This window comes from Loxodonta africana, chromosome X (genome assembly GCF_030014295.1).
Source record: "Loxodonta africana isolate mLoxAfr1 chromosome X, mLoxAfr1.hap2, whole genome shotgun sequence".
NCBI lineage: Eukaryota > Metazoa > Chordata > Mammalia > Proboscidea > Elephantidae > Loxodonta > Loxodonta africana.
Genome location: NC_087369.1, coordinates 159,081,705 through 159,153,033, shown reverse-complemented (window position 1 = coordinate 159,153,033; position 71,329 = coordinate 159,081,705). Strand labels below are relative to the sequence as shown.

The 71,329-nt window shown below is 42.7% G+C and overlaps 3 protein-coding genes across 4 annotated transcripts; all 3 read right to left on the bottom strand.

Moving 5' to 3' along the window:
* Nucleotides 1-671: 671 nt before the first annotated feature.
* VGLL1 (vestigial like family member 1) lies at nt 672-18,998 on the bottom strand. Its single transcript, XM_003420508.2, has 4 exons — nt 18,852-18,998; nt 14,382-14,604; nt 3,896-4,321; nt 672-772 (listed from the first exon to the last, which is right to left on the bottom strand). The coding sequence occupies exons 2-4, from the start codon at nt 14,581-14,583 to the stop codon at nt 672-674; spliced, it is 729 nt and encodes a 242-aa protein (XP_003420556.1). The 5' UTR covers nt 14,584-14,604; nt 18,852-18,998.
* An 18,939-nt stretch (nt 18,999-37,937) lies between these two features.
* On the bottom strand, nt 37,938-56,225 carry HTATSF1 (HIV-1 Tat specific factor 1). Of its 2 annotated transcripts, none has more exons than XM_010600044.3 (10): nt 56,119-56,225; nt 55,737-55,951; nt 53,025-53,205; nt 52,600-52,647; nt 51,985-52,139; nt 49,324-49,487; nt 48,195-48,294; nt 42,241-42,330; nt 40,883-41,020; nt 37,938-40,352 (listed from the first exon to the last, which is right to left on the bottom strand). In XM_010600044.3, exons 2-10 carry the CDS (start codon nt 55,920-55,922, stop codon nt 38,940-38,942), a joined length of 2,475 nt encoding a protein of 824 aa, XP_010598346.1. In that variant the 5' UTR covers nt 55,923-55,951; nt 56,119-56,225; the 3' UTR covers nt 37,938-38,939. The 2 variants fall into 2 exon arrangements, with proteins under 2 accessions (XP_010598346.1, XP_010598347.1); XM_010600045.3 differs by having other exon boundaries at nt 55,737-55,976; nt 56,119-56,169.
* A 6,253-nt stretch (nt 56,226-62,478) lies between these two features.
* On the bottom strand, nt 62,479-68,536 carry BRS3 (bombesin receptor subtype 3). The gene is made up of 3 exons (XM_003420509.3): nt 67,476-68,536; nt 65,570-65,921; nt 62,479-63,960 (listed from the first exon to the last, which is right to left on the bottom strand). The coding sequence occupies exons 1-3, from the start codon at nt 67,907-67,909 to the stop codon at nt 63,544-63,546; spliced, it is 1,203 nt and encodes a 400-aa protein (XP_003420557.1). The 5' UTR covers nt 67,910-68,536; the 3' UTR covers nt 62,479-63,543.
* Between the last annotated feature and the right edge of the window lie 2,793 nt (nt 68,537-71,329).

The window sequence follows — 71,329 nt, the reverse complement described above, 5'->3', positions numbered from 1 at the left end:
TGACCAAATTCCTGGACTAGTCAGTAATGAAGCCCTGGTGGCGCAGTGGTTAAGAGCTCAGGCTGCTAATCAAAAGGTCAGCTGTTTGAATCCATGAGCTGTTTTTGGAAACTGTATGGGGCAATTCTACTCTGTACTATAGGGTTGCTATGAGTCGGAATCAATGCGACATCAATGGGTTTTCAGTAAGTAACGTAGTTAGGATTTGAACCCAGGCCATGAGGCTCCTCATGTCATCCCACTCAGATTGTGTTTATTCGAAAGTTCCTACTGACACCACTTTCAAACTGAGTGTGGAGCCCAGAGTTTTGGCCTGGGGCCACAGTCGGTATCTTCCCTGGCTGCAGTGTCCTGGGGTAGCCCCACGGACTAAGCAGAACACTGAATATCTGGGACAGATCAAGCTAATCCCCATGAATTTGTGAACTTTCTGAGTCACCTTGGTTACCTCGGTCGGTCAGGCTTTGGTAAAAGAACTCAGCTGAGTTGCTTCTAGAGCAAAACAAGAATATGTGTAAGAAATTTTACAAGATGCGAAGTGCATGGCCTCTTTGAGACTAAGAAGAAACAAATTCTGAAGACAGCAATACTAAAGAAATAAAAAGGTGTCAAGCTGAAATGCCCTTTCAGCTGCTGGTCATTGGTTTTTTACACTCAACTTTCTTCTCAGGTTACAGAGAATCACTGTCAAAGGTAGAAACCAGATACCTACTTTCATTTGCAAGGCTGGCGCTGGATGCTCCACGATTTGGGGAGAAATGGATTTTTTTATCTAGAAAAGAAGAAGAAAACATGGTTGGAAATGAAATCCCTGGGGCTGGGTTAGAAAGTGCATAATAGCATCCCTCCCCATCCCCCCACACCAGGATAACCAAACCCATTGCCTTGGAGTCAGCCTCTGACTCATGGCAACCCCATGTGTTACAGAGTATAAGTGTACTCCATAGGATTTTGTTGCTGTGATCTCTACAGAAGCAGATCACCAGACCTTTCTTCCGTGGCACTGCTGGGTGGGTTCGAACCACCAACTTTTAGGTTCGTCATTGAGCGAAAACTGTGCCACCCAGAGACCTCAGCAGTACCATGTAAACCAAACCTATTGCCCTTGAGTGGATTCTGACTCATAGAGATGCTTTAAGACAGAGTAAAACTGCCCCCGTAGGGTTTCCAAGGCTGCAAATCTTTAAAGAAGCAGAAACTGCCACATCTTTTTCCTACGGAGCAGCTGGTGAGTTTAAACTGCCAACCTTTCAGTTAGCAACCAAGTGCTTAACCATTGGGCCACCAGGGCCCAAATTGCCTGCCCCTCAGTTTCCAGAGACCTGGTGTATTTTCTCTATCAGAGTCTACAAAGACAGAGATGCTTTTGTTTTTCAGGCCCCTGGGCCATGATCCCTTCTTAGAGGCCGTGTTCCTGATTACGGGTTGCTGACCTCCTCAACAGATTCTGGGCAGCCAGTCACCAGTTAGTACGAGAGATGTCAGCATGAGTAGGAGAGAGGGAAGAGTTCATAGCAGTTGAGACTTGGGCGATAAACATTGGTTTGCGAACGTGTCTAGGGTTTTTGGGAATAGGATAATCCCTGCATTATCGTTTCACCATTAGGTGCCTGGCAATAGTAGATGCTCACTAAATATTTGCTGAAATGAAGTTGAGCTGTATAGAATGGATATGTTAGGGAGGCAATGATTTGAGCCGTCTGTGTTCTAACCAACCGTCGAAACAGGATTCTACTGTGTGTCCGCACAGGACACATACAAACTCAGTTGGGTCAGTTTCCCCTCTGAATCTGGTAGGAGCAGAGTTTTGAAAAATAGTTGGTGGGAATTCTCACAGGTTTCCCAGGCATGCCATTTTTTATTTACTCTTTAAGTACATCCCTAATCAAACCTTGAAAATGATGGAGTGGTATGTTAATGGGAAATTTGTTTTCGATGTTCGGATGGAGCAGAATGCCTGGCTTAGCTAGGGTGTGCTGAACAGGCCCTTTGTGTACTCTATGCTTAGTGCAGAGGAGAGGCAGCTTCCAGGAATCGATTTCAGGCCTTGGAGACTACCCATAAAACCCACTGCCGTCGAGTCAATTCCAACGTATCAACCCTGTAGGACAGAGTAAAAGTGCCACATAGGGTTTCCAAGGCTATAATCTTTATGGAAGCAGACTGCCACATTTTTCTCCCAAGGAGCTGCTGATGGGTTCAAACCGCTGACCTTTCAGTTAGCAGCCGAGCACTTAACCAGCACTTAACCTGCGCCACCAGGGCTCCTATGGGAGACTAGAAGCACAGATACGTATGGACTGGGAAGCTGCAAAAGAAAATTAATCCGGAGTACAGAGTGCCAGAGGAAGCTGACTTGGCCCTGTGAAACTATAAAATATATATTATCACCAACATTTCATATGAAAGGCAAATCTTGCAGCAGAGTGGGTTGTTTCTTTGGTGAAATTATAAATCAGGCTGATTCTACCCTCGTCCTTTTACTAAGAGAGTCTTGTTTCCTGATGGACATTTCTGCATGGAGTAGGCACTAATTAAAGGTCCCTGGGCAGTGCAAGGAAACCCTGGTGGTGTAGCGGTAAGAGCTATGTCTGCTAACCAAAAGGTTGGCAGTTCGAATCCACCAGGCCCTCCTTGGAAACTCTATGGGGCAGTTCTACTCTGTCCTATAGGGTAGCTATGAGTCAGAATTGACTCAACGGCAATGGGTTTGGTTTTGGTTTTGGGCAGCGCAAGGACCCCTGGTAGTCCAGTGGTTAAGAGCTCAGGCTGCTAACCAAAAGGTCGGCAGTTTGAATCCACCATTCACTTCTCGGAAACCCTACTGAGCAGTTCTACTCTGTCCTATAGGGTCGCTATGAGCTGAAATCGACTTGATGGCAATGGGTTTACAGGTGGTGCAAACGGTTTGTGCTAGACTATTAGCCAAAAGGTTGACGGTTCATACTCAACCAGCAGTACCGCAGAAGAAAGGCCTGGAGATTTGCTTCCATTAGTATTATAGCCGAGGAAACCCTATTGAGCAGTTCTACTTTGTCACACATCGGTTGCCATGAGTCAGAATCAGCTCGTTGGCGATGGGTTTTTTCCGGCACTAATGAAATATTTGTCACGTGAGTGAGTGAAGGAAGGAGTGAGTAAGCCTCAAGGGCATTTTAGGTTCAGAGGGAGAGGTAGTGGTCAGGGAGCAGGAACCCCAGGGAAACAGAGAAGGGGAGCCCAGAGCGCAGGACCCAGCTGCTCACAGTCAGGCAGCTCTGGGGCTGCCTGTCCAGTCACTTTGAATTTTAATGTGTGGAGCAGATGGTTGGTATAGACTGCCTTGTTTTTGCCCAGGATCCTGGCATCAGCACAAGTTGCCAACCTGTTTGGAGGCTTGAGTGCGAATCTGTAGGTGTGTCACAGAATTCTGCTTTGCAAACGGATTATTTGGTGGCTCATCATTTCTCTAGGGTAAGGCTAAGTCAAACAGACTGGGGTGAATACTCTGAGCCAAGTCCGTCTGGCTGCCTATCTTTGTAACCCATTAGCCATTAAACTGTGAATGCCAATGAAGTCTAAAAAAAAAAAAACAAAAACCAAACTCGTTGCCATCGAATCGATTCTGACTCATAGTGACCCTATAGGACAGAGTAGAACTGCCCCATATGGTTTCCAAGCAGCGCCTGATGGATTTGAACTTCTGACCTTTTGCTTAGCAGCCTTAACCACCATGGCACCAGGGTTTCCCCCAGTGAAGCCTAGTAAAGCTGTACGGAAAGTTTAAGCAGAGCATTCCGTCCCTCAGCAGTCTGGAGTGGCAGGAATTCGTCTTGGTCCCGTGTCTCATGCCAACTAATTCTCTACCGCAACCAATCAGGGGCGACCCTCCCGGTATCTGTAGGTGAGTCCTTACAGTGGGTGGAGTCAGGAGGCAGGTCAAGGAGCACTCCTGCTCTTCCAGCTGTCTGGGCCGAGTTGCTATCCTCACTGGTGGTAGGTTCCTGAGGACAGGACAGGCATCTTTCTTGCTGGAGGAGACTTACAAGGGGCTCACATTTCCCATCAGGCTTAGGCTCTGGAACCAGGGAGCCACCAGGGAAGGCATGAGAGTAGCCAGGCTCTGGGGAGCTGGGGCTGGCTAGGGAGGAGAAATGCCACAGCTCTCCAGGCTGCGCAGAAGGGCTCCCGGTCAGGGGCAGTGGGTACGGATCCACAGCCATGGAGCTGGAACCAGATGCATTCAAGCCACAGCTGGCTGCACCATTTGCAGGAGAGCCTTCTGGCTGTGGTTTTCTCCACTGAGAAGATAAATGCCATTGATTTGGAGACATGTCAGTATCTGGGAAGAAAAGATTTAGAGGACAGTTAGACAGCCGTAGCAGGTGTTTATTTATTTATTGTTTGCAAACTGGAAGTAGCTTAATTTTTTCTGGTTAATACATACTACTTTTTATTGCATCATTTTGTGTGTGTGTGAAAACATACACAACAAAGCATACACCAACTCAGTAGCTTCTACCTGTGTAATTCAGTGACATTGATTGCGTTCTTCAAGTTGTGAACCATTTCATACTATTTTTTTTAATGTGAAGAAAATGTAGAAAAGTTGAAAAAAATATCACCTTAATTATAATATCCAGAGACAACCACGTGGATGCACTTCTTTCTAGGATATTTTTCTCTTCATGTACGCATTATTTTGACAACACATATTGTTATCTAAGCTGCTTTTTCATCATTAAAATATTCTGAATATACTTCCATGGCAACGATGAGAGCCAAACATCAGCTTTTTAAACAGCCACACAGTAAATATTCCATTATAAGGTAGTAGAATGACTAATGGAATCCCTTGAGTGGTGCAAATGGTTAATGCGTTCAGCTGCTAATTGAAAGGTTGGAGATTTGAGTCCACCCAGAGACACCTCGGAAGAAAGGCCTGGCAATCTTCTTCCAAACAACCAACCATTGAAAGCCCTCTGGAGCACAGTTCTAGTCTCACACACATGAGGTCGCCATGAGTCAGAATCAGCTCCACAGGAACTTTTTTTTGGTAACGTTACTAACAAATGTCATATTTGCAGACAGTTCAGTCATTTCTGTTTTTTCAATTGTATTAAACAACGTTGCAGTGATCATCATTGTATACACATTTTGCACCCTTGTCCATTTAGTTTCAACAATTAAGGTAAATTTTCTAGAAGTAGAATTGTTTGATCAAAGGTGTTTTGTGTTTGGTTGTTGCTGTTTTGCTTTATTTTATAGCTGGTGTTTTGAATACACCAAATAGGAAATCACAGAACTAGTGTTTAGTGCTTGCCTATGTTGGTCATTCACACAACTCTAGGTGTTGAAACCTCATTTTCAGGAGGAATTTAGGGCACAGGGATGTTAAGAGACTGAACCAAGGTATTAGTCAAGTAGGGATCTGAGCCATAAGTGATGGGTGGGAAGTAGTTGCCTGGACCTCATCCTGTAAAAGCAAAATGCTCAGGGTCAAGGGGTGACACAGTTTATTGTTGCAAAGTTCATGTGGGCTGGCTGATGGGGATGGGGTCTCCTTTGGTGGAACAGCCACTACTCTGTGCCTGTAATAGTGGCTGAGTCTGAGGTCTCAAAAAGTCTACAATAGCTCATGACATGGATGGATGTTTTCCCCGTTCTCAACACCCACTCAGAAAGGAGAGGAGGAGGGAGTGAGCTCTGCCAGATGGTGCTTAAAGCCTGGAGCCTCTCATATATTCCAGCTAATGAAAGTAGAGGGGGTAGGCGTGGGCGAGGCAAGCAAAGGAAAATTTGAGGGCTGGAGAGGCTGTCTGGTGCACTGGCCCCCTTACCCCTCCACGTGCACTTCCCCCAGCTCTCCTGAATGTTCAACTTGACTGGATTCTGAACAAGAGAAAAAATGTCTGAGCAGCCTACCCAGTGGTACTGAAGCACCCCTACCCACCACTTTAGCTTTGCCTGTGATACAGATAATAAACGCAAAATGAGCTCTATCCCCGTGCCAGAGACATCCTGGCCAACGTATTATATCCTTCACAATGGGCCACGGGCAATGGTTGGCCTCTTCTAATGAAAACATGGGCAAGGAAACATTAAATTTGCTCCTGAGGGTGAATGCTGCTTTTAAAAATTGCTATCTGCAGGCAGTAGCAATTAGGGCACTGTGTGGCACAAATAGAGAGATCAAGCTGATTTGGTCTAATCCCTGTCTGCACTTCATATTGAGTGAGGGTACTGCATGTCCTAAGCATAAAACAACAACAACCCGTAGCTTCTGCCAGCCGGGCGGTTTCCATCTGAAGTGGCCTTACAGATCTCATAAATATGGCCTAGGCACTGACTGCCTGAAATGTGGAAGGCAGGGCCCCAGCGTGTTTTGAATATTTCTCTTAACTGCTTCCTTCCCGGGATTCTCTGACTGAAGCGTTAAGGGGAGCAGGTGGCGTGCCACACTCCAAGGTCCAGTTTGCTTACCGACTACACCAGAGCACAGTGTGAACAGAAAGATACTGGGAGGAACTGGATGTCCCAATCCCAAGTTCATAGCAACCCAATGGTGGGCCTTGGGGAGCCCGGAAATCCACCTGTCCTGACCAGGCTTGGGTGTTGGTGTCCCATGGAGGGGAGACCCTGAATTTTGGTGGGACTGCATTTTCACGGGCTTCTTGGGCCAACTACTCCAGCGGCCATGCCCATCCACCCTGTGGCCAGCTGGTAGTTTCCTAGGGCATAGCCTGGACTGGCTCAAGGCTACTGCTGCTACTAGAAGTGGTCCCAGTGACTCTTACTACCCACGTGCCCTCTCTTGGTTACCTCTGGAGGTGGGGGAAGGAGCCCCAGGGGAGGGTGGTAAGCAGACGCAGGCCTGCTGCACTCCACTCCTAGAGGCCGTATGCTACCTTCTCAAACTCCCAAACCACATTAGCGAATAGAGAGAGGGCGAGAGGGCGAGGAGCCCTGTGATTTGGGAACACTTGAGACAGGCTGAAGTGTTCCCTCAATAGGAATACAAAAGACTTCCACCCCATATACTCCAATCGTCAGCATCTGGACCCTCCTCTTAGTCCCACTCATGCCTCCATAATTCGCAGGGCCTCTGTCCTAAGATTGGGGTCTGCCTAGGGTGTGCTAGTCCCCATTTCCCATTCTGCCCCACGGGGTGAAACTGGCAAGCCACTCTGCTGTCACCCAGACAAATGCAGAGAAACCACTCACACCCACCTACATACATTTCTAGGTGCCCCAGAACCCTCCAGAAAGCACCTTCAGGCTCTGAAGAGCTTGACTCTACCCCACAGACCACCCCTCTTACACTCCATCCTTGCATGGTGGCCCTGCCTCCCTACTCCAGACTAGGGAGTCATGGATTGAATTGTGTGCCCCCAAAATATCTGTCAACTTGGCTGGGCCACGATTCCTAGTATTGTGTGATTTTCTACCATTTTGTCATCTAATGTGATTTTCCTATGTGTTGTAAATCCTATCTGTATGATGTTAATGAGGTTGGATTAGTGGCAGTTTTTTTTTAATAAGGCAGGACTCAATCTACAAGATTAGGTTGTGTTTTAAGCCAATCTCTTTCGAGATATAAAAGAGACAAGTGAGCAGAGAGACATGGAGATATCCTACCACCAAGGAAGCAGTGCCAGGAGCAGATCGAGTCCTTTGGACCCAGGATCCCTGCACTGAGAAGCTCCACAACCGAGAAAGATTGATGACAAGGACCTTCCCTAGGAGCCAACAGAGAGAGAAAGCCTTCCCCTAGAGCTGACATCCTGAATTCAGACTTCTAGCCTCGTAGACTGTGAGAGAATAAATTTCTCTTTGTTAAAGCCATCCACTTGTGGTATTTCTGTTATGGCAGCACTAGATGACTAAGACATAAGGTAATGATTTTAGCATGGTGTCTGGCACCCAGTGGGGGCTCAATATATGTTTGTGCCAATCCCCCTTCCTTACTGAAAAGGAAGACACGAAGTTGTCAGTGTTCACAAGTGCCATAAACAACTAGCATGACTATATTCCATGTAGATACTTACCCTAAAACCCTTAGCATTTCTTCCCCACCCCCATTTGAGTATGGCATATGGGAGGTGGGGAGAGAAGAAGGTGGGATCCTTTGAGATCAGCTATAAAAAGCCTCTGGGTACACAGGTATGTACCCTCTTGCCTTCTCCCAGCAGCCCTCGAGCAATGTGGTCTGGCCCAGGCTGGGCTCAGGGCCTGAGTTGGGGGTGGGATGCACACCAGACTGTGGCCCCCAGAACTGGTAGTTACTGAAGGTTCTTGAGTTACCAGCTCTGAAATCCCCAATGTCCTTTGAAAAGGGAAATAACCAAAGGTACCTTTAACTTCTGTTTTCTCTACTGAAGTGTGACCAGTATAAATTTACATAAGTAAATAAAAAATAACTTTGATTTGGAAAAGGAAGCCAGGGACTTCGGTTGCATTTCCTAGGCACATGGGCCTGTGTGCTTGGGTTTTGCATAGGTGGTTTTACAGAGTGCCCTTAGAAGGTGGGCAAACCGGGGGTGGGAGCCCATGAATGGGGAGCCTGTTCTCCTGGGCATGGCTTGGCTGTGGCCTGGAGGCTAGGTGCTGGTCTGCAGGAGTTGAGAGGATGCTGACGGTCAGAAATGAAAGGACACTTTCTGGATTTCCACTATTTTTGAAGCTGCACGTATGTCACATAACACCCTCAGTGAGCACCGCTATGGGGCTAGTCTCCTTTCACAGGCCCTCCCCCAGGACAGCAGAGTCTCTGAGAAACTCGATTCCTAACTGATAAGAGAGGCCTTGAGGGAAACAGTCTTTCATTTGCGCAATCAGCGGACAAACATTTATCTATCCCACCCCGCACTCTGTGAAGGCCACGTCAGCTTCCTAGTCAAAGGATTTGTGAGATTCCCACAGGGAAAATGTAACTTTCAAGAAGGTACAGGGAGAAGAGGGCCACCTCTCTGTTTGGCCTGGGAAACGTGGCATGAATGGGTGTCCCTAATGCCATCTACGTCCAAGTTCCCTTAGTGGGGAGGGGCTTCCCTGAAAGACTCAGGGGGAAGTCAGAGGGCAAAGGAAACAATACAGCTGCCACACAGCAGAATGCCCCGGAAAACTGGAGGCCTACAGGAGAGGCCTGCTGCTCTGTAATCCTAATGTTTCTAATTTAAGTCCTTATTTCCACCCTAATCCTTCAAACCACTACCTGTCTGTCTGTTTGTCGTACTGTAGTGGCTTGCATGTTGCTTTGATGCTGGATACCATGCTACCAGTATTTCAAATACCAGCAGGGTTACCCAGGGAGTTTCCAGGCTAAGGCAGACGAGGAAGAAAGGCCTGGAGATCTACTTCTGAAAATTAGCCAATGAAAACCTTATGGGTCACAACAGAACATTGTTCAATGTAGTGCTGGAAAATGAGCTCCCTAGGTTGGAAGCCACTCAAAATACACAGTGACCACAACAATGGGCTCAAGAATACCAACAACTGTGAAGATGGCACAGGACTGGGCAACATTTCATTCTGTTATACATGGGGTCACCATGAGTCAACTTGATGCTGTCAACTCAATAGCAACTAACAACAACAGATCATCGAAAAATACATGTATCACCGTCACGAAAATCACTAACACCTACATAGTAATTACTTAGTGTGTGCCAGGCACTGGACTGAGCACTCATGTTCATTATCTCATTGGCTCTTCACAAGCCACCCTCTTATAGTTAAATAAAACTCCATTTTTGAATGAGGAAACTGAGGCACAGAGGGGTGAAGTGATGTGCCCTGAGATCACACTGGTTAGTAAGTGGTGTACACACCCCATTGCACTCCTTCTCTAGGGAGACCCCATAGGTGGCAGACATCAATACTCTGTGATGCAAATTATGATTCTATTCATTCATTCATCCAACTTATACTAATGGAGTGCCTTGCATGTGCCAGGCACTGTGCTAGGTACTTGCATAGCAGCACTTAATAGACTGAGTATCTACTCTCATGGAATTCAGAGTCAAGAGGGAGAAAGGAGACAAGGAAGGAACACATAAACATATGTCTGATGGTGACAAAGGGTAAGAAGAAAAAATAAAATAGGGTAAGAATACAGAGACCACAGCTTGGGGGGCTTCTATTTTTTAAATAGGTTGTTCAAAGAAGGCTTATCTGAAGAGGTGACATTTAGATGGAGATGTGAATAAGAGTCAGCTATGCAGGTATCTGGGGAAAAAGCATTCTAGGGAGAGGGGACCAAGTGCAAAGAGCCTGAGACAGGATTTTACGTGGTATGTTTTACTAATGGCAAGGAGGCTGAAGTGGAGTGAGTGCGGTGGGAAGTAGTAGAATATGAGATCAGAGAGATAACAGGTACCCAGATGAGGTAGGACCCCATGAAAGACTTTGGATTTGATTCCAAGTAGATGGGAAATGTTATGGATTGAATTGCCCACCCCACCCCCAAATGTGTATCAACTTGGGTAGGCCATGATTCCCATTATTGTGTGGTTGGCCACCATTGTGTGATCTGATGTAATTATGCTATATGTTGTAAGTCCTAACCTCTATGATGTTAATGAGGCAGGATTAGAGGCAGTTATGTTAATGAGGCAGGACACAACCTACAGGATTAGGTTGTATCTTGAATCAGTGTCTTCTGAGATATAAAAGAGAGAATCAAGCAGAGAGGAGAGGTACCTTCCACCAATAAAGAAGCACTACTAGTGGAGCGTGTCCTTTGGGCCTGGGGTCCCTGTACTGAGAAGCTCCTAGACCAGGGGAAGATTGATGACAAGGGCCTTCCCCCAGAGCTGACAGAGAGAGAGCCTTCCCCTACAGCTGGCACCCTGAATTCAGACGTCTAGCCTCCTAGCCTGTGAGAGAATAAGTTTCTGTTTGTAAAGCCATCCACTTGTGGTATTTCTGTTACAGCAGGACTGGATAACTAAGACAGGAAGCTATTAGAAGGTTTTAAACAGATGAGCAACATGATCTGACTTTCATTTTAATGGTATCATTCTGACCACTGTGTTGAGAATAGACTGAAGAGGAGCTAGGACAGTTAGACCAATTAGGAGGCTACTGCAATAATCCAAGGGAGAGATCATGGCTTCTCGGAGCAGGGTGATAGGATCAGAGGTGGGGAGAAATGGTCAGATCTTGAGTATATTTTGAAGGTAGAACCTACAGAATTTCCCAAAGGATTAAACATGGGGTGTGAGATAAACAGAGGATGTAAACATGACTCTAAGCAATTGGAAGGATACAGTTTCCACTTACTGAGATGGGGGAGACTGCAGGAGGGGCAGGTTGGGGAGAAGATTAAGAGTTCAGCTTGGGACCTCTTTCGTTTGAGATTCCTATTAGACCTATGAAGTGAAGGTATCAAGTAGATATTCGGATATATAGATCTGGAATCCAGTCTGGAATACATCTGGAATAGATCAGCATATAGATGGTATTTAACATCAAGGGATTGGAAGAGATCACCTAAGGACTGAATTTAGGCACAGAAAAGAAATAATCTGAGACCTGAGTCCTAGAGCCCTTGAATGTTTAGAAGTTGGAGAGAGAAGGAGAATCCAGCAAAGGAGACTGAAAAGGAGTAGTGACCGAGGAGGTAGGAGAAAAACCAAGAGAGTGTGATGTAATGAAATCCAAGTGAAGCGTTTCCAAGAGGACGGTGCAATCAAACGTGGCTGATAGGTCAAATTAGATGAAGACAGAAGGACCATGGGATTTGGAAAGTGGAGGCGAGGCCACTGTTAACCTTGATAACAGTGGTTTTAAGGAGTGATGAGGATGAAAGTCTGAGTGAAGTGGACTCAAGAGAGCATGGGGGGAGGGAAAGAGATAAATCTGTTGCCATCAAGTTGATTCCAACTCGTAGTGACCCTATAGGACAGATTAGAACTGCCCTGTAGGGTTTCCAAGGCTGTAAATCTTTACAGAAGCAGACTGCCATATCTTTCTTCAAGGAGTAGCCGGTGAGTTTGAAATGCTGACCTTTCTGGTAGCAGCTGAGCGCTTAACCACTGTACCACCAGGGCTCCTTGGAAGAAGAGATAGTGCATCTAAATACCACTTTTGAGTTTTGCTGCAAAATAAAGCAGACGAATTAGGCAATAGTTCAAGAGTTGGTTTTAGCTCCAATTTTACCAGGTGTTATGGATTGAATTGTGTCCCTGCAAAAAGATATGCTAAAGTCCTAACTCCCATACCTGTGTATGTGACCTATTTGGAAATAGGTTCTCTCTTTGAAGATGTTATCATCTAGGTTATCTAGGTCATACTACAGTAGGCTATGTTGTAGTCCAATATGACTGGTGTCCTTATAAAAAAAAAGATATACTGAGACAGAGAGAAAGGAAGGATGCCATGTGATGCTGTAGTTGCAAGCCAAGAAATGCCTGGAGCCACCAGAAGCTAGAAGGAAGACATGGAACGGTTTATCTCTCAGAGCCTCAGAAGAAATCAACACAGCCAGTGCCCTGATTTGGAGTTCTAGCCTCCAGAATTGTGAGTCAATAAATTTCCATTCTTTAAAGCCACCTAATTTGTTGTATTTTCTTACAGCAGTCCTAGGAAACTAATATACCAAGCAAGTAGGATAGAAGAAGTGAGGGACCATGGACTGATGGTGCTTACAAGGGAGCAACTGTCATAAATCCAAGCCAATATTTTCAGCAATAAGAAACCAAAGAGTCAAATAGCCAAAGTCAGCATACTTGCCCCTGAATGAAGTGTCCGGGAATTTTTATCCTTCCAAGGAGCCAGTTAGATCTTCTGGATCCCGTGTAGCTCATTTCTCAGCTCTTAGCACATGCCAAACCCCTAAATGACTCAAGATCATAGCCATTCCTTCTCGTGCTCTGGTAATTCAACACACCCTTGGACATCACCTCCCCAGCCTCCACCCACCTTTCGTACCCACTGTAACATCATTTCCTTTTGTATCTGCTGCTACCACACACCCTTCCACATGTTCACTTAACCTCAAAAATTCTCTGAGAAAATCGCATCACCTGACTGGAAAAGACATTTCTAGGAGAGACGTAAATTCTGCAAAGGTAAGTGCATCAGACACACACCAACTCTGAGTCCTGACACAAAGAGCAAAACCAGGGTGGTGTTATCTGGAAAGAGGTCCCACGTGTCCACTGTGCACAAAGCACCTCACTTGGAGGCATGTACATCCTTCAATGAGAGCAAAGTGTTCAACACGTTTGTTTGAGAACAGCAGTAAACAGCCGGTAAAATCAACTAGACTCTGGTCTATCTATTTGTACATTTCATAAAAGTAAAGAGGAGCCACATGAGGCCCAGGAGACACAGTGCCTAGGGCCCAGAAATACTTTCATGGGTCCATGAAAATGTTCTAACTTCTTTCACAATCAGAAGGAAAAAATGAACATAATGATCAAAAAAACCAGTTGCCATGGAGTCAACTCCAGCTCATGGGGACCCCATAAATTACGTAGAGTAGAATTGTATTCCATAGGGCTTTCAGTGGCTGATTTCTAGGAAGCGGATCACCAGGTCTTTCTTCTGAGGTGCCTCTGGGTGGACTTGAACCACCAACCTTTTGGTTAGCAGCTGGGTGCATTAACCATTTATACCACCCAGGGACTTCATATGAATATAATGATAATAAAAAAAAATTGAATATACAAAAATGAATCCAACCTAGAGTACATTCATCTTTATACTTACACAGTCATAAAATAGAATTTTTTATATTTTTTATAGAGGAAAGGGCCCACAAAGGCAAAAGTATCTAGGGCCCATGAAAGTCCCACTGCCAGCTTCATTTTTATGGCTTCCTCCAAATCTGGATAATTTGACGTACACATTTTAACATAGCTCCCTCATGGTAACTGCTTTGAATGTAAAAATGTTTATTTTTTAAAAATGACCAAATAGTGAGTGCAGTGGACATCCTGACCCTGTTGGGGTGGGGTGAGAGCCGCAGCAGGATCCTTTATTTACCTCCCTCTGGCCCTGGCCTTGCTCCACTATCAGTTGAGAGGAGGCCAGGAGCACCTACATGGGACCTACTTTGTCTTATTATAAATTCTTTGGTGTTCCTGCCCTATCAGGCCACTAGTATTAAAATAATAGTGATAATGATGGTAATAGTAAACAGGTGTCAGGCTCTTATTGTGTGCTGAGCAGTGAACCCAGCACTTTACACAATTGAGGAAATAATGCAATCAGTGAACTAATTTGATTAAACAGTATCCATTATCACGTTAAACTTATAAGAAGGAAGTGTGGCTTCGTGCTGGATGGTTTGACTTTCCTGTAGCAAATATATACGTTTCTAAGTGTAATAATGAGTTGGTCTGAGTTCTAGCCCAGGCAGGGAATTCCCGCCTCCTCCCTCCCAACATGCTTACCATTCCTCCCGGTCGCTTCTCGGCTCTGGCCTGAGGGGCTCAATCTCTGGGGACTTTTGATGTTGCTCAGAGCCCTAGAAAAGTGCTCATCCACGACGCTGCTTATGTCCCCTTGGAAATAGGTGAAAAGGACACACCGGGAATTCCACTCGGTCTTAATAGGCTTCTGTTTACTCTTGGAAGTCTTCTTTGTTTCTTCCATCGTGGGTGACGCAAATGATAGCTGTGGACCAAATACAAAATATCACTGGCATCATTTTTCCAAGAGGCTTAGCTATAGCTAGGATAAGCAGCATCCTTAGAGGCAAGCGGTTTGTGCCTACAAAGTACAGGTCCTCACTGGGGCCCATGGAGCCACTGAGCTCTTGAGTAGTTCCAGGAAGCTCAACAACAATGCTGTGCTGGTCTGAAGATAAGCCAAGGAGCCTCATCTAACCAGTGTTCAGGAAACAAGAAGACAAAGCTTTACAAAGTGCTGAAAGGGGTCTTCTCTTATGAATGACTGGCAACATGACTAGAAGAGTATCATGAAATGGAGGGATAAAAGGATCATTACGACCAAATAGCCTCCTGGGAAAGTACCTTCCTCCAAAGTGAACGAGTCCAGATGGGCCCAGAACTACATGTAGATCCCCCCAGACAAAGACATGGGTGCCCCTCGAGAATTTGACTAAGCAATCCAGTGGTTACTTGACAATTTCATTTCTCACAAGAAGCATTGATTTCCATCTTGACAACTTCCATGCGAGAGAATAAAGCACATCAAATTCTCGAACTCGCCCTGACACCCTAATCTATGTACGACGGTGTCCTGCACCCACCCACCCCTACCCCCCATCTTAGAAACCAGCAATTACAAACAACACTACTTCTAAGGCCTCCAGGCAGATATATTCTGGAGCAAATACAGACCTCCAAAAAATTTTTTTAAAGTTAATATATTGTGGCAGCATTGGTGGAAAGCCACTGGAAGATAGTAAGCTCTATTCACCATTGTATCGTCGGTGCCTGGAATAGAGAGGATATTCAATAGCTATTTGCTGAATTGCCTTAAACTTGGCCTCCATCAATGGCATCATGGTATCGTACCTTGCGAGCTCCTCGAGGGCAGAGGTTGTCCATTTGCACCCAGACCAGGACCTGGCACACAGTTGGCACTCGAGTCGTGCTGTGACCTTTCTTTACTAGGGAAGTAGCTTGTCTGCAAGTCCCTTTACCTTTGGCCACCAATCTGACCTCCCAGGTGCTCTGGCAAGAATAATCTATTTGTTCTTGTGAATATAATGAAAATGACTAGAATATAATGAAAAGGCCTAGAGTTGAATAGGCTGTCTCTCTCTCTAGTCTATGAGATTCTTGGAACCATTTCTTATTCACTTCTTTATCCTTAGAACCTAGCACAAAGGAGGCATTCAGTAAATGGTGGCTGAGTGACTGAATGCCTCTTGGTGGAGAGAAAGCCCAATGCATGGAAAACATACCAGAATAAGAGTCAGAAGACCTGTTTTTTTTTGTTTTTCCCACAGCTCCAAAAAAAGCCAGTTGTGTAACTTTGGGGAAATTACATAGCCTCTCTGGGCTTCTGCTGCCTCTTGGGTAGAAGGAAGGGGTTCGAGTGCATGAATCCTACAGCCTAGTCTTTTATGATTCTACCAGAAGCGTCAACAGGTTATGATGGGGACGTTAGGAAGTAATTTGGCATTAAGCAGGGACCCTTTTAAAAAAGTTCTTTTCAGAATCATTTTAGCCAAAAAAAAAAAAAAAATTTTTTTCCATAGCTGGATTGCATTGTTTAGAGAAGGCTTTGATTGAGAACCACCATTCTCTTCCCCACTGGCTGATAGTCATGCTAAGCATAACCAGACACTACCTAAAAATGAATCTCTTGTATCCTTATTTCAAAAAGACATATGAACAACCACTTTAAAAAACTGTCAGTTTCTTATAAGTTAAACATATGCTTAGCATATGACCCAGCAATCCTACTTCTAGGCACATATAACCAAGAGGAATGAAACATATGTCCATGCAAACACTTGTACATGAATGCTCATATAACAGTTTTATTCATAGTTGTGAAACTGGGAACTACCCAAATGTCATCTCCAGGAGAATAAATAAACTGGATGTGACCTACTCATACAATGGAAAACCACTTGGCAATGAAAAGGACCAAACCACCAATCCATATAGCAACATAGATGAATCTCAAAACCATGTTGAGCGAAAGCAGCACGTGTTGAGCACAAAAAACCACATATCGTATGAATCCATTTATACGCAACAGGCACCAATATCTATGGTGAGAGAAGTCAGAACAGCAGTTGCCTGTGGGTAGGGGTTGACTGGCATGAGAGAACTCTCGGGGTGTTGGAAAAGCCCTCCAGCTTGATGAGGGTGATGGATCTACATGGATGTATACATTCATCAAAACTCATTAAATCGTACACTTAAACTGTGCATTGCATTGTAGGTAAATTGTTTCTCAATTAAAAAGCACATACTCAGACACTCGAAGTTATGGAAATAAAGCAAATAATGTGTTTTTTAAAAAAAACAGTTGTCATTGAATCAACTCCAACTTATGGCAACCCCGTGTGTGTCAGAGTAGAACTGTGCTCCATAGAGTTTTCCGTGGCTGATTTTTCAGAAGTAGATCACCAGGTCTTTTTTCCGAGGTGCCTCAGTGGACTCGAACCTCCAGCATTTTGATTAGCTGTTGAGTGTGTTAACCATTTGAACCACCCAGGGACAAAGGTGTAATGAATGATAAAGTAATAATAAATGTGAAGGCTGCTCTTTTTTTTTTTTAGAGCTAGAGTTTACAAAACATCTACTATGTGCCAGAAGCTATACATATATTTTCTCCAATCTTTATAGTCCTCAAAGTAAGTGTTATTACCCCCACTTTATAGATGAGGTAATTGGGGCTTAGAGAAGGTAAATAATAATAATAATAAACTACCCAGGCCCCACAACCAGAAAGTGGCAGAGCTGGGATTTAAACCCAGATCTCCCTGACTCCAAAGCCTGTCCTCTTCCCACTATCCCTTATGGTCTACTTGGACACTAGTCCCAGTTTCGCCACCATCTGTGGCAATAATAGTCCCTCCCTCTCTCTGGGCCTCAGTCTCCCCATCTGTCAAATGTAGGGGTCTGGCCTCTAACCCCTACGGGGCTTGGTGCTGGGACCCTAAACCAGCCATCTTGTTTTCCTCAGGGAATGCAGGCAGGACATCAGTGCATCCCCTTGGGGCTTCTCCTGGGAGCCTCTCTCTGCTGCCTCCAGCGTTGCTTAACACCTTGGTAGCACTCACATCTTACTCTCGGAATTGTCAGTGGCCACTATTCTCAGCTGGCTCTGGCTTGATACGGCTTGTAATCGAATCGATCTTTACTGTCTTTTTCTGAAGCTATAAGGGAAGGGGCTGGCTGAAACCTTGGGCCATTAGAGCCTGAAGCAACTCTTAGGCTCCTTGGGTAGATACCACAGAGACCACAGATCATCTGGCTGGAGGCAGGACAGGTCTGAGAGAGACCTAGTCTGAGGCAATGCTTCAGTCGCATCACCTTACAAGGTTCAGATGGTTTGTAACTAGGGGTCCAGAAGAAACCGCAAGTGCTGTCTCTGACCCTCCCTTCCCCCTTCCAAACACACAGATACACACTCAAAGGAAAGCCGTGCATTACCTCTCTGGGACCAGCTACAAGCAATTCCCTGGTTGCACTCGGATCCCAGCAGAGGGGGTCTACCTTGGAGGGATGTTGAAATTCTGAAGACTGCCATATGGTTCAGCCCTGCACAGAGCTGCAGCTCACCGCACCTCTGCAGAGACGTTAGCAGCTCCGTCCCCCTGTGAGCCTTGTGTGGGGGCTAGCGTTCTTCAGGAAGGAATTGATGGGGTGAGCCTGGCTTAGGAAAAAGGGATGCTGTGAAGCCAGGGCAAGGGGATGTGAAGGAGGCTGGAGAAAGGATGGGGCACACCTGGAGAGGTTTCTGTGAGAAGATGTCTCTGTCCCAGTGCCTGGCTCATAGCAAAAACCTCTTACAGGCAATATCCCAGGGCCACATTTTGCCCGCTGTGCAGTCAGAATGGCATCATTTACACACTACAGGCAGTCTGCCCCTTCCCCGATGCACAAAATATAAAGACACCAAGTGCTCTGAGTAGGATGTCGAAATACTTTCAACCTTCCACAAACATCTTTTAACACGGAATCTGAAATCAGCAATTTGGCCTCAACTCCACCACAGCTTGCCTGCATGGACCACACTTCTGCAAAATGGTACCTAGGGACTAGGGTCACAAGTTAGAAGGGTTGTCACAGTGGTCATTTGGAACAAAAGCCCCACAGGGACCAGATAGAGTGGTGTGTCTCATTGCACAAAGTATGTGATGCCCTCCCATTCCTTCCCAGATGAATTGCCTGCCATCCCCCTCCCCTCAAAAAAGCCCCAGCTTCTCTTACCTTAATTTCTGACCATCACCTGAGGCAGAGTAAGATTCTGGGACAAGGTGCGCTCAGCTGGCCAGAACCGCCTGACCCACTTCGCTACAGCTCAGCGCATGCAAAGAAGGAGCCGGGGGTTTCAGACCCTCCCCTTGCTTGGTCCTGCCCCTCTCGCTGCCGTGCAAGGCGTTTCCTGCTAGCTATCTATTAAGAATGCAGAAAATGCACTCGAACAAGTCAACCGGGTTGGGCATCTGCAGGAATGAGGAAAATGGGGACCTCTTTATTTAATGCCTTCTTTTTGCCTTTTCAAAAAAACAAAACAAAACAAAACAAAAAAAACAGCACTTTGTAATATTGTCTCTTGAACTAGGAGGCCAATTGTTGACCCAGAAGCCACTCAAAGAGTCAGGAGCATCTAAGTCGTAGGCCTTCTATCAAATTGATGTCACATATTCAGTTTCAGAGGCTGAGAGGGTCCGTTGTGTCCACCTCTAGTTTCTCTCTCTCTCCCATTGGAAGGGAAGTGGACCCAGACCCCCGGGATTCAGAACTTGTCACAGCCTTGCGTGGACCTGACAGGGAGTGAAGAATAGACGAAATGGCTCAGGAGCTCCAGCTGGAGGTTTGGAGCCAGGGTCCCAATTCTCATTTTGAAAAACCCTCATTATTAGCTCAGGAAGTGGCGCCATCATTCCGGGCCAAACTCCTGGAGTTATACTTCATTCCTTTCATTCTCTATTTCAACACATTAATTCAATAAATATCTATTGAATATCTACTCTGTGCTAGGCACTGTTACAGGAGTTCTGTTGTATAGAGAAGTTCCTGGGTGGTGCAAACAGTTCGCACTCGGCTACTAACCTAAAGATTGGCCATTTGAACTCACCCACTGGCACCGTGGGAGAAAGACTTGGCAATCTGCTTCTGTTAAGATTACAGCCAAGGAAACCCCGTGGAGCAGTTCTACTCTGTAACACATGGGGTGGCCATGAGTCAGAATCAACTTGACAGAGATGGGTTCTTTAGTGAGCAAAACAAACAAAATCCTTGCCTTCATGGAACAAATATACACGCACGTTATATGTTTGTGTGTCCATATACATATGTGCATTATATGTATAATGTCAGATGGTGGTAAGTGTTATGAAGAGAAATTAAGCAGGAAAGGGGAATGGGGAGTGCCAGAGGGAGGTGTGGCCAGGAAAGAACTCCTGACCAGGTACCATTTAAGCAGAGCCCTGAGGGAGAAAGTCATGTGGATACCCGCAGATGGAACATCAAGTGTGCAAGCTGGGCTCATGCTTGCTCTGTCCACAGAACAACAAGGAGACCACGGTGGCTAGAGAGGAGGGAGTGAGGGGAGATGGGCAGGAGATGCAGAAGGGGCCAGAACACAAAAGGCCACACTGGCTTTTGACTTTTCCTCTAAGAGGGTTTGGAAGAACACATCAACAAGTCTTGTAAGCTCTGCCTTCAAAATGCACTCCAATCTGTCCGTGCTCAGCACCACCACCATGCTCACCCTAAGCCAAGCCCCCACCCTTTTCTCCTCAAGACCACAGCCACAGCCTTCTTATTGGACTCCTCGCTTCCACTCTGACCCCTTTCTAACCCATTCACACCAAGATAGCTACAGTGATCATTCTAGAACAGAAACAGAATTAAGTCACTCCCTTGTTTCGAAGCCTCTAATGTGATGGGAAAATTTGGGAACAGATACGGGTGATGGATGAATAACATGATGAACATCAGTTAATGTCACTGAATTGTACATGTGAAGATTGTTGAAACGACAAATATTTTGTTACACATATATTTACCACAAGGAAAAAAAAGCTTCTAATGGTTTTTCTTTCTGTATCATGGCCTACAAGGCCCCACGTACCCAAGCCCCTGTTTCCCTCTCTGTCCTTGATCTCTTAACACTCTCTCTCACTCCACTCCAGCCATAGCCATGTCGACTTCCTGGCTATTCCCAGAACAGGCTAAATGCCCTCTGGTCTTTACCTTCCCTACTTCCTATCCCCAGAATGCTCATCCCCCAGACATCCTCATGACTCTCCCTCACTTCATTCAGCCCTCTGCTCAGTCGCTTCCTCCGGGAAAACTTCTCTAAGCACCCTGTCCAAAACAGCAGTATCTCGAGTCCCCTGTCCTATTACCCCACTTTCTATTTCTTCATAGCATTTTTACTTCTTGACATCATATTGCATATTTATTTGTTTACAGTTTCCTCCCCCTTCTAAAATAGTGCCTAGTATGTGGTAGGGTCTCAATAAATATTTGTTGAATGAATAAATGAATAGTGGGGGAGATAGAAATTATTCAAGTGTACACACAAGCAAATACACAATTGCAATAATATTGAAACAATAGATGTGTTATGGATAGAATTATGTGCCCCAAAATATGTGTCGAAGTCCTAACACCTGTACCTGTAAATATGATCCTGTTTGGAAATAAGGAGTTTCTTTTGTTATGTTAATGAGGTCATACCAGTGTAGGGTGGGTCCTAAACCTAATCATAACTTAGTGGTGTTTTATAAAAAGAGCAGAATAAACACAGACACACACACACAGAGGCAAGGCAGATGCCAAGGAACTCCCGGGACTACTGTCAGGGAAGCACTCTCCCCTAGAAATCCTAATAAGGGATTTCTAGCCTCCAAAATACTTTACTTTGTCTTCTCAAGAGGCCCTTTGAAATCTTCTGTTCAGTTCTTTTACTTCATCAATTCTTCCTTTTGCTTTAGCTGCTCGACGCTCAAGACCAAGTTTCAGAGTCTCCTCTGACATCCGTCTTGGTCTTTTCTTTCTTTCCTGTCTTTTCAGTGGCCTCTTGCTTTCTTCATGGATGATGTCCTTGATGTCACTCCAAAAGGGAAGAATACGCTCAGGGTTTCTCAAGCTGAAAGAATTGAAGAAAAAATTCAGGCCTTGAGTTGCAATAGTGAAGGATTCCATGGGGAAAATATTAAACGATGCAGGAAGCATCAAAAGAAGATGGAAGGAATACACAGAGTCATTATACCAAAAAGAATTAGTCAATGTTCAACCATTTCAAGAGGTGGCCTATGATCAGGAACCGATGGTACCGAAGGAAGAAGTCCAAGTTGCTCTGAAGGCATTGGTGAAAAACAAGGCTCCAGGAATTGATGGAATATCAATTGAGATGTTTCACCAAACAGATGCAGCTCTGGAGGTGCTCACTTGTCTATGCCAAGAAATATGGAAGACAGCTTCCTGGCCAACTGGCTGGAAGAGATCCGTATTTATGCCTATTCCCAAGAAAGGTGATCCAACTGAATGTGGAAATTATAGAAAAATATCATTAATGTCACACACAAGCAAAATTTTGCTGAAGATCATTCCAAAAGGCTACAGCAGTATATCAACACGGAACTTCCAGAAATTCAGGCCGGTTTCAGAAGAGGACGTGGAAGGAGCGATATGATTGCTGATGTCAGGTGGATCCTGGCTGAAAGCAGAGAATACCCGAAGGATGTGTACCTGTGTTTTATTGACTATGCAAAGGCATTCGACTGTGTGGATCATAACAAACCATGGATAACAGTGCGAAGAATGGGAATTCCAGAACACTTAATTGTGCTCATGAGGAAGCTTTACACAGATCAAGAGGCAGTTGTTCATACAGAACATGGGGATACTGATTGGTTTAAAGTCAGGAAAGGTGTGCATCAGGGTTGTATTCTTTCACCATATCTATTTAATCTGTATGCTGAACAAATAATCCGAGAAGCCGGACTATATGAAGAAGAACAGGGCATCAGGATTGGAGGAAGGCTCATTAACAACCTGCGTTATGCAGATGACACAACCTTGCTTGCTGAAAGTGAAGAGGACTTGAAGCACTTACTGATGAAGATCAAAGACCACAGCCTTCAGTGTGGATTACACCTCAACATAAAGAAAACAAACATCCTCACAACTGGACCAATGAGCAACATCATGATAAATGGAGAAAAGATTGGAACTGTCAAGGATTTCATTTTACTTGGATCCACAATCAACAGCCATGGAAGCAGCAGTCGGGAAATCAAAAGACTCATTGCATTGGGCAAATCTGCCGCAAAGGACCTCTTCAAAGTGTTGAAGAGCAAAGATATCACCCTGAAGACTAAGGTGCGCCTGACCCAAGCCATGGTATTTTCAATCACGTCATATGCATGTGAAAACTGGACAATGAATAAGGAAGACCGAAGAAGAGTTGACGCCTTTGAATTGCGGTCTTGGCAAAAAAGATTGAATATACCATGGACTGCCAAAAGAACGAACAAATCTGTTTTGGAAGAAGTGCGGCCAGAATGCTCCTTAGAGGCAAGGATGGCGAAACTGCGTCTTACATACTTTGGACATGTTGTCAGGAGGAATCAGTCCCTGGAGAAGGACATCATGCTTGGCAGAGTACTGGGTCAGCGGAAAGCAGGAAGGCCCTCAACGAGGTGGATTGACACAGTGGCCACAACAATGAGCTCAAGCATAACAACGATTCAAAGGATGGTACAGGACCGGGCAGTGTTTCGTTCTGTTGTGCATAGGGTCGCTATGAGTAGGAACTGACTCGATGGCACCTAACAACAACAACAACAAGCCTCCAAAACTATGATACAATAAATTCCTGTTCTTTAAAGCCAACCACTTGTGGTATTTTGTTTGTTACAGCAACACTAGGTGAATAAGAGAACCTGGTACTAGAAAAACCTATGATAAGGAACCTTAAGGTAATCAGGGAAGATAGGGTAGACTTCTCTGTGAAAATAATGCTCAAGCAGAGGTCTGATAGGTCAAGAAAGAGTCAACGAAGCAAAGAGAGTAGGAAAGAGTACTGCAAGCAGAGAAAACAGCATGTGCAAAAGCCCTGTGGTAGTGGGAGGAGCCTGGCAAATATGAGTGCCAGGAAAAAAGGAAGCAGTGTGTTTGGAGTGGAGACTGGGAGGGAGGACCATGCAAGGTGAGCTGGTGAGGTAGGCAGGGGCCAAAGCAAGCAGTGTTTTGTAAGTCATATTGAGGAATTTCATCTTTTTCCTAAGGATAATAAAAAGCTATTAAAAGATTTCAAGGATATATGTGTTGAGGAGTGTGGGGAAAGGAGGGGGAAGAAAGTAGAATAATCAGACATGCATGGTGAAAAGATCAATCTGGCTGCAGTGCAGAGAAAGGACTGGAGGGAGGAAAAAAAAGTAGTGGACATAAATAGTTTAGAGGGCTGTTCTTCGAGTCCAGGGGAGAGATGGTGGTAGCTGCATCTGGAGCTGCGGGAAAGGAGGAGGAAGCAGAGAACAGTGGATGGGTTCAAAGGTATTTAGAAAATAAACTCGACAAATTTGTCACTGAACTGGATCTAGGGAATGAGGGGTATCAAGGATAATTCCTAGGTTTCAGGCTTGAATAGCGTGATTGATGAAGGTACCTTTCACTGAGATATGAAACACTACAAGAATGTCATGTTTAGGAGAGAAAATAAAGAATTCCAATGTGAGGTGTTGATTTTGAGGAGTGTTTGAGTCATCTAAGAGGAGATGAGAAGTAGGCAGTTAGTTGGGAGGGAGATCTAAGCTAGAGATATAAATTTGGGGTCCAACAGTATAGAGATGGAAATTGAAGGCTTGGGCTTCTATGAGATTACCAGAGAGAGTAGAAAGTGAGACAGAGAGGGACTAGGGCCAAGCTTTGAGTGACTCCAACATTTACCACCAGGTAGAAGTGGTGAGCCAGCAAACATTACTGATCAGGAATGGGCAAGGAGGGAAGATGTTAGAATCTTAAAGCCCAAAGAAGATTGTATTTTAAGAAAGTGGAACTGGTCACCTGTGCCAAATGCCACTAAGAAGTGGGAGAGTCTGATGCCAGAAAGCTTTCTGATGGATTCAGTAGCACGGAGGTCATAAGTGACCTTAGTGAGAGGTGTCTGATGGCATGATGAGGCCAGAGGCAGATTCAGGAGAGATGGGGGAAGAGGAAGTAGAGAGAGCAGGTACCAAAAATGTAGAGGGGGCTTTGTAGGAATTTGGTGGTGAAAGAGAGTGGAGAGATAGAGCAGAATCTGGAGGAGGGAATGTGTTGTTGCTATTTCTGAAAGGCATAGGTCTGGACATGTTTAAAAACCAACGGAAAGGATCCAGTTGAAAGAGGTTGAATATATCACAAAAGAAGGTATTACTAATAATAAGAAATTCTGGAGCAAGCAGGAGAGGATGGGCTCAAAGTCTAGGTGGAGGAACTTGCTTTAAATGGGAGGAGGAACTGTTCCTTCTGTTCTAAGATGAGGAAAGGTGCATAGGATGGGCACAGACATGATTAAGTCTATAATCTTGGTACACCTGGCAGCTATTATTCATTTACTTATTTTAGTGGTGGGAGGATTAGACTAGGGAGTGGAAGACCTTGACCCTATCCTAGGGTCTACCCCCAAATACACTCACAACCTTGGGGAAGTTATTTCTCATTCTTAGCCCATTTGTTAAATAAGGGTGCTCTAATATTAGATGATCATTAAGGTTACTTACAGCTTTGCTATTAAGCCAAAGTCAACCAAGAGAAAATAAAGTCAAAAATGGTAGAAAACTAACAACTTAGAGTGTTCACTTTTATTATGTTTTCAAATTCAAGTGCCCAGTTCCAGTTCAAGGTGATGGACCAAGTCAATGTATTTAATCTCATCTTTTTTCCAAAATCCCATTAAAATGCCAAAAGAAATATAAAAATAAGGGAAAAAAATCCAGAGCAGTTCTAGAAAGCCAGAAAAGGCTTTCTGGCAGACCAGAAAAACATAATGGCTAATAATATTTATTCAGGGTTTTTAATGGGCCTGGCACTGTTCTAAACATTTTGCAGGTGTTAAACCATTTAAATAATTCTACAAGGAAGGTACTATTGTTATCCAATTTTTAAAAAATGAGTAAATGAAGGCACAGAGAGGTTACATAGCTTATTCAAGCCAGGCAGGCTGGCTCCAGAGTCTGCACGCTAAGCCACTGTTATATGACCTTTCAGAAACAGTAAGAAATTTTTGAAAATTTTAATGTGGAACCCACACCTGAAACAGGAATAGAAGAAGGATATTGGAGAAATGGTTATCAATCTTCCAAAACAGAGCCCCCAGAAAAAAGCTCAAGTTAGGAGGGAATAGGAGCTAGAGTGAGTCATGAAGCAGAAAGGAGAGAAGTTAGCTGAAGGCCTGCCAGAGCAACTGGGCCACTCTCCAACTCTGCGCACAGTGGCTTGCTGTAGTGCTCACCCCTGGCTATAGTCGGTGACAACAGCTTTCTAAATAAAACTCTTGTTGTGCCTGGGGAGGGAGCCTGGCATGGATTTGTGGTTGGAGAGAAAAGTGGGGAGTGCCCAGGTAATTCGGGGGCCACCATAAGGACATGAAGACATAAAAGAGAGAAAAGCATCTTGGCACAGCAGTTAAATCCCCTAAAGCACCATATATCCAGTAAGGCAATTTTTCAACCTCTGAACTACTAGCTACCCAGACTTCAAGCCTGTTTCCTATCTAGGCTTCATCAACAGAACCGTCTTGTTAGCACACACACAGCCGTTCACTTACACAGCTCTGACATATGCAGAGAGGAAGCACTGTCCAACGAATTGTGGCCTTCAGAACTGCTGAGGACCCCACAAACCAGTTACCTAAATGGATCAATCTAATCCTCCACACGAATGGACAATCACCAGACATTTAATGAAAACCAACAGTATAATAGAGAAACACTAAGATGAACAAATGAAACCACTTTTGAGGGAAAAGTTAATGCAGCAAATAGAAGAGAACTTAAAAATTTTTTCTAATTAGTATCTTGAGAGAAATCCAAGAGAACATTGCATCCATAGAACAAGACTAGTCTGCTATGAAAAAGAAATAAAGAACAAGGCAGAGTTCTAAAACATTGAAAAGATAACTACCGAAATAAAATAGCTCAACAAAAGGGGTAAATAGCAAATTGATATAACTTGGAAACTGCCTTAGTGGTTTGGAAGCCCAAGTCATGGACAATCGGTGAAACAGACTATAGAGTACAGATGTACATGGAAATTTAATGTATTGAAATATTATATTGCAAATCAGCAGGGAACAACAGATGGGTTGGTTATTCCATTGCTGGTATTGAGATAATTGGCTATGCATTTGAAAACGAATAAAGTTAGAGCCCTATTCTAAGCCTCAGTTACCCCCTTTCTCTTTTGCTTCAAGTTCCTCCATCTCTTCTGGATCATTGCCCTCAGCATTCAGATACGCCCATGTATCGCCCATTTCTAACAACCACAATGCCACCTTCATTTCCATTTCTTGGATTCCCTTCTCAGCAAAACTTATTGAATGTATCCATAGTTGGTCACTATCTCTACTTCTGATCTTTCCATTCATTCCTGAACCCACTCCAGTAGGGCTTCCATTTTCACCACTCCAGCATATCTTCATTTGCCAAGGTCACTAGCCACTTCAGTGTTACTAAATCCAATGACACCTGTTTTCATCTTATCCTCTCAGAGGCATTTAACAGGGCTGATCATTCCCTTTTATTCTTCAAACATGCTCTTCTCTTGGCTTTCATGATACTACCCTCTCCTGTTTTACTCTGACTTCATTGCCACTTTCTTCTCAATCTTCTTTGCTCGACTTCTAAATCTTGGATTGCTTTAGGGATTGATTGGTTCTGGGATCTCCCCTCTGATCCCATAATCTCTCCTTTGATTTTTGTTTTTGTTAGTTACCATCGAGTCAATTCCAACTCATGGCGACCCCATGTGTACAGAGTAGAACTGCTCCATAGGGTTTTCAGGGCTTTGACCTTTCTTTCGGAAGCAGATCACCAGGCCTGTCTTTTGAGATGCCTCTGGGTGGGTTCAAACTGCCAACCTTTCAGCTAGTAGTTGAATGCTTAACCATGTGCGCCACTCAGGAGGCATCTCAAACTTAATATATCTAAAACTGAGCTCTGAATTCCCCCCCACTTCAACTTGTTTCTCACACCATATACAAAAGCAAATACCATAAAGGTTAAAGATACAAACATAAAAATTAAACTATTAGAAGAATGTATAGAAAAATGTATATAATGTATGGGAGCTATAATACAATAAATATAACACTGAGGTGAAGAAGGTCTTTCTAAGCATGACATGAAGCTCAGGAGTCATAAGTAGAAAGGTTACCAACTAAAGCCAACAGAAAGTTACCAGATGAAGGACAGACTGAGAGAAACTACTTGCAGCACTTAGAAAAAAAAAATTTAGAATCAACCGTTATTATCCATAGTATCAGAAGAGCTTTTAGAAATCATTAGAAGAAAGAAAACAACACAATAGAAAACGCAGCAAAGGCTATGAACAACCAAAGAGAAAAAAATGCAGTCAGCAAACATTTGAAATGATGCTTAACCTCCCTAATTATCAGGGAAAGACAAATGAAAAAGAGATATCATTTTCAACCATCAGATTGGCAAACATTTAAAAGGTCAATAACATCTAGCAATAACAAAAATATGGGGAAACCAGACACTCTCGTACACTGTTGGTGTGAGCCTAAATTAGTTCAACATTCCTGGAGGGCAATTTGGCAAAATCTATCAAAATTTAATGTATTTTTATAGTATTTCTTCAAAATAGATTTCATTAAAAAAAAAAAAACCTGCATCTAACGAAAACAAATTTCTGATTTACAAAGATAACCTCAAGTCAACTGCGACATTTCAACAGGAACACTGTGCATCTATGTAAACCTCCGGAGGTCGATAACACTGTTGGTCTTTGCTGAATTTTAAACTAAAGAATGTCAATCTATAGAGAGCTATAGTAACAGCCCTTCTTCATCTGATGGGTAGAGCCTGAGGTTGGTAAATAAGCAAAATTTTTCTAGAAAAAACCCCCAGGGAATATTTATCTGAAATATTTGTTAAAAATCCATTAGATTTGATGGTAGGAAACCAAATACACCCTTGTCCCTCCTCTTTTGCTTTATAAATGGATTAGGACACACAAGATCTAAAATCACAGTATAGAGATAGCCAAACCTCATTCAAATCTTTTCTCGTCATATTTATTTAGCAAAGTTAACACATTCATTAAGATTGCATTACCTCAAATTAGCACTTTCATGCAATGGTCTGCAGCAAAGCAAATGTGTTCATTACAGTTTGTTAAGGATCATTGATTGCCACATGATGAATTTAGCTTAAACTGCTGCCAAAGGAACAAATAAATGCTCTTCCTCTCCTCTCGTTGTTGGCCTGACCAAAACTTGTGCATCTTTGCAATTCACATACCTTTCCTATGAAGATTTCCTAACGTCCCCATTGAGAAGGGCGCAGTCCTTTCTTTGTGCCCCCACTGCTCCCCAGCCACATTTCTATCACATCACCTGTACCAGGAGTCCTCAAAGTGTGGTCTCTGGATTAGCAGCATCAGCCGAACCTGGGAGCTCGTTAGACACGCAGAATCTCAGACCTCACCCCAGAATCAAAATCTCCGGGTGTGGGACCCGCTGTTTTAACTAGCCCTGCAGGTAAGCCTTTTGCATGCTCACGTTTGAGAAGCTCTGACCTACTTGACCCAAGCCTCAGCAGTCTCTGGGTACAAACCAGGTCACATTCACATCGATCCCCGAATCCCACTAGGCCCCTTGCTCACTTACATTTGCAGGACACCCAAATCCTTTCAAGGGTTGTTCCCTTCCACCTAAAGTATTTCTGGGCATCCCTGGAGCCTGTCATACATGCTCCTGAACTGATTGGGGCTGTGGCTCATCTCTGCTGCTCAACAGACCACTTTTAAGCAGATTGTTGCTCTTAGTTGCCATGGAGTTGGCTCGGACTCCTGGTGACCTTATGTATAACAGAATGAAATGTTACCCAGTCCTGCGCCACCTTCGTGATTGTTAGTTCTGCACAACTTCACTCACAATCTAGTCCAGCCCTCCAGATGAGCAAAAGTACAAAATGCACGATAGCCCGGTGGAGTGGGAAGCAGAGACTGCTGGACACAGGACCTTAGCTGCCCTGCAACTTGCATTGGTCAACTGAATTGCCCAAAAGCAACTTTATTGCATCTCTCCAACTGAAATAGCCTAATCAAGGGTTTCAACCCTGGAGTCATCCTCTCCTCCCCTGAGCATCCGTTACTCCCTTCTATAGTATCCCGTCGTTGTACAACTTGACTTAATATGACCTATTCAAAAAATTCATTTTCTTAACCTCACATTCCCCTCCAGAATACGCCCCATTCTCTGTTCTCCTTCACAGCAAAACTCCTCAAAACAGGTGCCTGTAGTTCCTGTCTCCACATTCTCACCTGCCATTCTCTTCTCAACCCTCTCCACTTGGGGTGAATCCCCAGCACCTTGATGAAATCCTACAAGGCTGGCTAGCAACCCCCAACTTGCCCTATCCAATGTCCAATCCTGTCCTTGTCTTCCTCCACCTCTCGGCAGCATTTGGCAAAGTTGACCACTCCTTCCTTCTTGAAATTTTTTTTTTATTTCTGTTTGCTTCCAGAAACTGATAATCTCCTCTCTCCCCTTGTATCATTAACCACTCTTTTGTTCACCATCTCCTTTTCTGGCTCCTCCTTCTCTGACCCACTTCCAACGCCCACGCGCCTGAGGTGTTGGTCTGATCCTGTCCTCTTCGCTTTCCCTACACGCGCTCCAGAGGGCACCTTATCCAACCCCCTGGCTTTCAGTATCATCTATATGCTGATGTCGCCCAAGTTTATATCTCTAGCTCGGACCTCGTCCCTGAGATTTAGACTCAAATCTCCTGTTACTGATTTGACATCTCCCCTTGGATGTCAAATAGATATCTCAAATTTAAAATAGTCGAGATAGATGGAATCCTTCTTCATTTCCTCCCCAGTCTTCCTTACCACAGCTAATAGCACCGTCCATCACTCAGTTGCTCAGGGTGATAACCTAGAAGTTATCCTGATTCTTCTCCTTCACTCAAGCCCCACGTCCAACCCAGAAGCAAATGCTCTTCACCTACCCTTGAAATATATACCCAGAATGAATCCAATCATTTCTCACTCTCTCCTGCTACCACCTTAGCCCGAGTCACTGTTGCCTTTCACCTTGACTACTGCACCAGTCTCTGTGGTTGCCCTTTTCCACCAACCCTCCATTGTTTGTCCCCCTGTCAGCAAAGTGATCTTTCGGAAGCATGATCAGATTACATTGCTCAGCTTAAAAGCTCCAAAGGCTGTCCTTTGTTCAGTTTGTTTTGCTACAGTCTGTTTCTTTGTTGGCAATTACTTAATTAGCAATAGGAGAATAATGTTGCTGTGATAGAAATTGTGTTGGTTCACATGCAATTTTTCTAGCATGTTAATGTTTTGAAGCATTCAGTGGCAAACCTTCTCATGATTAAAAAGAAAACCTTAAGTAAAAAGCAATCTACAGAGGTTGATTTAGTGGTTTCAAGGTCCCTGGGTGGTGAAAAGCGTTTGCTCTTGGCTACTAATCAAAAGGTTGATGGTTCAAATCCACCCGTCGGTGCTGTAGAAGGAAGTCCTGGCAATCTACTTCAGTAAGGTTGTTGTTGTGTGCTGTTGAGTTGATCCCAACTCATAAAAATTCTACAGGGCTGAGTAGAACAGCCCCACAGGGTTTCCAAGGCTGTAATCTCTACAGAAGCAGACTGTCACATCTTCCTCTCATGGAGCGACTGATGGGTTCAAACTGCCAACCTTTCAGTTAGCAGCCAAGCACTTAACCACTGCGCCACCAGGGTTCCTTTCAGTAAGATTACAGCCATCGCAAATCCTACGGAGTTCAGTTCTACTCTGAAACACATGGGGTTGCCACGAGTTGGAATTGACTAGATGGCAATGGGCTTGGGTTTTTTATTCTTTGGTTTTAGTGGTTTCAAAAATTGCTGTGCTTTTTTTCTACAGTAATCTGTCTGGTAAACCTGTGAGTACAGATGAAGGAGCTGCGAAGGCATTTCTCCCATGTTGAAACAAAGATTTAATGAAAAATGCTATGTTGCAGATCATATTTTGATTTTATTTTGATGAAGATGGTCTTTATTGGAGGCGAATGCCCTCCAGGGCCCTCCTCTTGGAGGAGGAAGGAGGCCCAGGGTTTAAGGCTGCAAAGGATTAACTAGCTGGATACTGGACACAAACACCATCAGAGAGACCACTCTATCAGATTAGCATTGGCCTTTGTGCTGCTCTTGTTAACGCCCTGGTGACAAAGTTCCATGGGTTTTGAGTGGTTCATCCTAATCTTACATTTCCCATAAGACCTATAATTTTTAGTGCACACTTTTGCAGAATGTAAAGGTTTTCATAGGCATTGTTATAATCAAAACATTTGCACTTATTATGAAATCCAAACTTCTTAACAACCTTATGCCCCCACTTTATATTTTCCTCAAAATATGCCCTGGATTCAGTCACTTCTCACCACTTCTCCAGTCACACCCTACTCCAAACCGCCAGCTATCCTGGCCTGGACTACTCAAATAGCCACCTTTCTAGTCGCCTCCTTTGAATTCTCTAAAAAAGAAAAGCTGCCATTGAGTGGATTTCAACTCACGGTGACCCCATGTAAGAATAGAACTGTGCTCCATAGCATTTTCAGTGGCTGATTTTTCAGATGTAGATTGTCAGGCCTTTATTCCAAGATACACTGGATGGACTTGAACCTCCAACCTTTCGGTTGGCAGCCGAGCACATTAACCTTTTGCACCATCCAGTGACTCCTCTAATTCATTAGAGCCCTTTGAAACAGAAATCAGGTTGCATCAGTGTTCTGTTTAAAAATCAACTCCTGAAAGGCTTCCCATTACACTCAGAATAAGACCTAATTCCCTTTCCATGGCTCTCAAGCCCTTCTCCTCCCTGGTCTGGCCCCTATGTCCCTCCGGACCTCATCTTCAACCTCTCTCTTCAGTGCTTATTCCTGCCTCAGGGTCTTTTCATTTGCTGTTCCCTCTGCCTGGAAAAATCTTTTGCCCAGCAGGTTTTTTCTTATCATCCAGATATTAGCTTAAATGTCACCTCCTCAGAGATCTTCCCTCTTTGCCACCCTAGCTGAAGAGTTCTCCCCCTCTAGCACATCATTCTGATTTGATTTGTTCCCAGTGCCTACCATCTGAATTTATTTTTAAAAAATAGGTCTACTGTCTCTCTCTCTCCCCCAACCCCCATTATTAATTCCTGTATCCCCAGGCCTAAACCAATGCCTGGCCCATAGTCTGTACTCACTGAAAGAATGAGCAGCCTAACTGGTACTTCTGAAAGTTTTATAAGCAAACTCCCAGTTTCACGGGACTCAGCTATAAAAAGTTCTACTACTTGCAGGCCTGTTCTGGTATTTTTCCACACTTCCACTCATTCATCTGAAGAGTTCCATTGACTTCACTACTACCCAGTCATCATTCTTGGTGATTTCCGTGAAGCTCGGTGCCTTGCTATTAAGAAGACAGTGAGTTTGTAACAGAGAGATCAGGAAATATCTAAAAGAAATATAGTCTTAATTGTCAACTGGCCCAAATCCCTACTTCCCTGAAGTAATATTAACTTTTGCTTTTGAGTCTGGCTCTCATTATTCACTGTAATCAAAGAAGGAGATAGTTCTAATGGTTAGAGATAATATGCATAGTCAGGCTGAAAAGGACCCAAACACATTTGTAAAGACACAGAATTGTGGTAAAATTTCTGGTTGGCCACAGAGCAGTCAAATGACAGGGAAGAAGAGGGTAGGAAAGCCACAGACTCAAATTATAAATCAAATCGAGGGGTTTTCCAAAGGAAATTTTACATAGTCCATTTAATAAAGATGTTTTATATCTGGTAAGATTTCCAGAACTGAGAATTCCATAAGCTCCCCTGGTGATGAACTGTCAGAAAGCGTAACATATTTCCACCAAGACCTTTTGCTACAATTCAAATACAGTTCCCTATGAAGAACAAGAACATAACAAAACTATAATAATATAATGTCCTCAAATAGTGACTAACTCCACCTGGGAGCCTTACGTTTTCAAAATTGTCTCAATTGTTTCATATTCCAGTTAACTGTTGTTGCTCCCCGACCCTTGACCTACTCAAAGTTCTTCACATTTCTCTAAAAACATGGAGCTCCTAACAGAACACAGCACTTTCCTGATGATTATTCCCAACTCACTGAAAAAATATTTGCTTGTCTGTTGTGGGCCAGTTACTGTTCTGGGCACTTGAAAAAATACAGCAGAGAACAAGACAAAGTCCTGGCTGTTAGGGAGCTTGCCTTCTGCTAGGGGTGGTGGGATAAGAAATGGGGGAAGGCAAGTAAACAAGATAATCTTAGAGGGTAATAGTTGCTCTGCAGAAGGTTAAAGAGTAATAGCATCAAGGGAGTGGTGGGTAGGAGAGGGGTGGATTGTCATGGATAGGATGGTTGGGATTTCTGAGTAAGTGATACTTACACAAGGCCTCAAAGTTGAGAGCCGACTTGGCTGGGGGAAAGAACATCCCAGGCAGAGGCATCCCAGAGCAAGTGCAAAGGTCCTGAGATGGGAATGAGGAAACAAGATAATGCCGTGTGACTAAAGAGTGGTAAGCTAGGGAGAATTCTGAGATGAGATCTGGAGAGGCAGGCAGGGGCATGATCATTCAGGGCCTTGTCGGCAGGCCACAGTAAGAAGTTTGGATTTTATTCAAGTCCTCTTGGAGCATTTTAATAGGAAGCTGTTAGGACATTCTAAGCAGTGTTTTTTTTTTTTTTAATCGTGTTACTGGGAAGGGCACAAGAGTGTAAGGGTGGGAGGCAACTTGCAAGTTCTTTTGGGTGAGCAGGTGAAAGGTGATGGTGGTTTGCACTGGGGGTGGAAGTGGAAATGGGAAGAAGTATTCAGATTCTGGATATATTTGGAGGTAGAGTCAACAGGGCTTCGATGTGGGGGGTGAAAGAGAGAGAAATGATAGCTGATCCCTAGATCTTTGGCTTAAACAGTCGGCTGCTGAGGTGGGAACATTGAGAAAGGAACAGGATCATTTCCTTGGATACTAGAAGATCAGGAACGGTGACAGGATAGTTGGTAAAGTCTACTCTTCAAATGAGTGAGTGGGAATGTGCGAGTATATCCATAAAAAAATAAAAAAAATACATTAATTCACCCAACAAATATTGAGCCCACACAGTTAAGCGCTGGACTGCTAGCCAAAAGATTGGAGGTTCCAATCCACCCAGAGGCACCTTGAAGACAAGGCCTGGGGATCTACTTCAGAAAGGTCACAGCCTTGAAACCCTATGGAGCAACTCTACTCTGCACACAAGGGGTTGCCATCAGTAGGAATTGACATGACTGTAATTAACAACGACGACGTGCCAGCCACTGTTCTAGGCTCTAGAAGTGGTATTGCTGGATCAATGTCACATTTTGCTGTTGTGGCCTCAACATAGGTTACAACTGCCATTTGAGAATGGTCCATGCTTAATACTACCTTTATCCCCACTGCTCCAACTCATATAGAATATTATTGAGCACAGACTAGCCCAATACATACTTGCTAATTGACTGAACCAAGTTATATTGACTAGATGTTACCAAAAACCAAAACCAAACCCATTGTTGTTGAGTTGAATCCAACTCATAGCAACTTGTATAGGACAGAGTAGAACTGGCCTGTAGGGTTTCCAAGGAGCAGCTAGTGGATTCAAGCTGCCGATCTTTCGGTTAGCAGCCAAGCTCTGAACCACTGCACCACCAGGGCTCCAACAAATCAATAGTCTAACATTACTAATATCTCAATGTGGTAATCTGTATATTCCTAGTAAAAGTAAGGTGGTATCAAAGCATGGAAGTGGTAGACATATTTTTACTAACTTCATCTATAATTTCCTAAGAATCACCTAAAAAGCAAATCTTAGGTTATTTTAAAGGTAGTCTAAAAATACTTTTAAGGAAAAAAAAAAGGTCAAGCTATCACATCTTTAAAATTTAAAATACAGTTTAGAAATTTTACATGAAGATGTTTCAGGTTCATCATTATTCAAATCTAATTTCTATGATTTTTAATCTAATTGCTATGAAAAAGCCTGGGAAATGACTAGTCACAAACGGCTTTATTCTTGGAGCTTTCCTTTTTCTAATATTATCGTGACTATTTCAGCAGAAACACTAAGAGGTGGTGCAAAAAGTAGTAAGAATATTGACAGTGAAAAGCCACCTTTGTGCTTCTGCTGTTCTGTCTTCTACAGCCTAGCATAACCAGTCCATCTTAACTTCGCAATCTTTAAGTTCCACAGATAACTGAAAGACAAAAATAGGTCAACCTACTTAAGCTTTCTATTTGAGTGTAATGCATCGGACATACCATCACATCAGTATCTTCTTGGTTCCAAATGGAAAGTAAAACACACCTCAGAATTCCTAGAAGAAAACTTTGAAGTACTTTTCTCAAGCATTGTTCTCTGTGGTAACTGGTGTCCAGGAATTTAGGAAATTTGAAACAGCAATTTTTGATTTTAGAAAGGAGTTAACTTTAATATTTTCTATCAGTGAAGGAGTTTACGTGGAGTGATAGAAACAGAGCGGGCCATGTAAGTGAACTGTGGTAAGAGGTCAAAATCATTTGAGCAATTGATTGTCCAAAAAAGAGCATTCAGTTTGTGTCTGAGACTCAATAAGTGAAAAACAGTATCTTGGTGCTAACAATCTAAGTAAATGTTAAATATTCATAAAGGGTAAATTTGATAAGCCACCTTCCACTGTTCTCCATTAGGGCTTTGTTCAAACTGGTTTACTTTTAAAAACTATATTTACATTATTATTTGTGAAAGGTATAATCAGAATATTTACTAATTCCTTCCTTCTCTCCAAGCCCCAGAAATCATCAAATAACTTACACCAGGTGAACAGATTCCACTCTGAAAAGGAAGAGGCCGTGGCTTCCAAATGGACAGGACCTGGTTGCTCACGGCTTCAGGATAAGCCCGGGCTCATCACTTCTTTGTAGGAAGCAGTAACGATTCCAAAGGTTTTACCGATGTTGGCAGGACCAGTGATATTTTAATTTTCTAACATGTTTCACGTTTGTTCCAATGCAAGATGCTTGTAGACTTATTGAGAGCAGGTCATTTAAGCATCAAAAGACATCCCAGAAGCCACTTCCAGTTCATGCATTCAGAGCTGAAGACATACTTTCTGCAAATTGTTGAGGCTTAAATTACCTAAATCTTAGAAATTCTGTCAGCTCATTGTTGAGCATGGCTGTGCTTAAAAATCCACCCCTGAACTTTTCTTCGAATAATATGTTGTTGCCTCACAATAAATTCCATTTACAGGACCAATAAAACCTGATAACTTAGCATACGTGTGTGGAATGCTTCATGACTTCATCAATTCCCATTATTTATCAGTACCACCCCATAAATTATTTACCACCTTACAAATACTTGTGACTTTCACTTCCAGTGAAAAGAGCACGAGTTATTTGATACCCATCAAATTAGTGAGCAGGGGAAAGATGGGGCAGCACCCCTCAGAGCTGAAACTCGCCAGAGCCGCACCCATGGACACTCAGAGAAGCCACGGGCCCGCCTGCCAGTGTCGGCAACACTTCGTTGCTTTAGACAACGGCAGCCTAAAAAATAGGGAAAATTTACTACGTTCTTACAAGCTTCCTATCCCCAAACGATAGTAAGGTAATGGCTTACTAGGCAATGGCTAGTATCTGAAACAATAGACTAAGTTGTATATTGTCTTTTGACAGTTTCTGGATTTTCAAAATTACCCGTTTCAATGTAAATAATGCAACTGGTCCCCTTCGGATAGTCCTGGAGCTAATTCGAATCTGTAGCATTGTCTGTCCCAACAGCTGGGTGCAGGAGGTAGGCATTCTTTCCCTTCATTTAGAAAACCAATTCTCTAATAAATGCTGCTGGCTTATCCTTAAAGGGAACATTATTTTGGTTTGCAATCTTTCTGCACGTAACTTTCTTCATCTCCGACACTTAATCATTCCCGGTGGGAATTCTGAAGATTTTCAGAAATCCCCGTGATCAGCCAAAAATTTCTCAGAAAACCTGCTTGAAGCAACAGGAACTCTCTTCTGTCCAAAGAGGGTAATGATTACACTTAGACACTGTAATGAAAAGCAGCAATGCAGTTTATTTTAACACTTCTAATTTAGGAGACTAACGTCTGAATTCTACATCAGAAGTAAATTCACCAATACTGAATTTGGAAAGCACAGATCAAGACCCCAAATTCTACTGGGACTACACAATTTAGCGCTGTGATTCTAAAACAAAAGCAGAAAACTGAAGTCAGCATTACAAAAGTTCTTAAACTTCAGGGGACCCATGAACCTTAGACTGTACATAGGAAGTTGTGTAATACGTGTGTGTATATACATTTTTTTCTGGGGAAAGGTTCCATAATTAATCAAATACTAAAGGGGCCCCCAAAAGGTTAAGAAACAGTACACAATAGAATTCTAATTTCCCTCTACATCTTCAACAATAATGGAAACTGTGGACCTCCGGAAATTCACTTTTGTGCATCTAAGAGTAAATTTTAACGGAAAGAGGTAGAAAAGAAAAGAAATAAAACTAACTTACAAGTACTGGGTGGGGGAAAAACTCCAAAGTGTTATTTATGAGTTTAGTAAGGTTCTGGTTTAGAGAAGGGAAGTAAGAGCGTAAGCGGTAACATAAACTGGAAGCAGGGAGATTCTTAAGGGATTTGCAAGTCCTTAGAAACACCAAACTTTAATATGAATAAAGCGAGGGCATGATTTTACAATGCAATGTAACTCAAGTCCAATTTTGTTTCTACATATTATCAACTTTTTATTTCTGAATATCACAAACTTCAGTCAGAATACTTTAAAAAATATTATTCTGCATGCATTTAACAAATCTGACAAAAGGACAAGAATCCAGTTTACCTGCATTATGACTATGAACTTTTAAATGAACCAATTAACACATATTTAAAATTATCAGGTACAGTAACAGTGAAAACATCAACGCGTTAACCTGACGGCATCCTACCACTACGCACACGTTCATGTAACACTACTACTAATTACTCGGAAGCAGAGGCAAATGTAGACTGAGGAATCTCCCGAAAAAGCAAGTTGAAGGGATTAAATGTCATCGTCATCATCATCACTACTGAGGACAAAGCTGCTGCCTGTGGACAGGGGCTCTTCTTCTTGAGGGTTCTCAAAACAACCCACAGGGCCTCTCTCATTAGGCTCGAACAACTTGTCACTGGTATCCTCATCAAACAACTTGTCATCTTCAAACAACTTTTCAACTATATCTCCCTTTCTGTCTGCATCCTCAAACAACTTTTCCTCTGCCTCGTCTTCCTCCTTTTCCTCAGCATCGTCCAGCCCCTTGTCATCCGCATTTTCTTCATCCTCTTTTTCATCTGACTCATCATCAAACACTTTTTCACCTGCATCTTCCTCTTCTTCCTTTTCATCTGAATCTTCTTCAAATTCTCTCTCGGAACCTTCCTCATCACACGCTTTCTCAGAGCCGTCGTCTTCACATTCGGACTTTTCAGAGTCTTCTAACTCTTTTTCAAGAATGTTTTCAAACTCTTTTTCAGAGTCGTCCTCATCGATTTCTTTTTCAAGGCCATTTTCTTCAAATTCTTTTTCAGAGCCATCTTCACACTGTTTTTCAGAGCCGTCTTCTCCAGATTCTCCTTCTGAGTCATCTTCAGAATCCTTTTCAAGGCTGTCTTCTTTAGACTCTTTTTCAAGGCCATTCTTTTCAGAATCTTTTTTGAGTGTCTTCTGTTCAGGTTCTCTTTCAGAGCCATTCTCTTCAGACTCTTTTCCAGGACTGTCTTCTTCAGACCCTCTTTCAGGGCAGCCTTCCTCAGACCCCCTTTCAGGGCGGCCTTCTTCAGACCCTCTTTCACGGCAGCCTTCCTCAGACCCTCTTTCAGGGCAGCCTTCCTCGGACCCTCTTTCACGGCAGCCTTCCTCGGACCCTCTTTCAGGGCAGCCTTCCTCGGACCCTCTTTCACGGCAGCCTTCCTCGGACCCTCTTTCACGGCAGCCTTCCTCGGACCCTCTTTCACGGCAGCCTTCCTCGGACCCTCTTTCACGGCAGCCTTCTTCGGACCCTCTTTCACGGCAGCCTTCCTCGGACCCTCTTTCACGGCAGCCTTCTTCAGACCCTCTTTCATGGCATCCTTCCTCAGACCCTCTTTCAGGACGGCCTTCTTCAGACTCTTCGTCACGCCCACCTTCATCAGCATCTTTTTCAGAAGCCTCTTCTTCAAATTTTCCCCCATCTTCTGGTTTTTCAAACTTCCTTTTGTCTACAGGTGCTCCAAATGTCATTTCAGCTGCGGCTTCTGGAGCATTCATTCGCGATGTACTGGGGTGCTCTGAAAAATGCCTTACTCTCGAAGGCCCTGCTCTTTCTGAAGCACTGGCAAGATTTGAACGCCGAAAGCCTCTGTTGGCCTCGGGCTCATTGAGGAAAGCCTCCCATCCTCTCAGCCTTTCCTCTCTTTCTCTCGTGGTCTCCTCCACCTGTGCATAAATGAACACTGCCATTAAAACCAGTTTCAGGCAAAAAGAAATTAACAACTGTTCCTGAACATTTCTAATATTGAGGATAGTATCCTGATTTTATAATGGATCTCTTAGAAAATCAAAACCATTCTCTATCTTTAGTTTTCAAAACTTTACATCTTGACTTACTGGAGTTGACCTAAGATCACTTAAACACCAATCACCACAGAACTACAAAAACATCTCATTTCTTAAGTCAATAACTGAGCTCTGTTTGTATTTTACAACACAGAAAAGAAGATAAATGTTCTGGTTCGATACATTCTTTTCTTTACTTATCACTAATGTGAACAAGCCTCAAAGTTTCAAATATATGAACTGAAAGATTGAAACATTTTTCTTTCTAGCCTCTGAATACCAGGAATTATCTAAGTATTATTACACGGAACAGATTAAACCAAACCAAAAACTGAACTCTGAAGGCCTGTCAGATCAGTATTCACTGGTAACGAAATAACTCGGCTGTCCGTGGCAGTTACAGAATTTACCTGGTAGTCTGTAGTCCCGTCCCATGCTTCGGCAGTGATCTGACGGCCACCAAACCACCTTCCATCAAGGGTGTGAATGCAATAATCAGCCTCCTCTGGATCCCTGAAGGACACAGAGGCCACACCATCTGGATGTCTCTAGAAAGACAAGGGAGAAAAAAAAATATGGGGATAAATGTTAAGATTAAAAATAAAACACACACATTTGAAAAAGCAGATAGTCACATTCGTTCTAATAATTTGAGCGAAAAGGCTTTAAGTATGAAGTCTTTTCTGCCTTTTACCCCAGACACACAGCTAGCTAGCTGCTTCTTTAACTTAATCTTGCCCAGCAAGAACCAAGCAAAATGTCCTTGGAAATGTTTCTGCTGACAACACTGAGAGGCAAAGCAATATAATTGTAAAGAGTGTGGACTCTGAAGTCAGAAAGCCTTGGGATGAAATCCTGGCTCTGCCATTTACCAGCTGAATGATACTGGGCAAGGTGCTCATCTCTGAGGTTTCCGTTTCTTCATCTGTAAAATACGTATAACGGTACCTACCTGCCTCAAAGGTTATGAAGATTAAACAAGATAACATGTAAAATAGCTTACAGCATCCAACCAATAAATGTGGGCTCTTTTCATTAATATGTGCCAATTTCAGAAGTAAAAAAAAGAGTGAGAAGGAGAATATACAGAATATTCTTCCTGATAGTCTCCAAATATGGAGGAGAACAATTCACAAAAGATGGGAAAACGTGGGCAAACAGGGAACTGTAAATCGCCTGTTTTTCTTGTACTTTCTTCTACCTGATCAAGTACTCTCAAGGGCGGATTATTCAACAGGCAAGGTAAACACCATGTTTACCCTGCGTATCAGATCTGTACTGAAATTGTTCACTACAGATTAGTAAGTAAGCACAAGTAAGCTCGTGTTTACTTCGCTTACTGGGTCATCTGCCCTTGTCAGGGATTGTAAATTTGAAAAGAGGCTTTGATGCTATAGGAAGGTGCTGTGGGGTTGGGAGAGAGATAGATATCAGCCATACCTAGAAGCAGTCTTTTATGTGGTGAAAAAATGCGAAATTATTCACTACAGATGATCTGGTAAGCAAGGTAAGCACCATGCTTACCTTGCCGACTGGCTAATCTGCCCCTGAGTGCTCTACAGTGACAATGAAGGAAAATCATCAAAGCATACCAAGTCCTTCATGATTGTCTAATTATTGCTAACAGGTGATTACCACTAGAGAGCAGACCTACTATATAATAACATCAATTTAAAATTTGGGGACACACTAACGAACGTCTGTCAATAACTTATTAAGCCAAAAGAATGATTGCTTTAGGATTAATCTGTCCAAGTCATGAACTTACATCAAAGAGAATGAGCTTCTTAATTTGGCCAAACTTTGAACACTCTACTCGAAGGTCTTCTCTGATTTCATTTAATACCAATGGATCGTCCTGCAAAAATACACATGATTAAAATGGGCTTGCCCCTCCCTTTCAGTGTAAGTCCCAAAGAATCAATTTTCTTGCTTTGACATACCAACAAACCCAAAAGGTTTCACTTAAAGTTAGTCATGCTTGTCAGCAGTGAACAAGATAAAAGAAAAATTTCAAAATCAAATGGAATTATACTACCCAGGCTGCTGCTTACGACTGCAGGTCTGCCCTGCTTTTAAGACAGAGGAACTAGACAGCTATGACAGGCAGCAGCAGGAGTTTGCAGTGGCAAAGGAGAAGGGAGGGAAGCATGAGTGGAAATCCCAAATAACAGCAGCTGTGAGGGCAGGAAAAGTCCTGGGGCATATCCAAGTCAGAGCCTGCTTAGTCCTGTGATCTCTGCAGGAATCATGACCATGCTGAGGAGAGCCCTTTGCTTTGTGTTTTGGATAGACATTTAAAGAAATGTAACAGGCAGGGTTGTCTCCCTTTCACTGACCGTGTGTTCTAAGATTTTTTTCATGCTTCTAAGATATTATTTAATTCATAGGGTTCTTGTCTCCTACCTCATCACAACAGAACCACACAGATAAGGGGCTGCTAAAGTACTTTTTTTTTAAAGTACACAAGAAAATACGTTCTTAGGTGCTACCTTCTCAAAAGTATGAGCATATTAAGAGTACTCAAACACTGCTGCTTCTGGTGGTCTTAATTTCAGGTAGGCCCCCAGCCCCTCCCCTCCAACCACAACAAAAGGATTTAAAATTCCCTGTGGGGATTAGCAAGCAAACCTTTCTCCAAGTCCCAGTTTACGAAAGGGGCTCCTAAAAAGTTACATTATCGACTTGAATTTCAACTACATACAAAAAGAAATGAGGTTATCCAATCTGTGGATTTCTACTGAGGTGGACTTAACACTTTCTAGGAGACATTTAAATTTATCTGCCTTTCTCGCAGGCTTTTTTTCCCCTCTCTCACCAACCAAAGGAGAAACTACAACAAAGGAGTTTCCTCCCCTAAAGTTCTTGGCAAAACAGTTACTGAAACCAAAACATAAAAACAAACATATAAAATCTCATCATTTGCATAAATCTGAGGCTTCTAAAACTATAGCTAGCAGGACTCTGGATTTTCCCCACTTAAAATTAAAATCTAATTTTGGAGAAGACGTCAATTTGCTTTGTACAGAATTATCAGACAAGAGGGGAATGGAGAATGGAGCCTAAAAGTCATTTTTTTGGGGGGGTGGGGGGGTGCTTTCAGAAGGCAGGAACCTTGTTTTACTGAGTTTCATATACCTCCCAGAACATGGCACAGTCTTTCCCACATAGCAAAGAGTCAATAAAAGCTTTTTCAGTTTGATAAACTATTGCTAATACTTCTATTTTAGTCACCAAAGGAAATCATGATTGTATTAAAAACAAAAATTATTTCCAAAAATTTAAGAAATTTCAAATTTCAGCATGAGTCCACTGGGGGACATCTCCCTCATTTCTCTACCAAGGTGTCAGAGCTCTTCCTACAAGAATATCACACCTTAGCCAAAGTCTTCCCAGACCTCCATTTTCATTTATGCCAGCTTGAAAAACGAAGACATCGTCACTGCTGTATAAAGACTTGATGCTCAAAGCTAAGGTAGTAAACCCCTCCTTCCTGGGGACTCTGACCTAGCTCAGCACAGAACTTTTCTAAAGGCACAACTTTGCAAACAGACCTGGGACAAAGAGCAGACGCCCTGAGTGAACATTTGTTTCACCGACGCGCTGAAATCCTCTGCTCGTCATTTTTCCTTCCCAGGGTGGTGCCTTGTTTGTTGTCCCTGAAGGAAAAGAACCCTCTCTCTCATTCTTTTCAATCGAAACCTGCACTGTCCAATACAGTGGCTACTAGCCACCTGTGGCTATTGAGTACTTGGAGTATGGCTAGCCCAAACTGAGGTGTGCTCACAGATTTCAAAGACTTTGCACAAGAAAAAAAAAAAAGATAAAACATTTCCTTAGTATTTTTATACTGATGACATGTTGAAATGGTCATGTGGGATACGATGGGTTAAATAAAATTCACTGAGATTAATTTCACCTGTTTCACGTCACACTCGTGACTGTGGCTACCAGAACATTTTAAATTGCACATGTGGCTTACATTATATTACTACCAAACGGCACTGGTACACACAATGAGTCACCTACCTTTTCACCTGAGTTTGGATTCTTCATCCCTTAGTATTCAAATTCACCACATTTGCCATTTAAAAATATGGCCCCAAATTAAACACCAAAGAATCCTCTTGAAACTACATTAAAAACATTAGCCTTCGCCGTTCACCCTGATACCAAAAAGCATTCTTAGGTATGTTGCTTCTAATGCTAGTCAACTGTTTGGAATAAAAATATACCCTACCCCCCAAAACCTGATTTCTTTCTGATATCCCCAGGTAACCTTACAATTCACTTTTTATTTGTTTTCCACTAACAATCTCTTATGGGGTCTTCAGTCAAATTAAACACTCTCCAAAAATGTCCAGTAAAAGTAGATATTCCTGTTGAATACTTCTATGGTACGTTACCTAATGTCTAGTCTGTACCAGCACTGTCCAAAAGAACTTTCTGTGATGATAGAAATGCTGTGTATCTGTATTATCCAATATGGTAGCCACTATAATTAACATAACATTTAAATCACCATACATGGCTGGGGGCTACCATATTGGACAGCACACTTTCAGCATACTGATACACTCTGAGGCTGAAGCCACAAAGACACTGAAAAAATAAGACTGTAGTCCCTCTTGGTAACAGTACTCTCATCAAGCTAAATGGACCACATGAGACCGGGCAGATGGGCAAATGAGGATAGTACCACCGATGATTTCTTTGGCTGTAAATTCTCAAACTCATTACTGCCAAACAGAGCACCCTCCCATCCTTTGTGGCCTCAGTGTATAAAAAATAAAAAAACAATTTTCCTTCTTTTGCAAAGATGCCAAAGAGAAAATGTTTTATCCACTTGGTGGATGAAATTTGGCTTGTGAGTAGCAGGGCTTTCATTCAACCATTCTGTCACTTTTTCTTAATATTAAATATTGAGGGTCTGTTAATAAATATACATGAAGAGACTACTATGGGCCAGGCACAGTTCTAAGCACTGGGAATACAGCAGTAATCAAGGTAGACAAAGTGCTTGCTCTCATGAAGCTCACGTTCTAATAGTGATAAAATTATTTCCGATAATAATAAACACTATGAAGAAAATAAAACTGGGTAATATAAAGACTCTATAACCTTGAAATAAAGTTTATATGAAATCAATAAAGGTTTTCTGTTGTTGTTGTTTGTTTTAAACAGCTGGGAATTTGCAAGTGTGAAAATTCTATCCTCAAAAATATTCACTGGAGGGAACTTGTAGGGGTAAATGTAGAATAAATGTGGCTTTTTGGGGGCCAGAATATTTGTTAAACTAGGAGAAGCTAAGCCTGTCCAGGGTAATTACAAAAAAAAACCCACTGCTGCTGAGTCACTCATAGTGATCCCACAGGGTTTCCAAGGCTGTGAATTTCTACGGAAGCAGACTGCCACATCTTTCTTCCACAGAGCCACTGGTGGCTTTGAATCGCCGACCTTTTGTTTAGCAGTTGATCGCTTTAACCACTGCACCACCAGGGCGCTAGCTAGACTCAAACGAGGTTGCGGTGGTGTATCTAGGGTACTGCACTGTCCCTGGGCACGAGGCACCACTGACCAGTTTCTATTAACCTGATATGGCCCAACGTCCTTCCTCAAGCATGGTGATGTGTTAATTCAAAGATTAACAAACTTGACTTGAATTTTTAAGCTGATATTATGGTAAAGGTATCCAGAAGAGGAATGTTAGGTGTTTGGACAAGTGCACAATTTCAGTGCTTGCCACAGGCCCCATTTTCCACAGATATGCTGCTGGCGGCACCGGGTTAATAGAAATTGCTCAGTGGCGCCAGGGCCTACGGCCAGTCCAATACCTACCATACCTGCCATACTCTAGTTACACCTCTAAGTATGTCAATGACAAGTCAGGAGGTAGAAACAAAAATAGCTATAATGACACAGCAGACTTCTATCTGCACAGGTCCAGATGCTTTGAATAAGGTTTGCATTTATATTCATGTTCAAGTGTTAAGAAGAGTATGGAATGCATGAATTAAGGACCTCAAGTCACAGCAGTATGTCACCTGATAAACAAACCACTTATTTACCAAAATGTGATAAATCATAGGAAACCCTGGGGTTGTACCTGATAGACTATATATCACCACCCATCTACACACTCCTATTAAGAGCAAGGACCAAACCTGTTGCCAGTCGAGTTGATTCCAACTCATAGCGACCCTGTAAGACAGAGGAGAACTGCCCCACAGTTTCCAAGGAATGCCTGGTGCATTCAAACTACCAATCTTTTGGTTAGCAGTAGCTTTTAGCCACTATGCCACCAGGGCTTCCAATAGCAAGTACAGTGTTTCAAAAATCAAATAGTGTGCATGTGTATGTGTGTGTCTTAAACATGCTTCATCATCACTGCGAGTCTAAAACAGCTGTTCAAGATTCTTCAGGCTTTCTGGCCAGAAGACACACCAAGCACCTTATAAACAGACCACATCTATCTTCTCGATGACTTCAAAAGATGCCCAGACCCAGAGGTGCACAGTAAACCTTATCGTGTCCCTATTCACCAGGATGGGGCTCAACAGGCCATTCTGGGGCCCTCCCTTGCTGCTGTGAGTTGCCATCGAGTCGGCTTTAACTCATGCAACCTCATGTGTAATAGAATGAAACACTGCTTGGTCCTGTGCCACCTCCACGATCTTCGATGTTTCAGCCCATTGTTGAGGCTACTGTGTCAATCCATCTCAGTGAGAGTTTCCCTCATTTTCGCTGACCCTCTACTTTGCCAAATATGATGTCTTCTCTAGTGACTGGTCTTTCCTGATGACGTGTCCAAAGTAAGTAAGATGGAGTCGCACCACCCTCGCTTCTAAGGAGCATTCCAATTGTATTTTTTCTAAGACTGACTTGTTCCCTCTCTAAGGGGGCTAAAATAATATTGCCATTTTGACCCCGTTTATGTGCACAAAACGAACAAGAATGGGCTTTGGTTGTAACCAGATCATTTGTAAACCTGGAATTTTACATCATGAATATTTTTTTGGCATTATATAACTTGCTATCATTAAATTTCAAATGCAGGCAGGAAATAAAAAGTTGTTTTCCTACTAATGACTGTATCAGTCTACGTCAAGACAGATAAGAAAGAGAGAGCATAATGCAATTACCTTAATGGAAATTAATATCCCTTAAGCCTCTCTACTAGCAGCTCTTCATTTATTTACTGTTCTTGGGAATTTTTATATGGACATTAAATATTATAAAAATCCTCCTGACAGCCACTAAAGATTGTTATAAAAATTATGTCCTGAAAAACCACCCCCACTATGTAAACATCAGTGGCTGTATTTCATTAAACTAAGGCTTTTAATAGATCAAGCCTTTAGCACAGTTTTCATTTGCAAGTACAAGGTTGATATTCTCCACCAAAATCAGCCCGTACTTGTTGAATTGCACTCATAATCCGCAAGCAACTCCCACGCGTCTTTTAATGATGGCTTTAAAAAAATGATTTCCCATACCAGGTAGCTGTTGTTTGGGGCCACAGCATGGGTACTGAACAGTTTTACCTGGGATGCAATGAAAAGAGCACTACACTGGGGTACACAAAAGCAAATCCATTTTCCTGCATCGACTACTACAGAGACATGTAGGATGCAACACCAGGAAGATGGGGTGAGGCAAGCTTTGGGCTCCCTTAAAAGAAAGCATCTCTGTGTTTCCACTGGTGAGAATATAGCTTCCTACCTCAAAATCCATAGGATGAAACATATTTTTGATGATGACAACTCGCTCATGGCGCATTCGGGATGGTCCAGCTTTCCTCTCAGGTCTCCAATCCAACTGCCTAGTGCAAGAAAGCAATAACAAGAAATGGTGACTTTCGTTTCCTATTGCAGGTACTTACTGGAAAGAGAAAAAAATGAGCTGTTAATGTAATTCTCTATTAAGTATTTAATATGATAATGGATCCTGTATCTGAAATTCTCAGAACATACTGTTCTCAGAGCAACTGCTGGCTGGTTACAATCATTCCAATGAGACCCCTGAAAGACAGATAATTACGTGGTATTTACAACGATTTAGGGAGATGTACTTTGAGGCTAAAAAAAGGATTTTTAAATTATATTGGGTTTTAGGCATTTTATGTGGTTATAAAGAACAAACCACACTGATATACATGTGAAATCTGAAAACACTCTTTGTTACAATCTTCAATTTTACTGATACTGCTGACAAAATTTGGAGGTATCTATTTTAAGTACCCATGTAAAAACTAAGGGGCATCACGACACTTTACCATCAGTCTAAGCATACCGTTAGATGTGTCATTAGAGCTCACGCTGATACAAGTCCTTACCGTTTTGACTAATTTCTTAAAACTAGCATATTCAAAGCTTATTAGACAAATCTATTCATAACAAAGATGACTACCCTATGCAAATACTATACACAACTACATAGAAACTATAATGTAAAACCTATCATTTCTAATTTCTACTTCCTACTAACAAACTTGTGTACAGAAGTTTAGCTGCTAATGTAGCTGATTTCAGTCCGCAATGAAAACGAACTAATGGATCTCTGTATACAAGACTAAACTTTCTTATTTAATCTGATGTCCGGCATTTTCCCAAGAGATGACTTCTCTGAAGTCCCTGTTATGTTACGAACAGCCTAGAAAATGAAAACCACCACCACTGCCAAGCCGCATGACTTCAGTATACATTACTGCAGGCTCCGGATGATCTAATAAAACTCTTTTAAGATAACCTGTGGGCATATTTGATGGAGTGAAATTCGGTGGCTATTACCAAAAATATACTCCAGGACATTTTTACGAAACCTTTCAAAGAGGACAAAAAACAATACCCACTTTTGCTGCATAGACAGCTTCTTCTTGTAGTCTTTGCACTTCTTCTTCTTTTTTGAGGCATCATATTCCCCCTTCAGCTGAAACTTTGCCACCTCGACATGTAATTTGTAGCCTCTAATTTCATCTTCATCCAAAAGTTTTAATGCAAGCTCCACGGATTCTCTCTTTATAAAGGTAAAACAAAATACAGTCAATAAACCATACACCACAATGAAACTTCAGGAGCTTTTTAGATGAATCATGGCCATACATACAATAAAGATTTAAATACGACTACCTACTTTGGGATAAAGAACTCTCAAATAAGTATCAGGAAACCTGCATCTGAAACACAGCTATCCCTAACCAGCTGTGTGAACTTGGGCAAGTTCCTCACGCTCCCTGAGCCTCAATTTCCTCATCTGTAAAATGGGAAGGGTAAGGCCTTCATTACAGTGTTCTTGAGAGGACTGAATGGAATAATGCAGGTAGATGATAAACCAAACCAAAAAACCAAACCCATTGCTGTCAAGTTGGTTCTGACTCATAGCAACTCTACAGGACAGAGCAGAACTTCCCCATAGGGTTTCCAAGGAGTGGGTGGTGGATTCGGACTGTCGACCTTTTGGTTAGCAGCTGAACTCTTAACCACCACACCACCAGGTAAAGGACTGTGACTGGCATATGATAGGTGCTCAGTAAAATATACTATTATTAGAAAAGTAACTTTGCCTCTTGGAGCCTCAATTTCTCATCTTTAGAATGAGGCAAATGAACTTGCACAAGTTCTAAGGTCCACTCCAGTCTTAAAATCCTATAATACTCGTACTTAAAAGACAACATGACTCCAGGAACTGGGAACAGCATAAGCAGCCTTTAATTTTTTTTTTTAATTCACCAACTAAATTCTAGTACAGCTCTGTACCATACTGAGAGGTAAGAGGTGATTATTTGATGGCTTGTACGTTAAACACATTTGTGGATTCCGAATCCTATACAAAGGGGGCAGAGCCCAAGCTCTGAGGGCCTGGGGAGCACACAAAAGGACAAATGAACTCAACTGCTCACATTAAATATGGAAGTGCTACGGCTGCTAACCAAAAGGTCGGCAGTTTGAATCCACCAGGCGCTCCTTAGAAACCCTATGGGGCTTTACTCTGTCCTATAGGGTGGCTATGAATTGGAATACGGATGCTGGAAGAATGAAACATTCTTTTGGAAATCAATTCACTGATTTGCTAACCTGGCACTTTCATGAGTCCTAAATTGTACACATGAAATTTTTCAAAATCTCCTTTTCTTTAAAAAAAAGTTTAAAATCCAATCAAATCTCCTAAGGATCTGTTCACAGCTTTTTAAGAATCCTTGAAGAACTTGTAAAAACTCTTCAATCTCCTTACATTTAAACATGCCACAATTATCTTTCTGTGATGGCCATGTCCATGTCTCATTCCCATCATGTTTGAGATCCAGGTCAAAAATCCCTATTTCCCAAAAAGCTGTCAGCTTAATCCTACTCTCTTCTGATCCCACTGGAATTTGGTATACTCCCAGATTCGTAATTGAGTTTCCTCTGTAATGATTTTCAGGTTCTGTGACATATGCATAGGTCGGCATCACGCCCATCTGGTGGTGCAGTGGTTAAGAGCTAAGGCTGCTAACCAAAAGGCTGGCAGTTTGAATTCAACAGGCGCTCCTTGGAAACACTATGGGGCAGTTCTACTCTGTCCTATAGGGTCGCTACGAGTCGGAATTGACTTGACGGCAACGTTTTTGTTTTTTTTTTAAATAATGCGTAACCCATGCTCCTAAGGTGACAGGTGTTCCAGAAATGATGACTGCCTTTGGCACTGAGCTTTCCCTGTGTAATTTATGGTACCCTGAATACATGAAGACCTGCAAATTCCTGTTAATACCATTCTTTCTTCTCTCCTACTCTAAAAACAAGGCAAAGCAGTAAGCATAAGGCATTATCTCCCTTAGGGTCTAATTCAGGGGTCAGCATACTTCTTTAATAACAAACCAGTTAGTAAATATTCTAGGTTTTAGGGAGCATGCAGTCCATGTTGCAATGCTCAACTCTGCGGCCGAAGCACAAGAACAGCCACAGACAAATGCATAAATGAATAAGTGTGGTTGTGTTCCAAAAAAACATTTATTTACAAAAACAGGCAGAGGGACAGAGTTCTCCAAACTTGGTCTAAGTCATTCCAACGGGCAAATAAAATGCTACAGGCTTTGTCTGTTTGCTCTGGGACTTTTAAAACGTGTTCTGAATTGATTATATCTCATGTAACTTATATTAAACACTTTGATCTGATGAACAAACCTTACCAGTGTGATACAGATACAAGCTGAAATTTCCATTTTCTTCATACCCTGTTTTGAATAGTTCTCGGTTATCACCTATAAAAGTTTATAGCCCTGGTTCCTGGGTGGTGCAAATGGTTAACATGCTCAACTGCTAACAGAGCAGCTGGAGGTTTGAGTCCATTCAGAGGTGCCTCCGAAGAAAGGCCTGGCGATCTACTTCTGAAAAACCAGCCATTGAAAACGCTATGGAGCACAGTTCTACTCTGACACACAGGGTGGCTATGAGTTGCAGCTGATTCAACAGCAACTAGTTTTGGTTCCTGACTTTTAAATGGAGCTATGAGAGACTTATCTGACCATATAACCAACCTTCAAATAACAGCAAAGCCCATCGCCTTTAAGATTTCCTTGATTATCTTTGTAAAGCTTGACCTTAAATTCTTCTGTTTGAGGATCTCTCATAATAATGCCAAATTTAGACATGAGCTGGATAAATTCATCCACTGTAATGTCTGGAGGCAAACCTGTAACATTAAGAACAATAAAAATAAACTTTTATAATAGTATCTAAAATAAAGGTAAGATAACCAATTAGAAAATATACGACTTAGGTTGAGGGCAATTTTGATTTTCTAAATGCTATGTAAAACTCTCACATCTACAGAACTGAGGAAGTTTCACCATTCTCATGTATTCAAATATATATAAAATTATGCTTTGCTGAGGCCTGGTTTCACTGAACCTGAAGCGGCAAGCTGCCATAAATTATTGAAAGCAAGCAGAAAGGATAGCGTGCAAAGTTACATACCCTTCTCTTAGTACTGTAATAAACAACAATCATATTCCTCACTAATATATACAACTAAACAGGAAGTTATGACAAAAAATGGACGTTACAGACGCTAAAAACTAAAAATCGCTTTGTGAAAAACCTCAAAATCAAGTATTTTTCTACACCAAATTGGTTCAAAAAGGTATACGTACCAGACACATATACATTTGTATTTCTGTCTTCTTCGACATGAAACCAACCTAAAAAACAAAACGAAATAAGTAAAACACATGCAAGGAAAGACAAGAGTCACATTAGGAAATCTTGACAATATGGTAGTTTCCTGAAACTTCCAGGAACTTTCTCTTACCTTAAAAGAACAAAACTAACTGAACTCACTGCCCAGCTTTCAAAGTATATGAGTCTTTTGACTGATAAACCATTTTAGAACCATGTCTGAAAAAAAGATGGCTAGTTTATCTTGGTTCTTTATGACTGTGACACTACTTAAAAAAAAAAAAACAACTCATTATCACTTCAAAGCTATTATAATTCTCCAAAATTCTTAGACACACACACACATTCTCACATATATTTTTTCTTTTAAACTCCTGTTTTACAAGCTAGAACCACTTGCCTGATTCGGCCTTTCTTTTTTCTCCCTTCTTTTTGGGCTCAGTAGGCTCAGGGGGTTTTCTCTGAGGAGGTTCCCCTGAATTACCGGCACTGACATCTTGCACGTTTGCAGTAGAGCTGGACGCTCCATCGTTAGAGAAGCCATAATTGGCCTGATATGTAGCAATGAAATCTTCAGTGATCTAAACAAGAAATGCAGCACACATACAGAAATTCAAGTTTATTTTCTCTCATAGAAGTTTCAACTGTGTTAAATTACAGCATATTCAGTCGCACGAATTAACATAGAAGGCTTTCTGTGGGTAACACTTGTACTAACTAAAGCGTAAATGCGAGATTCCAAAAAACCAAACCCGTTGCAATGAAGTCAATTCCAATTCATGGCAACCATATAGGACAGAGTAGAACTACCCCATAGAGCTTCCAAGGCTATAATCTTTAAGGAAGCAGACTGCCACAGCCTTCTCCTCCCCTACAGTGGCTGGTGGGTGCGAACAGCCGACCTTTCAGGTAGCAGCTGAGCGCTTAACCACTGTGCCACCAGGGATCCTTAATGCAAGATTAGTTACCTTAAATAGTACACTGTGCCTGAAATGATAAAGAATAAAGAAACACGGGCACTTGGATTATTAACACGAAAGTCTGAGATACTATTAAGGCATTGTAAATTGATGTTGACACCTTTTTTAGTTGTTGCATTTATAAATTACTTCTTCTCCACATTCTACTTGAATAAGACCACAGGTACATGTAATGAAGGAGCAGTTAACAGTAAAGCAGATCAAAAACCAACAGTCAACCTGAAATGCTGTAGACAAACATACAAATAACCTAAGACACAGAATCAAATTTTCTTTTACTATATAGACACAAGAGCGTATAAACCAAAAAACCAAACCTAGTGCCATTGAGTCGATTCCGACTCATAGTGGCCCTATAGGACGGAATAGAACTGCCCACTAGAGTTTCCAAGGAGCGCCTGGCAGATTCGAACTGCCAGCCCTTTGGTTAGCAGCCACAGCACTTACCCACTACCCGACCAGGGTTTCTGTCACACAAGTGTATAGGTACACTAACTACTTAAGTATCTGCATGCAGAGAGCATGTAGTAATGGAATCCTGATTTAGCGTACACAGAATGGTAAAACTCAATATTCATTTTAACTCTATCACTAATTGAATCACAAGATCGTTTAGTGTCAAACAAACCCAACTCACATCGATCTACCTGACTTTTAGGGAAAAGCATTACTGCCCGAAGAAAAAAATGTTGTTATATCTTCTTGCCAATCGATTATTAGGCATACATAGCAATTAGGAAACAAAAAAAGTTTGAAGAACTATGGGCGTCCACAGCATAAAAAACAGAGTCACAAATTAATCCATTACCAGACTACCGTTAAAAGTACTCCGAAGGCGGAAGAAACCAAATTTGTACCCCAGCTGGCACTGCCACTAGAGGAGCGAAATAGTAAATCTTAACAATTTGGTAGGATTAGAATATACAGACAAATATGAAACAAGAAAGAAAAAAGTTGGAATGAAGAACATTTTCAATAATAGTCAAGTTACACCACGGAGATACTTTTTTTTATCATTGGCTTCCAAGTCAATTAGTGTGCTATCATATCCTTTTCTTCCCATCCATATGACGCTTAGATTAACAGGGTACTTTTACCACCATGCTTACTGAACCAAGTTTAACGCTAGTTATTTTACTTCCGAGCTGACAGAAAATACCTAATATGTTCCAAGTACTTCAAACAAACATACGCAGAACTCTTCCATCCACATTTTGTGCTTTTATGGCTCTACCATACATGCCGAGGTACAAAATTTAGTAGGGAAGAAGAGAGTGGCGCAAAGTTCATTCAGTGAAGATATATAAATGGCTACTTAAAAAAAACTGATCAAGAAGATGCATTTTGCACATCGTCCATAAACTAAAACTCTGAATTCCCAGGATAAGTGAGGTTGGCTACCGGAGACCAACAGCTACTAAATTTGTTCTTGGTGGTTTTCCTTTTTGCAATAAAAAGCAGTCACTAATGTAATAACCAACTATGACCTTCACAGAGAAAACTAACAAGGCACAGAAAAGACTTAAGGATTACATTTGTGACATCTCCCTAAAGATTTATGCTCCTTTACACATCTATTCATCTATAGGGTCGCTTTGAGATGAACCGGTGTGTAAAGAAACGTAAATCTTTAGGGAGATGTCACAAATGTAATCCTTAAGGCTTTTCTGTGCCTTACTAGTTTTACATATGAAGGTCACAGTTGGTTATTACATTAGTGACTGCTTTTTATTGCAAAAAGGAAAACCACCAAGAACAAATTTAGTAGCTGTTGGTCTCCGGTAGCCAACCTCACTTATCCTGGGAATTCAGAGTTTTAGTTTATGGACGATGTGCAAAATACATCTTCTTGATTAATGAAAAAAAAAAAAAAGTAGTCCTTTACATATCTCTACTGAAAGAACTTTGCGCCACTCTTTCCTTTCCTACTAAATTTTGTACCTAGGCATAGCGTCGCTAAGTCGGAATCTACTAGACGGCAACCGGTTTTACACATCGGTTCTACAACAGACACAACAAAAAGCAATGTCTCTATCCATGGGACTCTAACTCAGGATCTCAGCAGAGAAAATGTAAAAGGAGTGTCCCGCAAGGTTGGCCCGCTCTGCAGTGGCACCCATGTCACTCTTTACCTTCGGGAACCAAGCTTTCTTATCTAGATCCCACTCGTAGGGGGTGTCAGTCGGCTGTTGCCCCAAAGAATCGGCTTCTCCGCCGGGATCTTCCTGGGGGTCGCCGTCCTTCGGGTCTCCGTACAATTCTTGCATCCGCAACTGCTCATCAAACTCGTCGTTCCCACTCAAGTTGTTGCCGCTCATGTTTCCGACCTAGCCGCGGGGTAGGGTCCCTGCGAGCAAAGAGGCCGCGATGTGCTGGAGGGACACAGAGACGGCGAGGTCCGCGCGGCCGCCGCGCCCCCGGCCCGCCTCCCGCGGCGCCCCAGCAGCCCCCGGGACGCGGAGCCGCCCGCCGCCCGCCGCGCGCGTGCCGCCGCCGTCCGCCGCCGCCGCCCACCTGACTCGCTCTGCCGGCCTCCGTCCAGGGCGCCGCGGGAGCGCACGCGCGCCGCCGACGCCGCCGCCGCCGCCAAGCGGTTCTGAAGCGACTGCGGCTCCCGCGGCAACGTCAGGAAATGACTTCCAAACGGAGCCCCGCTCAAGCTGACGCAGCCGCCATAGTCGGCACGTCGCGACGTCGCGGGTCGCGCCGGCACGCCCCCAATGGCGTCAGCATGCGCCTGCGCGCTGGCGGTGGCACTTGGCCGGGGCGGGGTGTCGGGGGGCGCGTGCTCCCGTGCTTGGACGCTCCGTGGGCCCCCTGCGGGCCGGGGCGAGGGGCGAGAGCACCCTGCCGTTCCACCGCTCTTAGGGGACCTCGGGCTGGGAGGGCGGTCCCCCGAAGGCGTGGGAATCGTCCTTCTCGGCGAGCGACATCGTGGGGAATGGGTGGGACCGCCGGACAGGTTTCCCTAGCCCAGGGAAAGAGACGCGGCTCCTGCAACCGAAGGCTTCTCCCGCACACGAACTGTGTCTTTTGGTTATTTGTTTCTGGTGTCGTTAGTATAGAAGCTTAAAAAAATAGCTCTTGTTTATTTCGGTAGTCTACACGCCTAGCACTGGGGTTGGTACTTAGTGCGTTGAACAAGTGAGTGAGTGCATGAATGAACGAGTGATGGGTAGAAGGACCAGCCTTCTTTTCCAGGTCTTCCCCCCCGCCCCCCAGCCCTCGTTCGCTTTCCTTCCTTGGGCTGGAGATCGACTCTGGGGAGTGAGGCGGGGCGGCAGTTGCCTGCCTTATGTACTCCAGGGTTCCCCCCCACAAAAAAAAAAAACCCACTGCCGTGGAGTCGATTCCGACTCAGCGACTCCAGGGTTCAGGGATGTTCAAATCCCAAACCTGAAACTTAAAGGAACTTCCGAGTGTAAACATCGGCTTTACTAGCCAAGCGACTGAATCCGTTCTTTTGGGTTTCTTCTAGAAAGACACAACATGCTTTTCCTCTAAACAGAACTTTATTCAGAAATTAGATACACTGTTGAAAATCAGGAGCCCTGGTGGCGCAGTAGTTAAGAGCTCGGCTGCTAACCAAAAGGTTGGCCGTTCAAATCCACCAGCCGCTCCTTGGAAACTATGGGGCAGTTTCACTCTGTCCTATAAGGTCGCGATGAGTCGGAAACGACTTGTCAGCAATGGGTTTGATTTTTGGGGGGGGGGGGTTGAAAAGAGCCATTTTCAGAATTCTCTTTTTTAATTGGACAAATAGCTGTTGAGCGCCTACTAGGTGTCAGGCATTGTGCTAGGCTCTGGCGACCCAGCAGTTAACAAGACAGACACAACTAAGAGGAGACAGACTCAAGATGGTATGATATTAATATTGAATGCTAGAGAACAGTGGTTCTCAAACTTTTTGGTCCCAGGACCCCTTTACCCAAAAATTAACAAAGGCCCCAAATAACTTGTTTATATGAATTTTTTTATTGATGTTTGCTGTATTAAAATTAAAACCCATTTTAGAAAGACTTATTAACTCATTTAAAAATAATAATAAGCTCATGTGTACACATAAATATAACTCAGACTTGATGTTCCCAGTGACCTTGGCTTCTAAACATAGCAGTTGAGTCTGGGTTCTACAGAATCCTGGCTCCCCACATAGATTTACAATCTAGTTTCCACCATAGCAACAGTTTTTAAATAGAAGTTTGTCTTTTTTTTAAGTTGCATATCTTTTTCATGAAGCTCTCGTTCTTGGGAGGGGAGGACTATTTGGAGAACCAAAGTTGCATGCGTTTTTATAATATAGACAACACAGGTTTTATTAGATTCATTTTAAACATTGCTAAAGATTTCTTATCCAAAAATAGTATACAGCTGTTTCCAGCAATGTGTAACTGGGTTCCCATTTCATTCCTGAGTGAGTTCACAGCATAGGTGATGATATGCTACACAGTCCTACAGCACTACAGCCTTTAGGACTACAGTCCTACAGACTCTGAGTCCCTGCTGTCCCCACAGTCCTCTTCTAAGCAGGTAGCCAAAAAAGTTCCTTATGCCTAGGTCCCATGTGACCCAGCTAGCCTGGCCCAAAGGCTGGCCAGAACATTGTGAAGTGACCTGGCAGGGTAGCTATGCATTCTGGACTGAGTTTGACTAACTGAGTCCATCAGAGCCTCTCCCAGGGAGTATGATTATGGAACAGACAGTGGGATGTGGTCAGAGCAGCAGAGAAGCAGGAAGACCCACACAGGGAAGGCAATAAGCAGAACAGATGAGTGCTGTGAAGACATTCCCCCGGAGTAAGAGGAGAAGCTAAAGCAGCATCAGAGGGTCAGAGTTACCATAATGGCGGAGCAAGGGATTTGGGAGCTAAGCACCCTTGCGCCTGCAATGACATTCTACCTGACCATGAGACCTGACAGTTGTTTTTTTTTTTTAAGAGAGCCTATTTTATTTATTTTCCTCTTTTTTTAAATTGTACTTTAGATGAGGGTTTACAGAGCAAACTAATTTCTCATTAAACAATTAGTACACATATTGTTTTGTGACATTGGTTTCCGACCCCGTGACATGTCAACACTCTACTCTTCTCAACCTTGGGTTCCCCGTTACCAGCTTTCCTGTCACCTCCTGCCTTCTTGTCCTTGCCCCTGGGCTGGTGTGTCCATTTAGTCTCCTTTTGTTTTATGGGCTTGTCTAATCCTTGCCCAAAGGGTGAGCTTCAGGAGTGACTACTCAGCTAAAAAGGTATCCAGGTGCCATACTCTCAGGATTTCTCTAGTCTGTGTCAAACCAGAAGCATTGGTCTTTTTTGTGAGACCTCTCAGAGCAGTTGGTGGTGGTAGTTGGGCACCATCGAGTTGTGCTGGACTCTGACATTTATATTTCTAACAACGTTATTGTCTCTGGGAAGCTGGGTTCTTGTTCTTATTTTTCTGGGTATTTGTAGAATAAAAGCAGTTGCTGTTAACCCGATTCTGACTCATGGCAACCCCATGTGTTTTGTAGTACAACTGTGCTCCATAGGGTTTTCGATGGCTGATTTTTCAGGAGTAGATCGCCAGGCCTTTCTTCTGAGGTACCTTTTCGTGGGTTTGAACCTCCTACCTTTCAGTTATCAGCCAAGCATGTTAACTGTTTGCACTACCTGTGGACTCCATTTATAGAATAACTCCCTAGTAATTGAGATACTCTGGTAGCATCCAAAGGTCCCTGCGTGGCACAGACGGCTTGTACTCAATTGCTAACCTCAAGATTGGTGGTTAGGTTGAACCCACCCAGCAGCACCACAGAAGAAAGGACTGGTAATCTGTTTCCATAAAGATTACAACCAAGAAAACTCAATGGGGCAGTTCTACTCTGTAACACATGGGGTTGCTATGAGCCAGGATAGACTCAATGGCAACAGGTTTTTTTGCTTTGCTACCATCCCTGTCTTCTCAACCTTTTTCAAGATTTTTTGCAAGTCACAGGAGCACTCAAGGTAACAAGTTGTTTTTGGGTGTCATCAAGTCAATTACAACTCATAGCAATCCTGTAGGACAGAGTAGAATTGCCCCATAGGGTTTCCAAGGCTATCATCTTTTTTAAATTTTTTATTGTGCTTTAAGTGAAAGTTTACAAATCAAGTCAGTGTCTCATACAAAAATTTATGTACACCTGGCTATATACTCCTAGTTGCTCTCCCCCTAATGAGACAGCACACTCCTTCCCTTCATTCTATTTTCATGTCCATTCGGCCAGCATCTGACCCCCTCTGCCCTCTCATCTCCCCTCCAGACAGGAGCTGCCTACATAGTCTCATGTGTCTACTTGATCCGAAAAGCTCACTTCTCACTAGTATCATTTTCTACCCCATAGTCCAGTCCAGTCCCTGTGTGAAGAGTTGGCTTCAGGAATGGTTCCTGTCTTGGGCTAACAGAAGGTCTGGGGGCCATGACCACTGGGATCCTTCCAGTCTCAGTCAGACCATTAAGTCTGGTCTTTTTACGAGAATTTGGGGTCTGCATCCCACTGCTCTCCCGCTCCCTCAGGGGTTCTCCGTTGTGTTCCCTGTCAGGGCAATCATCGGTTGTAGCCAGGCACCATCTAGTTCTTCTGGCCTGAGGCTGATGTAGTCTCTGATTTATGTGGCACTTTCTGTCTCTTGGGCTTGGAATTACCTTGTGTCTTTGGTGTTCTTCATTCTTTGCTTTAGGTGGGTTGAGACTAATAGATGCGTCTTAGACGGCTGCTTGCTAACATTTAGGACCCCAAATACCACTCTCCAAAGTTCGATGCAGAATGTTTTCTTAATAGATTTTATTATGCCAATTGACTTAGATGTCCCCTGAAACCGTGGTCCCCAAACCCTCGCCCCTGGTACTCTGGCCTTCGAAGCATTCTGTTTATTCAGGGAACTTCTTTGCTTTTGGTTTAGTCCAGTTGTGTTGACCTCTCCTGTATTGTGTGTTTTCTTTTCCTTCACATAAAATAGTTTTTATCTACTATCTAATTACTGAAAACTCCTCTCCCTCCCTCCTTCCCCTCTCTCATAACCATCAAAGAATATTTTCTTCTCTGTTTAAACTATTTTTTGAGTTCTTATAATAGTGGTCTTGCAACTGACTAATTTCACTCAGCATAATGCCTTCCAGATACCTCCATGTTATGAAATGTTTCACGGATTCATCATTGTTCTTTATTGATGCGTAGTATTCCATTGTGTGAATATACCATAATTTATTTAACCATTCATCCGTTGATGGACACCTTGGCTGCTTCCATCTTTTTGCTATTGCAAACAGTGCTGCGATGAACATGGGTGTGCATATATATCTGTTCGTGTAAAGGCTCTTATTTCTCTAGGATATATTCCAAGGAGTGGGATTGCTGGATTGTATGGTAGTTCTATTTCTAGCTTTTTTGGGGTTTTTGTTTTTATTACTATAGAGGGGGTAGCTGCTGAAACTCTAGCACTGGAGTGCAGATGGGCCTCATGAGGAGGTACTGTACCTAGGAGGAGGAGCCAGTTGGAACCCAGACATCCTGCTTCTCTCTGGATAGCTGCTTCATTCTTCTCTCTCTGATCTTGGTAAGGGATGATCCATGCCATATTCCTGGCCTAGTAGGCTGCAGCCTTCTTGGTGGATTAAAAACACATTAATCTACAAAAGCAAAGAGCACTTGGCTGAAGAAGTCACCTATCTGGCCTAGGAATTCTTTCTGGAAAATTACTGAATTATACCAAACTCGATTTTTAAAAATAGACTCATTCAAATTCCCACTGTTCAGGAATTTTCCTGTCCCCACTTCCTGTGATATCAAGACATTAGGGGAAATAAAAGTAACTCCTTTTGTCAAAACGCTTGGAGGATCCTGACTTAAAATGGCTCAGACTATAGAACTTGGGTCAGGACAAACCCTGAGCAAAATTGAGAAGGATGCGAGATTTGTTTCCCATGGGTCCTACCTCTTCCCCATTTAGGATCCTCTCCAAAGAAATGAAACCTTGCATAGAAACATCTTTGGCCCCACAGTAGGGAGTGTGAAAGCAATGTTGGATATCAGAGCCTATTTGTACAGGGATAATCTGATTAAAAAAGAAAAAAACAGACCACCCCCTCCAAAAAAATTTAAACAAAGGCATGAATTTTAATCCCCATTCCCTAACTATGGATGGGAGACTGATGCCCTAGAAAAACATTTAGGAAGTTATTTGATATCGGATCCATAAGTCACCTAAGGACCACTGAGAATGAAGGAAAGGAAAGTTCTTGGCTTTCCATTTTTCTCCGCTACCGAAAGTCTTTCGTAACCTGGTGCTTTTTTCAAGTTATTTATAAGATGTTATACTGAAGAGAGCAAAGATGTAAATTCTTACTATGGGTGAAGAAAGCGAGGAAAATATTTTGGGTTTTTGTGACTTGAAAATGACTTACAATATGGAGTTAAAAGGGGTTCTCAGTTACATTCTTCCAGAAATGTTGTTTTTAGAATATAACGTTACAGCAAGTCATTTCAAACTTTATTTCATATTTATTTGTTTTCCCCTCTTCTTACAATGTCTAGTTAAAACAATACTAATACAATATAGGCACTCCTACTTTAAGTAAACCAGTTTTACAAAAATTTGAAGTCTGGTGGCAATGTATATCACCCTTGGTAAGCCACATCATTAGCAAAAGTTCACAAGTACACAAGTCATTTAAAGCTCAAAACTACCAAAAGCACACCCAGCGATTAAGGTTTTTTTTTTTTTAAATACAAGTTTAACTATGTGCAGTACCAAGCGTAGGCTTAATTTGCCCTAATAAAGCATTTTCTGAAACCAACACAAATCTAAACCTGACACATCTATTGACAAGAGTTGTTTGAAATCACAGTTACTGAGAAGCTCATAGTGCTAGCAATAGGAGCAGAAGACAGAAAATCCGAAGCTCCCATCTGATCTCCCAGGGCAGATTAGGTCATGCTCTTAAAGGGTTTAGGCACACATCAGGTTTGATAAAGCCAAGCAGGAAGAGGATCTGGTAACAACTGCACACCCAAGCATTAGGAGTTTCATGTGGTATTTCTGCATTTTTTAAGAAAGAGGGCACTGCTTACCAGAAAGAAATGAATTTCCTCAAAGGAAGAATTTCACACACTGGCAGACTCCCAGATTTCTCAACAGGGGTCCTTCTCTGGGGCCTTCAAATTACACCATGGCCGAAGCCACTTATTCTGCCCATGAATAAGGCAAGTTCTTCACCATATTTGTGAAAAAATAACTTTGCCCAATTATTAATCAATGGCGATTGTGAGTAGAACTACAGCAATACGTGTTGACCCAGTAAGGCAGACACTTCGCCTAAGTACTTTCTGCTTGCTTACCCCAAAACATTCCCATTTCAATTGCACAGATTTACAAATAGCGGACTAGAGATTAATGTCAAAGGGAAGTCATTCTGTGAGGGCCTTTTTTTTTTTAAAGGACTTTGTTTTTAAGAAAATGACATAAGAGATGTTTTATCTCTCTTTTTGATCCCTCTTTCATATGCAAAGTATAAACACTAGATTAACACCACGTAATAAACACAAACACAGTTTTATGCAAATCACATAAGTATGCGAGATATTAGAAGCATCACAGATGTGATGGAAACAAATTCCAGTTTGAAGTTTCATCTTGTTTATTTCATTCACCTCCCCTCCTATTTGACCTCCCTCACAACCTACTGGCACATAGGACCTCATCCTTCTATACCTCGTGTGTCTTCATCTTATCTAGAAAGCCCCATAGCATTAATATTTGCCCTATGGAGAAAAATCATGGCTTATATCTTACTCATAGGGACCCTTGGCTCTTCAGATTTCCACACAACTCACAAACCACAAAAATTCTGACACCATACACCTACACACACAGCTCTGAGTTGGATACACACTCTGGGAGGAAATATACCATTTTTAATTGAAAAGCTAGACTCTGTCATCTTCCATCTTCGCAGTACCCTCAGCGAGCAAGGTCACACTAATTTCAGACACCTGCGAGCTGCCAGCGCCCGAGACCCTGCCCATCACAGCCAGGCTGCTAAGAGGGGTACCAGCAGCGGGAGGAGGCTCAGGAACCTCCGCCTTGCAGCAGAATAGCTGGGCTTTAAAATGCTGCTGAAAGGTTTTGCTCAGCCAGTAAAGAGCAAAGGGGTTTACGCAGGAATTGCTGAAAGCCATGACCCGGGAGAAAATGGTGGCCATAAAATGAATGGCAGAGGGGTCGACGTAGGTTTCGTAAGTGAATGAGTGGTAGAGATACAGCAGGTGATTCGGCAACCAGCAGAGAGCAAACAGAGCCACCAGCACCAATACCGTCTTGGCAATTCTCTTCCGAGATTCAATCTGTAGAGGAAAGAAAAATGGCCAAAAAAAAAAAAAATTAGCTGGCAGGGATTTTTCTGGACATTGTAGTAAGTGGGGGGAAGAAGTCATTCTCTGATTTATGTAGAAATTGACAATGAACGAAAGGGTCTCCCTTTGAACATGTGTTTGTGAGGTTACTGACTGGAACCTGTGAGAAGACAGCCTGCGGCTACAGAATACGGCAAGTTCATTGGCATGTTCACCCATGAACTTGGTCTCATTAGCTCCAATTCAGACACTCCCACCCCTGCTTTTGAGATGCTCCAGGAATAGCTCAGCTGCTAACCTAAAGGTCGGCAGTTTGAATCTGCCAGGCGCTCCTTGGAAACTGTATGGGGCAGTTCTACCCTGTCCTATAGGGTCGCTAGGAGTCGGAATCGACTCGTCAGAAACGGGTTTGGTTTGGGTTCAGAACGTCTCCAGGTAAGTCAAGGAGGGTAGTGAAATTCTCCAGCATTTCACTCAATTTAAAAAAATTAAAGAGCTGCTATACAATACTACTTTCATGGAATCAGCAGAGGCTGATTAGGTTAGGATGTTTGCCTGGAGTTTCTGAAAGTTGCCAAGTTGGTATAGAAAATTGCTGTTAATCTATAGAGATTCTAGCCATCTCGTTAAAGGAATACAAACCAAATGTGCTGTCCTTCATGTGGGAAAACAATCCTACCTACACCTATTAATGAGAGAAATGAACCCGATTAAGTAAAGATGTAGCCTGTGGCCACAGAGCAAAGATCATGGGCAGTAACTGGGCTTTAAACGGGCAACTTTAGCCTCACGAGCACCACCCTTGAACCACCTGAATGGAGTCGCTCCCCCAAAAGGCACTTAGCTCTGTGTGTGCTGATGGAGAGATAAATGGAATCATCTAACCTCACCCCACCCCCTGCAAGAAAGATGGAAATCCTTTTTTAAAACCCACTGGGAGCGGGTTTTGTCAACGTTAATTGAATTCTGCCTGTGTTTATGTGGGGAAAGCACACCTGGCTCTTGCAATGGTCTTAATCAAGCTTCTGTGAGTCACTGTGCTTTCTTGCCATTTGCACGTCCTCCCCCTGGGCCTCAGTTTGCTCATCTGTGTGGTTTGCATTGAATAATTTTATGGGTTCTTGCCAGCTCGCTCATCCTGTGTGTTTCTATAATTCTGTTATATTTTCTAAAATAAAAGGTGCTTTACCTTTTTTTACCTTAGAGTCTCACCTTGTGCAATATTCCTCACTATTCCCATGGGGTTTATCTTTTTAACTGCTCCCAAACTTCAGCTATCCTTTCTCTAATGATAGTATTACCATTTATTGAAGGCTTACTATGTGCCAGGAACTATGCTAAGTATTTCATATCTATCATCTAGTCCTCATCTCCATTTCACAGATGAAGAAATGGGATCAGAGAGGTTAACTACCTTGCTCATGATTGCTCAGCTAGTCTGTAATAGACGAGGATTGAAAACTGGGTCTCACAGACTCCAGAGCCCATAATCATAACAAAAATAATATGCTGCTATTATACTCATTACTCAGAGGTGTAAAAGTGGGAATTTGACTTCGACCTTCAAGCCATATTTGCATGAGTCCTGATTAACACATACCTGCTTGCGGGCATGGCTTTGCTGCTCAGTAGGGATGTTCAGGGTGCTTTTGTAAAGAGTCCTAGCAATCAAAGAATAATAGACAGAGATAATAGAGAGCGGAATAATGTAAAACACTAAGAAGCACAGCAGAGAATGTATCTCTTGCAGGAGCCTCTCAGACTCAGGGTAAGAGGCACAGGATTCAATTGTCGTATTTTTCTTGCGATCTTGGAAAGTATACACGTTTGAAAATACAGCCTCTGGTACAGCAATGATCATAGACACGATCCAGATGCAGCCAGCTTTTGCACAGGTCTTCAGGATGGCATTGGAGGGCTGTCGCTCCAGGGGTCTCACAACTGCCTTGTATCTAGAAGAATCAAAATAAATATAAAAATGACAGAATCTTAGGGTTAGACCTTAGTGGTCATCTAGTTCAATATCCTACCTGTATGCATATAGTAAAGGCAACAATCACCAAGTAGAAGTGGTTATGGTTTCAAATATACATAATACATCTCAGTATCTTTTATATACACTAATCACCTTTCCCTTATTCACTCACATCCCGTATTCCAGATTTACAATTTTATAATTTTATGTGTAGATCCTCCAGGACAAAGAAATATTTTTAGGAGTGATTTCATGTGTGACTGGGAATAATCCATACCTGTGTATTACCTTAAATGTTCTAAAACACTTCCTTTTTGTTTAAGTGACCACAGTTAAACTGAGTTTTTCTTTCTTCATGAGTGAGCAGCCCTAAACCTTGCTAGAAAAGAAATCCATGGGTTTATGCAGCAAAAAGGCAAAGGGTTAATTTCTTCCCCGTTCATAAGTGGCCAATTTGATGCTCAACCAAATTGCGGACAGATTTAGGGCAAGGTAAGGGTGAAATAGGAAGCCCTGTGCCAGTACAAAGATGCCTCCACATTCCAACAAATCCACCTTAAAATCTACAGCCTTTCAATGAATTTGCCCTTCAATAGAATATAAGACCGGCCAAAGCAAAAACTCGAAAAACAAGCGGAGAAAGGCTTTCCTCTCCAAAATCTAAAGAATCTATTCCTCCTGGTCCTGCCAGGCATTGATTACTAAGAGACTTCTTACAGGCTTTTTTTCAGCATCACTTTTAACATTTGGAGACTTAATTTTTTTTTCATGCTTTCACAGTTATCATTCTACAATAGGAACACAGAAAAAGACAGTAGTTAGACTGAACATATCCTAACACGGACCCTGAACACCCTGGCTGTGAACAGTTCTCCCATGCTCTATCTATAGGAGCTCTAAAGGTCAAGCAGCTTTCATTTATTTCTCCGGGAAGGAAAATGGCATTGAATGCCTATAGAGAAAACAAAAACAATTAAGTGATGACATTACACTGAGTTACCAGGAACCTGGAAACCTCACCATTTTTCTGCCTTTAACTCGTTTGATGAATTTCAAATCAACCGGACGCATGTATCTTTTTACCGTTCTCCCGGTAGGCTGCAATGCATATGTGGTCAATTTCACATCTATGCTAACGTTTTAATGCTGACTATATTGCACCACTAGGCTGCACTAATGTATAAAGCATGAATGTTCTTTTTCTTTTACACCTGAAACAATTTGCTTTACTTGGTAAACTGACGAGAAAAAAACCATCATTCATTATTCTTTCACGCAAACAATTATACTTCCGAGAGAGTAAATTATCCCTAAAACATACAATTTCAACCTCTCCTCAGATGCTAACACAGGAATTTTAACATTCTTATAACCAACTTTTATTTAGAATGCCACCCAATTCTCCGATCCGACATCCAGGTTACAGAATGTGAGAAAAGCAGAACGGTAGTCAGAGAATACTAAGCTCAAGCTCTCCTTTCTTTTTTACCTAATTTCACTCCCTGGCAAATATAACAGAAAAGAAACTCACCTGTCAGCACTGAGAATTGTCAGTGTGAACACTGACACACCAACAGAAGTGTGCTGGATAAAAGACAGTACCTTACAACCAATCCTTCCGAACAGCCATCCATCTGAAAGGTAGTGGGCTGCATCCACCGGCACACAAGTTAGCAGAAGTAAAAGATCTCCAAAAGCCAGGCTGGTGATGAAAATATTTGGCACTGTTTGCATGGACTTGGTCTTGAAAAAGACTTTGATGAGAATAACATTTCCAAGGATGCCCACGGAAATGATCACAGCATAAGTGATATAGATGGCACACAATACTTCTATTCCTGGAGAATTGTCTTCAGTCCAGCCTTTATTTGTGGTATCGTTAGAAATGAGAGAGCTTGATGATTCTGTGTCATTTGTTGTAGAAATCAAAGTCTGATTAGGTGCCTGAGGCTTTTCTTGAGACATTTCTTCTGAACACTTCAATCTTTAATGTGCCTTCTGCTCAGTTCAAATGTAGTTGATTGCTACGTCTAATGCCAATGTCTAGTAACGAGGTGGCATCAGAGCAGAACAGAGTGGAATGAGAATTCAAGACATCCGGATACTCCTTGCCTTCAGATGTACTGTATCTCCCAGCATGCTTGGCTAAATGCTTACCGAGCTGGCACTGCAGAGTGGGAGGTGGAGGAGTCTTATTGGTGTTTGAGTGACAGGTGTGACATGAGGGTAGGGAGGGGGGTATTAGGAAATGCTCTGCAGTTGCTTATTCTTCCCCCTTGGGGAAGCCTATGAGTAACCATACATTATAAAATAATAGCTATTGTTTAGTAGAATCCCCCTGCCTTCATATCTAGCCAGCAAAATTTATACAAATCCTGTCAAATTTCTCCTAGAAAAGAACAAATTTGTGTCTCTGCAATCTAAGAGCCTCTACTGCATTTTCTTATATGTGAGAAATAAGTGCGTGCGTTCCCTGAAGCACAAACTTGAATCCGCTCCTCTAGATTTAATATCAGCGAGGCACCGAAGCAACAAATCACTTCCACTTTGACAGGGCTGATGTCACCTCCAAGGAGTAGTAATTCAGGTGATCTGGCCTTAATACTTAGCTCTGACACATGGTAATTCCTGATTGTGCATATTACTAGTGCTGTGTGACATAATATCAGAGCGGCCTCTAAGGGATGAAAAATCATTCAAACTACCAGTTGCTTTGTCTCTACAATGTTCTAATAAAACAGTTCTACTGATTGATTGTTTTAATGCCATATATATATATATATATATATATATATATATATATATAAATGCTGTTTAGGGTTTCTCTCCTTCTAAACCAAATCCATTGCTGTTGAGTTGATTCCAACTCATAGCAACCCTACAGGACAGAGTAGAACGGCCCCATAGGGCTTTTCTTATGGAAACACACTGCCACATCTTTCTCCTGCGGAGCGGCTGGTGGGTTCAAACCATCGACCTTTCGATTAGTAGCTGAGCGCTTTTAACCACTGTGCCACCAGGGCTCCTTAGAAATGGTTAAAATGAGCCTGACTTATTCCCAAACAAAACAATACAACACACCACGCTTGGTCCTGACACAAAAGAATTTGTAAGAATGAAAATCATTATTTCCTGATGAGGAAATGCCATAGGTTACTCCAGGAGTGATGAGCACGGAGATGATGTGTACATCAGCTGAAAGAGGTAGAAAATTAAGGCAATTACCTTAACACCAGCAAGAAAAGCCCCTTATTACAGAAAATGAGAGTGTGCATTTTACGTGGGTGTGTGTGTGTCAGGGGGTGTTTGGGGACAGGAAGCCAACAGTTTGAAGGCATTTAATAACATAACCTGCTAAGAAATAGTCTCTGAAATGATCCAGTTCAATGGATAACGTTTCAGCTAGGAGGAACTTTGGGTAGTAAACTGTTTACAAATATACACATATTAGAAATTAGCTTGTGAAGTGAAATTTTAAAAACAGCGAAATATTTGTCTTGTCGATGAACAGGAGGAAAAAACCCCAAGATTTCTCTATATACTGACGGAGTAGGTGCAATAAATTCTACAGAGAAAGGGAATCAAAATAATTGAATCAGTGAGCTGGTTGAGTCTCCTAAACCACACTTGGAAACCCTGGTGGCGTAGTGGTTAAGTGCTACGGCTGCTAACCAAAGGGTCGGCAGTTCGAATCCACCAGGTGCTCCTTGGAAACTCTGTGGGGCAGTTCTACCCTGTCCTGTAGGGTCGCTATGAGTCGGAATCGACTGGGTTGGGTTTAAACCACACTCTTCATGAAATGATCTCCATAGCTTCAATTAGTCAGATCAAGAGCTGTTTTTGACAGGAATGCAAAGGGGAAGTGTTTGTACAAACCCAAATTTCTAAGCTTTTAAGGATATGCACTTAAATAAGTCATTTCATACACTGGGTTGGCTCTTTAAGATCTTCCCTATGAAAAGGACTCTATATGGCTCACTTCTTGTTCTCACCAAGCTAAGGAAAAACCTCTCTGGGATTCCTGCGTGGCATTCAGCAAAGAGCAAACAGTATCTCCCAATTCCCCCCTCACCTAATCTACGCACCACGCTGTTTTCTAAGCAACAAACCCTTGCATATGACTTCTGAAGTGATCTGAATTCCAAGACTTCGGTCATGCTTTCTTATAGACCGCAGTCACCAATATGCCTTCCTTCTCTTTTTCCCTTCTCGGTTTTTTCAGGAGAGGTCAGGAGAGAGCAGTGGTAATCTTGGATCTGTAGAATTCCAGAATCCCAGCATATCAGAGATGGAAGTGACTGGAGAGATTATGGAATCGAATCCTCTCATTTCTCAGAGGCACGCATGAAGTCCAGTGGGGAAAAAGTATCCCATCCAAGATCACGCAAGTACTCGGTAGCAGCGCTAAGATGAAAAGCAGGTTCTGCTTGGATTATGAAAGGTTAAAAAATCAGTGACAAGAGCTGAAAAACACTCAGTTCCTGACAATGAGCCGTATTTGCTCATTTGGCGTCATGGGCTTAGGTTTTCTGGGTGTTCTATTAACCAAAGAACAAGGGATTTCCAGGCTAACCAGCAATTCATGATATTCTTCACCAACACCACAATTCAAAGGTGTCAATTCTTCTTCGGTCTTCCTTATTCAGTGTCCAGCTTTTGCATGCATATGAGGTGATTTAAAACACCATGGCTTCGGTCAGGCGCCCCTTAGTCCTCAGGGTGACATCTTTGCTCAACACTTTAAAGAGGTCTTTTGCAGCAGATTTGCCTGATACAATGTGTCTTTTGATGTCTTGAATGCTGCTTCCATGGGTGTTGCTTGTGGATCCAAGTAAAATGAAATCCTTCACAACCTCAATCTTTTCTCCGTTTATCTTGATTTTCCTCATTGGTCCAGTTGTGAGGATTTTTTGTTTTCTTTATGTTGAGGTACAATCCAAACTGAAGGCAGTGGTCTTTGATCTTCATTAGTAAGTGCTTCAAATCCTCTTCACTTTCAGCAAGCAAGGTAGTGTCGTCTGCATAATGCAGGTTGTTAATGAGCCTTCCTCCAATCCTGATGCCCCGTTCTTCTTCATGTAGTCCAGCTTCTCGGGTTATTTGCTCAGCATACAGATTGAACAGGTATGGTGAAAGAATACAATGCTGACGCACACCTTTCCTGACTTTAAATCAATCAGTATTCCCTTGTTCTGTCCAAACAACTGCCTCTTGATCTATGTAAAGATTCCTCATGAGCACAATTAAGTATTCTGGAATTCCCACTCTTCACAATGTTATCTGTAATTTGTTATGATCTACACAGTTGAATGCTTTTGCATAGTCAGTAAAACACAAGTAAACATCTTTCTGGTATTCTCTGCTTTCAGCCAGGATCCATCTGAC

What these genes read in the sequence shown, in the direction of transcription:
- BRS3 (XM_003420509.3), bottom strand. Translation starts at nt 67,909, where the DNA reads ATGTCTCAAGAAAAGCCTCAGGCACCTAATCAGACTTTGATTTCTACA. An exon ending in ACAATTCTCAGTGCTGACAG is followed by an intron (nt 65,922 to 67,475) that starts GTGAGTTTCTTT and finishes TGATTCTTCTAG; the next exon opens with ATACAAGGCAGTTGTGAGAC. An exon ending in AAAGCCATGCCCGCAAGCAG is followed by an intron (nt 63,961 to 65,569) that starts GTATGTGTTAAT and finishes TTTCCTCTACAG; the next exon opens with ATTGAATCTCGGAAGAGAAT.
- VGLL1 (XM_003420508.2), bottom strand. Translation starts at nt 14,583, where the DNA reads ATGGAAGAAACAAAGAAGACTTCCAAGAGTAAACAGAAGCCTATTAAG. An exon ending in AGAAGCGACCGGGAGGAATG is followed by an intron (nt 4,322 to 14,381) that starts GTAAGCATGTTG and finishes TTTTCTTCCCAG; the next exon opens with ATACTGACATGTCTCCAAAT. An exon ending in GCCTCCTGACTCCACCCACT is followed by an intron (nt 773 to 3,895) that starts GTAAGGACTCAC and finishes CTTCTTTTCTAG; the next exon opens with ATAAAAAAATCCATTTCTCC.
- HTATSF1 (XM_010600044.3), bottom strand. Translation starts at nt 55,922, where the DNA reads ATGAGCGGCAACAACTTGAGTGGGAACGACGAGTTTGATGAGCAGTTG. An exon ending in AAAAAGAAAGGCCGAATCAG is followed by an intron (nt 52,648 to 53,024) that starts GCAAGTGGTTCT and finishes TTTGTTTTTTAG; the next exon opens with GTTGGTTTCATGTCGAAGAA. An exon ending in TACAAATGTATATGTGTCTG is followed by an intron (nt 52,140 to 52,599) that starts GTACGTATACCT and finishes TTAATGTTACAG; the next exon opens with GTTTGCCTCCAGACATTACA.